Genomic DNA, 72,089 nt, shown 5'->3' with positions numbered 1-72,089 from the left:
ATGGTGCATGATCCTTTTGGGTTGCCTTCACCAAAGCAACTTGATAGGATGAATTATGGAGAGAAAGGATTAAATATGATTTATTAATATAATATGAGAATAATATATTAAAGGAGAAATCATATTGGTAAATTAATATTAGTCAAGAATTAATAAGAATTAAGTTTGTGGCTAAAATAGATTAATTAAACTAAGGGACTAGAACTGTCAATAGTATGATAGTTGAATATTGAGCTAATGGACTCCATATTAAAAGGGTGGAGGAAATCTAAGGGGAAACCCATTAGAAATCGTCCTAAGGCCTTTAAGGAAGGAGCCCATGGGTTGCTTAGGGCTTAAGCATCCAAATTAGGGTTTTCTAGTTTGATAACCCTAATAACCTCACTATTTAAAGAACCCTTATGCCCCAAAAACGTGGTGAACTTGTCTTCTAGGGTTTCCACACGTTTTGGGCAGCCTCCTTCTCTTCTCCTCTTCATCCTCTTGCTCTTGGTGTTTGTGAACCATTAGAGGAGTGGCATTTGTGACTCTAAGCTTTCTAAAGTCATTACAAGGAGGATTTGAGATTGTTATTGCTACATAACAATCAAGGTATGATCTAAACCCTAATTTGTATGTTATATTGATTATCATATGCTAGATCTAGGGTTTATAGTCTTGGATAACTTGCATGTACAATAGAGAAACCTAGATCTAAGCATTAGGGTTTGTATGAGCACATAGGATGTTCTTATGGCTAAAACCCATCAGTGGTATCAGAGCCTTGATTGGTTTCTATTGTATTGATTCCTTGTGTGTTTATTCAAGCTACAAAATCGTCTTTGGCCAACCTGCCTGATGAACTCGGCGAGTACCACAGTGTACTCAGCAAGTAGGCCTCAACTCGGCGAGTCCAGTGTGGTACTCGGCGAGTTCGAGCGTCGGAAAGAGGGGATTTCGGGATTTCTTGTTGTTTTTCTCATGGATACTTGTCTTATCTGTTTTAGATCATTAAAATCCGATTTTATACATATTTATGAGTATATCCATGATTAAACAAAAGATAATTACCAATTGATTAGATAATAACTTCCTTATATGATTAAAGTTGGATTATTTGTATTAATTGGATAACTTATTTTGCAAGAAATTGAAATTAGGTCAAATATAGATAATGATGAAATTAATTGTTTAATTTATATTATTTGTTATTTGATCCTTGTGTTATGAAAAGTTTCAATTTTCCCCTTTAAGTTATATAGTTTAAATTTGAACTCAAAAAGTTTTTGTTTTGAAATTTAAATAGTTGAAACCCTAATGTTTTGAAAAAGGTTTCAAAACTTGCCCTCAAGTTTTGGAATTTAAATTTTGATTAAAAGTTTAATTTTGATGTATATTTAAATTCTAAACCCTAATGTTTTTAAATGTTTCAAAACTTGCCCTCAAGTTTTGGAATTTAAAAGTTGATTAAAGGTTTAATTTAGGAATGTTTAATTCTAAAACCCTAGTGATGTTTTGAAAAGTTGATATCACACCCTTATGGTTTCATTAATTAATTAAGGTGTATAATTAAAAGAGGTTTAATAAATCCATAAAAGTTTTGGTTTACAAATTAATTGAATTAAAAGTATAATTGTTAAATTTGACCACCTAATATTTTAAAAGTGTAAAATACACTCTATACTATATATAATATTAAAAGTCTAACATTATATATATATATATATATATATATATATATATATATATATATATATGAGTAAAAGTCAGTCTTACCGTTAGTAGGCCTCATTCACGAAGCTGATTTAAAAGGGGTGTTTAAGGAAATTGCCTATAAAATGGCGATTGCATGGGTATCCACTCTTACCCACCGCACTCTTGACTAGTGGAGGGTCGTTAGCCGAACGGATAGGATAGGACAAAACCTTCCATTATAAGTATAATGAAGTACAAAAGTAGCTAAATGTTTTACAAATTCCCAATCTTAGTTACTTTAGGCAAAAGTGAATTGATGTAATTCCATGAAATTACACTTTGTGCCCTTGCGAAGACGTTAGTGGAACGTGTGTGGTTTACCGGCACACTAAATGGTTCTAAGCAAAGGTAGCAAAGGGTGACTCAATGTTTGTCATAGTTCGGCGGAGCGTGTGTGGTTAACTGGCACATCGAATAGGTGACTGTAACATGTGAGGGCACCATGTAAGTTTGCATGGTTATTCACACCCGCTTTGTGATCCTCGGTATCCCAGTCACAAACTAAAGGGGCATATCAAGATTTAAACATGCCATTGAAATGTTCAATGAATCTCAAAATATCTAGGAGTTTTCATAGATTTAAAACTTAAAATTTCTTTTTCGTTTTTCATGGTGGAAATTAGTGAATCGTCATTCACTTACCTTCAAATATTCTGCATCTAGATTACGGCATCCCTTTTCTAGATTGTAGCGTATTGTGTTGGGTCCTAGCCTTAATATCTCATTTGGGTGATTTATTAAGGACTCAATCTATCAACTAACTTGAAGTTTCTTTTCTCCCGTTTTGTAGATGTCAATGTACGACAACTATGGTCTTCCCAAATCCCGTGGAACAAGCATTCCACATGAAGATGATATTCCACGATTCGATCGAGGAACAAGAAATCATGCTTCACTTCCTCCTCCTCCTCCCGTTATTCTCCCTAACCCACAAGATCGAAGTATTGAAAGGTTCAATGTCACTAAAGCCCTATTGGAAATGAAACATGAAGATGGTAAACTCGTGTGTGCCCACGTTCTAGGAATAAAATCACACATCGATAGGTTGATAATGTTGGGTGCGTCATTCCCTGATAAGTTGGCTGTGAAATGGGTTCTGCAGTCACTTCCTGAATCGTATAATGAGTTCAAAAGAAAGTATTATATGATGGATCATGACGAAAACCTCATTGACCTAACTTACATGCTCATTGCTGCTAAATCAGAAATGATTTGGCAAAGCAATGGAGCATATTTGTTGGGAAAGTCAACCAACCATGCTTCCGAGGACGTTCTAGGAGAATCGACCTGCGTTTGCTGCCAAGAGAAAGGGCGTTGGATACAAGTCTGCCCTAAGAGCCTGAAGAGTCCAGAAGATGGGAGAGTCAAAGAGTATGGTTGTGCTTCAGGTAAAATCCACTATCTAACTCCGTTAAGTTCATATTCGTTGATTCTTAATACATAACGTGATAAGATTGCATTTGAATGTTTTGCAGGATCAGTGAAAAGAGAGGAAGCTTGATGGAAGAGCAAGATGAATCTAATCACAAAGAAATGGATCTCGATCGCATGGAATTGAAGATTAGATTTTGAGCTTAGAAAGTTATGATAGAATTGTTAGGAGTATTTGACTACATAGTTTTTCAGTTAATTTTGCATTGTAAGGACAAATGTTTTCCGCTGTTTTTATGAATAAAATAAATTTTTGATTTGACTTATTTATTTATTTATTTATTTCCTTACAATGAAATCGTTATGAAAAAAATTGATGTTTGCATATTTCTACAACGAATGGATAAGATTCTTAATTATGTTAATAGTGGAAATGTCAAGAATTTACCAAATAGGGAGAGTTTCTCATCTCCCAAGTTTCAATTGGACAGAAACTTGGAATCATGCAACTTGGTTACACGATGAATGAGAAATTTTATATTTGGAAATTAGACTAATTCGTTGACAAAGTGTCTGTGACATCCCCAAACTCTCGGCCAGAAAAGACCGATTTTCATTTATGCTTTTAAATATTTTCAGAGTAAATCCTTTTGATTTGAAAGAGTTGCGGAATTTGTTCCCAAAAACAAAACATGATAAAACATTGTTTACCGAAGCATTTCATAAAAGAAATGTATTTTCATTATAATCAAAACTCGGGGTGTCATGTTCCGATACAGACCAATAAGCATAAACGATAACATTACAAGTCATTCAACAAATATATACATATACAGACTTGTAAACAAAACAACTTGATGGTTCATCCATCTTATGCCCTTGCGCCACTTCCTGTAATACAAATAAAACTGAGTGGGTCAGGCTTGGGAGCCTGGTGAGCATATAGGGTTTTCAACCCACAATAAATAATTATATTTAATTTCCACCAACCAACAATAACCCAATTACCCATTCCCGTTATTCTCACTTTATGTCCCTAAGACAACTAACATAAGGGACCTAGTCTAAGAATATTTCATCGGGGCGACAACACATGCTTCGGGGGTACCTCAGCAATATAAGTCAAATAAGGCAACCATGAGGGGGATGGAGTACAGCGAATGAACACCCAAGTTCATTAACACCTACAGGTGGCGAACCTGCTAATGTTTCCACAAGACTGTCTAGAATAGCCAGTGGTCGTCATCTAAACTCCGCTAGATAACTCAATCAAACAACAACGAGGCCTCTCATCTGTTTATTACACACCAACTGTCTACCCATGTTCTACCCAACATATTAGTAGATAAAAATATACATTTGTATACATAGTTTAAAGAAAACCTATATAGCATGCTTTAATCAACACATATATCACATAACAGATGAGGCACACACACACATAACACATATCTCATAAAGAAATAAGCAGATCTATAAGATAGAAGAGAGTGAATACACATTCACACATAACACAACCAAATATATACAAATAGCACGTATTTTTATATAAAATACTTCGTATTATTGTATTAGAAAGAAAATAACTACACACTCACTTGATCAGAAGATGATCGGACAGCACTACGGCTTATAGAAGTAGTATTCCTCAGCAGATCTGGAAGATCTCCTCGAAAATCGAACTTCTCGCGGGCAGAGCTTCGACTCGGGAACCGCACTTCTCGGGATCTTTGGGATCTCGGGACTTGCCTCGGGCTAGAGTATGATACCGGGGCTTCGGGATAGCTTCAGGGGTTTTTGTGCAGAGCTTCGACACGAAAATGAGAGGGAATTGGCAAAAGAACCCGGAACCCTCGCATCCTATTTATAGGAGGCTGGAAGCCTCAATTACGCGGGGCATACAGCAGTACGCAGCGCGTACTGCTTCAAGTTCGTAAGCGCATGCGTCATCCGAAGCCACTTGCTGCAATGTTGACACCCTCGGAGTACGCGGGGCGTACTCGAGTACGCGGCGCGTACCTCGGATCAGATCAATGACTCGCTTCGGATAATGCTTCCGAATTTTGATTTAAATATAAATACAAAATGATTAATAAACTTCGGAAATTCATAACTTCTTCATACGAACTCCGTTTTCGACGTTCTTTATATCCACGGAAAGGTGAGACCACGCTCTACGACTTTCGTTTAGACTCCGTCGGCTAATTTTGACTTTATTTTTATTAATTATTTTTAATAGGCCGGGACAGAAACTTTCGTTATAAATTTATAACTTCTTCGTTTGACGTCCGTTCTAGCCTAACTTTTTATCGTTTCGATACCAACAATGAGATCTTCGATTCTCATTTAGATTGCTTCGGCTAACAACCGCTCGATCTCAAATCGAGTAAAACAGGCTGTATACCGCTAAGCTGGAACTTCGATAAATCATAACTTCCTCATACGAAGTCAGATTTGGGCGTTCTATATATATTCGGAAACCTCGTTTCAATTACTACAACATTAATCAAATATATTAAGTTTATTTTAAACTTAAATTTCGACGCTTATTTTTATTCTTAATTAATCAAACCACATAATTAAGCAATTAAGCACAAAACACATAATACTCAAATAATACATTATTATTATTTCAAAACGGGTTACAAAGGTTAACCTAGACTATTACATTGCTAAAAGTGGCAAGCCCGAAAACACAAGCGTTACAATTCTCCCCACCTTAGAATGATTCCGTCCCCGGAATCACACATCAACAAACAAATGCGGATAGCGACTCAACATGTCACTCTCCGTCTCCCAGGTGAGATTCGGCACATTCGTGTGTTTCCATCGGACAAGCACTAACCCAACCATTTTGCGTCGCAACTTCTTAGTCTGTCGGTCAACAATTGCCTCTGGTTCTTCAATCAACCTTTTTTTCTCATCAATTCTCAATTCAGAAATTGGAATTATATCGGGAACTTCTCCCGTGAACTTCCTCAAATAACACACATGAAAGGTGTTGTGAATTCCATTCAGTTCTTCGGGTAATTCGAGCTTGTAAGCTTGATTCCCAATCCTCTGAAGGACTTTAAACGGTCCAATAAACCTTGGACTCAACTTTCCCCTTTTACCAAATCTTATAAGTCCCTTCCACGGCGAGACTTTAAGCAAAACCGAATCTCCAACCTCAAAAGTCATCGGTCTTCGCTTCTTGTCAGCATAGCTCTTTTGACGATCTTGAGCTGCTAACATTCTTTCCCTAATTATTTTCAACTTTTCAGCAGTTTGATGAACCATCTCCGGTCCCATAAACTGCTTTTCCCCAGCCTCAAGCCAACAAGACGGCGTACGACACTTCTGTCCATACAAAGCTTGAAAAGGTGCCATCTTAATGCTCGAGTGAAAACTATTATTATTGGAAAATTCTACCAACGGTAAATGTTCATCCCAATTACCTAGGAATTCCAAGGTACATGCTCTCAGCATATCTTCAAGTGTTTGTATTGTTCTTTCACTCTGACCATCAGTCTGCGGATGGTAAGCTGTGCTTAAACATAACTTGGTACCCATTTCCTCTTGTAGACTTTTCCAAAACCTTGAGGTGAAACGGCTATCACGATCCGATACAATCGTTAACGGAACACCGTGAAGCCTCACAATTTCCTTCACGTAAGAATTCGTAAGCTTTTCCCTGGCCGCTATGAAATGCGCACTCTTAGTGAATCGATCAACGACCACCCAAATCATGTCGTGACCATTCTTTGTTCTGGGCAGTTTAGTGACAAAATCCATAGCAATGTCTTCCCACTTACCCATAGGCACAGGCAATGGTTCTAAACTCCCGTAAGGTTTCTGATGTTGTGTCTTGACTCTCGCACAAGTCACACACTCGGCCACATACTTTGCAACATCAAGCTTCATCGTCGGCCACCAGTAGTAGGGTTTCAGGTCCCTATACATTTTAGTGCTACCCGGATGAATCGAGTACATGGTCTTGTGAGCTTCTTCCATCAGAAGATCTCTGACTCCTCCTGTCTTAGGTATCCAAACCCGATCTTGGAACACCTTCAGTCCATGACTGTTTACACCGAACACCAACGTTTTGCCCAAACGTTCTTCCTTTCGGTCATTCTTCTCAGAAGCTTCGCTTTGTGCTTTCTTTATACTTTCCAAAATAGTCGAGACAACTTCAATTCTCAACGCTCTTGGCCTTTTCCTTTCAAGATTGACTTTCCGACTGAGAGCATCAGCAACAACATTAGCTTTACCGGGGTGGTAAAGTATCTCGCAGTCGTAGTCTTTAAGTAATTCTAGCCAGCGTCGTTGCCTCATATTCAATTCTTTCTAATTAAAGAGATATTGGAGACTCTTATGATCAGTGAAAAGTTTGCACTTCGTGCCATAGAGGTAATGCCTCCATATTTTCAGAGCGAAAACTACCGCTGCCAACTCCAAATCATGAGTCGGGTAATTCTTTTCATGCTCTTTCAGCTGTCGAGACGCATATGCTATCACCTTTTCTCTTTGGGTCAAAACACAACCCAATCCAACACCAGACGCATCGCTATAAACAGCGAAGTCTTCAACTCCATCGGGTAGAGAAAGTATCGGTGCCTCGCATAGCTTCTTCTTTAACTTCTCAAATGCTTCCTTATGCTTCTCACTCCAAGCATAAGTAGCTCCTTTGTGGGTCAAAGCTGTCAATGGAGTAGCAATCGAAGAAAAACCTTGGATAAACCTGCGGTAATATCCGGCTAATCCCAAAAAGCTTCGAATCTCCGTGGGACTTTTCGGTTGTTCCCACTTCGTCACAGCTTCGATCTTCGCTGGATCAACCATTATCCCTTCTTGGTTGACCACGTGACCCAAGAATTGGACTTCACGAATCCAAAAATCACATTTGGAGAACTTAGCATACAGCTTCTCCTTCTTCAAGACTTCTAACACTTCTCGCAAGTGTCTGCCATGCTCCTCTTGGCTTTTCGAGTAGATCAGAATGTCGTCTATGAACACTATCACGGATTTATCAAGGAAAGGATTACAAACCCTATTCATCAAATCCATGAACGCTGCTGGAGCATTGGTTAGTCCAAACGACATAACCAAGAACTCGTAGTGTCCATATCTAGTTCTGAATGCAGTCTTCTCGATATCTTGCTCTCTTACTTTCAGCTGATGATATCCTGACCTAAGATCGATCTTCGAGAAATAGCTCGAACCTTGCAATTGATCAAACAGGTCATCAATCCTCGGCAACGGATATCTATTCTTTATTGTTGCCCTGTTCAGCTCTCTGTAATCAATGCACATTCTCATGCTTCCATCTTTCTTCTTTACAAATAACACCGGAGCTCCCCAGGGTGATGAACTAGGTCTAATGAAACCTTTGTCCAACAACTCCTGAAGTTGCATCATTAGCTCCTTCATCTCCGTCGGTGCTAATCGATAAGGTGCTTTTGCTATTGGTGTGGTTCCTGGTAACAAGTCTATTCTGAACTCTACTTGTCTATCAGGTGGTAATCCAGGAAGATCTTCGGGAAATACTTCCGGATAATCACACACCACTGGAATACTCTGCATCACCTTCTTTTCCTTCTTAGCATCAATCACGAATGCTAAATATGATGTACACCCCTTGGTCAAACATTTTCTGGCTTTCATTAGAGAAATGATCCCAGAATTCACTCGCCGTTTGTCCCCATACACCATAAACGAATCTTTTCCAGGCAGGTTTACTTTAACTATCTTTTTCTTGCATAAAATTTCGGCATCATTGGCGCTAAGCCAATCCATTCCCAAGACGATGTCGAAACCATTAAGTTCGATAGGCAATAACGCCTCGTGAAACTTATTCCCATTAAGGTCGATTAAGATGTCTTTCATACGATGGCTAACAGGTACAAACTTGCCACTAGCTACTTCGACTAATAAAGCATTATTTAGTCTATCAACAGGCAAAGCTAGCTTTCTACCAAACTCATGCGAAATAAAGGAGTAGTTGGCTCCAGAATCAAACAATATATGAGCAGGTAATTCGTTTACGAGAAAGGTACCTGAAGCGACATCAGCTTCATCTTTCGCAGCCTCAAGTGTCATCTGGAATGCTCTCGCCTTTGGCTTTGGTGGAATGTTGGGCTTTGCTGCCTCCTTCTTCCTCGGACAGTCTTTCAAAATATGCCCCTCTTCATTGCAACCAAAACACATCCTTTTGTTGTTCGGACATTCATTGGCAAAATGTCCAACCTTTCCACACTTGTAGCAGGTCACATCCTCGCTACATTTCCCAAAGTGCTTTTTCTTACACTTATCACACCACTTTGCTTCGCCTCCTTTTCCTCCAAACTTTTTCGAATTAGATTTCGAAAATTTTCCTTTCTTACCGGAACCAGATGTTCCCTCAAACTTTCTTTTCTCACCAACATCAGCCTTGTCGGTGGTTCTCCCCTTGATCATGTTCTCCACAGACTTGGCAGCCCAGATAGTTGCCTCTAGAGTAAGTGCCTGACGTACTGGCACCTCGTACTCCCATGGAAGTCCCTTCGCATACCGATCCACCTTTGTCAGCTCGTCTGGAACGATACGCAAGGCAAACTCCATCTTATCGGTGAAGTTATTGGTGTACTCATCAACTGACATGCTACCTTTCGTCAATGTCAAAAACTTATTCTCCAACTCCAACAGATTTTGAGCCGAGCAGAACTTGCGCTTAAACTGCACCAAGAACTCTGCCCATGACAATTGCAGTGGCTCGTTAGGGCTCAAAGTCTTCCCTAGAGTGTTCCACCAACGAACAGCTCCACCTCGGAATTGACGCACGGCATAGATAGTCTGCAATTTACCTCTGCAGCCACAAGTCATGAAGGCTAGCTCCATTTCGGAGATTCAATCCATAACCCCAATCGGATCCTCCTTTCCATTGAAGGTCGATGGTTTGCAAGTCAAAAAGTCCTTGTACTTGCATCCCATTCCATCATTCCTTCCTTCATGGTTATCTTGCCTAACTATCGGTGGGTTGGCTGGACCAACAGACCCACTGAAGTTTCCACCTTCCGAGTGCCCTTCATTTAATTCAGGCTCTTCCACACGAATCGACAGTTCTTCACGATTTTGTTGAAGCAACCGTCTAGTTTCATCCATCTGACGATCCAACATCGTCTGAATCATCAATTGCACACCAGCCATGGTTATTGGCTCAGGTGCTGCTGCTACGACAGGTATTGGCTCAATCGCTGGTGGTTGATTCCTGTTTTCGTCAGCATTTCCAACTCCACTTCTTGTTCTCACCATTTTGATCTACACACCAAATAAGGTGAAATTAGATCCTCAATCATGATGGATATTCAAATCATCCTTATCACTCCGAAACGTTTACATGCTAGTTCTAATATCGTAGACGTACGCTTAGAATCCTACACACATAAGGTTTCTAGATCCGGTCGGCAACAGACCATAGATCCGAACAAATAATATCATATATGGCAACATATAACATTTAGCACATAAAGCATTTTAGGCAACTTTCCTAAAATAAACTAGTGCTCGTGTCTAAAACATAACAGACACGCATCTCAAAACTTCACTTAGCATTCTAAGTTTAAGTCTAGAAATCCAACAAATTCCTAGTTCGCTTAAACTAATGCTCTGATACCAACTGTGACATCCCCAAACTCTCGGCCAGAAAAGACCGATTTTCATTTATGCTTTTAAATATTTTCAGAGTAAATCCTTTTGATTTGAAAGAGTTGCGGAATTTGTTCCCAAAAACAAAACATGATAAAACATTGTTTACCGAAGCATTTCATAAAAGAAATGTATTTTCATTATAATCAAAACTCGGGGTGTCATGTTCCGATACAGACCAATAAGCATAAACGATAACATTACAAGTCATTCAACAAATATATACATATACAGACTTGTAAACAAAACAACTTGATGGTTCATCCATCTTATGCCCTTGCGCCACTTCCTGTAATACAAATAAAACTGAGTGGGTCAGGCTTGGGAGCCTGGTGAGCATATAGGGTTTTCAACCCACAATAAATAATTATATTTAATTTCCACCAACCAACAATAACCCAATTACCCATTCCCGTTATTCTCACTTTATGTCCCTAAGACAACTAACATAAGGGACCTAGTCTAAGAATATTTCATCGGGGCGACAACACATGCTTCGGGGGTACCTCAGCAATATAAGTCAAATAAGGCAACCATGAGGGGGATGGAGTACAGCGAATGAACACCCAAGTTCATTAACACCTACAGGTGGCGAACCTGCTAATGTTTCCACAAGACTGTCTAGAATAGCCAGTGGTCGTCATCTAAACTCCGCTAGATAACTCAATCAAACAACAACGAGGCCTCTCATCTGTTTATTACACACCAACTGTCTACCCATGTTCTACCCAACATATTAGTAGATAAAAATATACATTTGTATACATAGTTTAAAGAAAACCTATATAGCATGCTTTAATCAACACATATATCACATAACAGATGAGGCACACACACACATAACACATATCTCATAAAGAAATAAGCAGATCTATAAGATAGAAGAGAGTGAATACACATTCACACATAACACAACCAAATATATACAAATAGCACGTATTTTTATATAAAATACTTCGTATTATTGTATTAGAAAGAAAATAACTACACACTCACTTGATCAGAAGATGATCGGACAGCACTACGGCTTATAGAAGTAGTATTCCTCAGCAGATCTGGAAGATCTCCTCGAAAATCGAACTTCTCGCGGGCAGAGCTTCGACTCGGGAACCGCACTTCTCGGGATCTTTGGGATCTCGGGACTTGCCTCGGGCTAGAGTATGATACCGGGGCTTCGGGATAGCTTCAGGGGTTTTTGTGCAGAGCTTCGACACGAAAATGAGAGGGAATTGGCAAAAGAACCCGGAACCCTCGCATCCTATTTATAGGAGGCTGGAAGCCTCAATTACGCGGGGCATACAGCAGTACGCAGCGCGTACTGCTTCAAGTTCGTAAGCGCATGCGTCATCCGAAGCCACTTGCTGCAATGTTGACACCCTCGGAGTACGCGGGGCGTACTCGAGTACGCGGCGCGTACCTCGGATCAGATCAATGACTCGCTTCGGATAATGCTTCCGAATTTTGATTTAAATATAAATACAAAATGATTAATAAACTTCGGAAATTCATAACTTCTTCATACGAACTCCGTTTTCGACGTTCTTTATATCCACGGAAAGGTGAGACCACGCTCTACGACTTTCGTTTAGACTCCGTCGGCTAATTTTGACTTTATTTTTATTAATTATTTTTAATAGGCCGGGACAGAAACTTTCGTTATAAATTTATAACTTCTTCGTTTGACGTCCGTTCTAGCCTAACTTTTTATCGTTTCGATACCAACAATGAGATCTTCGATTCTCATTTAGATTGCTTCGGCTAACAACCGCTCGATCTCAAATCGAGTAAAACAGGCTGTATACCGCTAAGCTGGAACTTCGATAAATCATAACTTCCTCATACGAAGTCAGATTTGGGCGTTCTATATATATTCGGAAACCTCGTTTCAATTACTACAACATTAATCAAATATATTAAGTTTATTTTAAACTTAAATTTCGACGCTTATTTTTATTCTTAATTAATCAAACCACATAATTAAGCAATTAAGCACAAAACACATAATACTCAAATAATACATTATTATTATTTCAAAACGGGTTACAAAGGTTAACCTAGACTATTACATTGCTAAAAGTGGCAAGCCCGAAAACACAAGCGTTACAATTCTCCCCACCTTAGAATGATTCCGTCCCCGGAATCACACATCAACAAACAAATGCGGATAGCGACTCAACATGTCACTCTCCGTCTCCCAGGTGAGATTCGGCACATTCGTGTGTTTCCATCGGACAAGCACTAACCCAACCATTTTGCGTCGCAACTTCTTAGTCTGTCGGTCAACAATTGCCTCTGGTTCTTCAATCAACCTTTTTTTCTCATCAATTCTCAATTCAGAAATTGGAATTATATCGGGAACTTCTCCCGTGAACTTCCTCAAATAACACACATGAAAGGTGTTGTGAATTCCATTCAGTTCTTCGGGTAATTCGAGCTTGTAAGCTTGATTCCCAATCCTCTGAAGGACTTTAAACGGTCCAATAAACCTTGGACTCAACTTTCCCCTTTTACCAAATCTTATAAGTCCCTTCCACGGCGAGACTTTAAGCAAAACCGAATCTCCAACCTCAAAAGTCATCGGTCTTCGCTTCTTGTCAGCATAGCTCTTTTGACGATCTTGAGCTGCTAACATTCTTTCCCTAATTATTTTCAACTTTTCAGCAGTTTGATGAACCATCTCCGGTCCCATAAACTGCTTTTCCCCAGCCTCAAGCCAACAAGACGGCGTACGACACTTCTGTCCATACAAAGCTTGAAAAGGTGCCATCTTAATGCTCGAGTGAAAACTATTATTATTGGAAAATTCTACCAACGGTAAATGTTCATCCCAATTACCTAGGAATTCCAAGGTACATGCTCTCAGCATATCTTCAAGTGTTTGTATTGTTCTTTCACTCTGACCATCAGTCTGCGGATGGTAAGCTGTGCTTAAACATAACTTGGTACCCATTTCCTCTTGTAGACTTTTCCAAAACCTTGAGGTGAAACGGCTATCACGATCCGATACAATCGTTAACGGAACACCGTGAAGCCTCACAATTTCCTTCACGTAAGAATTCGTAAGCTTTTCCCTGGCCGCTATGAAATGCGCACTCTTAGTGAATCGATCAACGACCACCCAAATCATGTCGTGACCATTCTTTGTTCTGGGCAGTTTAGTGACAAAATCCATAGCAATGTCTTCCCACTTACCCATAGGCACAGGCAATGGTTCTAAACTCCCGTAAGGTTTCTGATGTTGTGTCTTGACTCTCGCACAAGTCACACACTCGGCCACATACTTTGCAACATCAAGCTTCATCGTCGGCCACCAGTAGTAGGGTTTCAGGTCCCTATACATTTTAGTGCTACCCGGATGAATCGAGTACATGGTCTTGTGAGCTTCTTCCATCAGAAGATCTCTGACTCCTCCTGTCTTAGGTATCCAAACCCGATCTTGGAACACCTTCAGTCCATGACTGTTTACACCGAACACCAACGTTTTGCCCAAACGTTCTTCCTTTCGGTCATTCTTCTCAGAAGCTTCGCTTTGTGCTTTCTTTATACTTTCCAAAATAGTCGAGACAACTTCAATTCTCAACGCTCTTGGCCTTTTCCTTTCAAGATTGACTTTCCGACTGAGAGCATCAGCAACAACATTAGCTTTACCGGGGTGGTAAAGTATCTCGCAGTCGTAGTCTTTAAGTAATTCTAGCCAGCGTCGTTGCCTCATATTCAATTCTTTCTAATTAAAGAGATATTGGAGACTCTTATGATCAGTGAAAAGTTTGCACTTCGTGCCATAGAGGTAATGCCTCCATATTTTCAGAGCGAAAACTACCGCTGCCAACTCCAAATCATGAGTCGGGTAATTCTTTTCATGCTCTTTCAGCTGTCGAGACGCATATGCTATCACCTTTTCTCTTTGGGTCAAAACACAACCCAATCCAACACCAGACGCATCGCTATAAACAGCGAAGTCTTCAACTCCATCGGGTAGAGAAAGTATCGGTGCCTCGCATAGCTTCTTCTTTAACTTCTCAAATGCTTCCTTATGCTTCTCACTCCAAGCATAAGTAGCTCCTTTGTGGGTCAAAGCTGTCAATGGAGTAGCAATCGAAGAAAAACCTTGGATAAACCTGCGGTAATATCCGGCTAATCCCAAAAAGCTTCGAATCTCCGTGGGACTTTTCGGTTGTTCCCACTTCGTCACAGCTTCGATCTTCGCTGGATCAACCATTATCCCTTCTTGGTTGACCACGTGACCCAAGAATTGGACTTCACGAATCCAAAAATCACATTTGGAGAACTTAGCATACAGCTTCTCCTTCTTCAAGACTTCTAACACTTCTCGCAAGTGTCTGCCATGCTCCTCTTGGCTTTTCGAGTAGATCAGAATGTCGTCTATGAACACTATCACGGATTTATCAAGGAAAGGATTACAAACCCTATTCATCAAATCCATGAACGCTGCTGGAGCATTGGTTAGTCCAAACGACATAACCAAGAACTCGTAGTGTCCATATCTAGTTCTGAATGCAGTCTTCTCGATATCTTGCTCTCTTACTTTCAGCTGATGATATCCTGACCTAAGATCGATCTTCGAGAAATAGCTCGAACCTTGCAATTGATCAAACAGGTCATCAATCCTCGGCAACGGATATCTATTCTTTATTGTTGCCCTGTTCAGCTCTCTGTAATCAATGCACATTCTCATGCTTCCATCTTTCTTCTTTACAAATAACACCGGAGCTCCCCAGGGTGATGAACTAGGTCTAATGAAACCTTTGTCCAACAACTCCTGAAGTTGCATCATTAGCTCCTTCATCTCCGTCGGTGCTAATCGATAAGGTGCTTTTGCTATTGGTGTGGTTCCTGGTAACAAGTCTATTCTGAACTCTACTTGTCTATCAGGTGGTAATCCAGGAAGATCTTCGGGAAATACTTCCGGATAATCACACACCACTGGAATACTCTGCATCACCTTCTTTTCCTTCTTAGCATCAATCACGAATGCTAAATATGATGTACACCCCTTGGTCAAACATTTTCTGGCTTTCATTAGAGAAATGATCCCAGAATTCACTCGCCGTTTGTCCCCATACACCATAAACGAATCTTTTCCAGGCAGGTTTACTTTAACTATCTTTTTCTTGCATAAAATTTCGGCATCATTGGCGCTAAGCCAATCCATTCCCAAGACGATGTCGAAACCATTAAGTTCGATAGGCAATAACGCCTCGTGAAACTTATTCCCATTAAGGTCGATTAAGATGTCTTTCATACGATGGCTAACAGGTACAAACTTGCCACTAGCTACTTCGACTAATAAAGCATTATTTAGTCTATCAACAGGCAAAGCTAGCTTTCTACCAAACTCATGCGAAATAAAGGAGTAGTTGGCTCCAGAATCAAACAATATATGAGCAGGTAATTCGTTTACGAGAAAGGTACCTGAAGCGACATCAGCTTCATCTTTCGCAGCCTCAAGTGTCATCTGGAATGCTCTCGCCTTTGGCTTTGGTGGAATGTTGGGCTTTGCTGCCTCCTTCTTCCTCGGACAGTCTTTCAAAATATGCCCCTCTTCATTGCAACCAAAACACATCCTTTTGTTGTTCGGACATTCATTGGCAAAATGTCCAACCTTTCCACACTTGTAGCAGGTCACATCCTCGCTACATTTCCCAAAGTGCTTTTTCTTACACTTATCACACCACTTTGCTTCGCCTCCTTTTCCTCCAAACTTTTTCGAATTAGATTTCGAAAATTTTCCTTTCTTACCGGAACCAGATGTTCCCTCAAACTTTCTTTTCTCACCAACATCAGCCTTGTCGGTGGTTCTCCCCTTGATCATGTTCTCCACAGACTTGGCAGCCCAGATAGTTGCCTCTAGAGTAAGTGCCTGACGTACTGGCACCTCGTACTCCCATGGAAGTCCCTTCGCATACCGATCCACCTTTGTCAGCTCGTCTGGAACGATACGCAAGGCAAACTCCATCTTATCGGTGAAGTTATTGGTGTACTCATCAACTGACATGCTACCTTTCGTCAATGTCAAAAACTTATTCTCCAACTCCAACAGATTTTGAGCCGAGCAGAACTTGCGCTTAAACTGCACCAAGAACTCTGCCCATGACAATTGCAGTGGCTCGTTAGGGCTCAAAGTCTTCCCTAGAGTGTTCCACCAACGAACAGCTCCACCTCGGAATTGACGCACGGCATAGATAGTCTGCAATTTACCTCTGCAGCCACAAGTCATGAAGGCTAGCTCCATTTCGGAGATTCAATCCATAACCCCAATCGGATCCTCCTTTCCATTGAAGGTCGATGGTTTGCAAGTCAAAAAGTCCTTGTACTTGCATCCCATTCCATCATTCCTTCCTTCATGGTTATCTTGCCTAACTATCGGTGGGTTGGCTGGACCAACAGACCCACTGAAGTTTCCACCTTCCGAGTGCCCTTCATTTAATTCAGGCTCTTCCACACGAATCGACAGTTCTTCACGATTTTGTTGAAGCAACCGTCTAGTTTCATCCATCTGACGATCCAACATCGTCTGAATCATCAATTGCACACCAGCCATGGTTATTGGCTCAGGTGCTGCTGCTACGACAGGTATTGGCTCAATCGCTGGTGGTTGATTCCTGTTTTCGTCAGCATTTCCAACTCCACTTCTTGTTCTCACCATTTTGATCTACACACCAAATAAGGTGAAATTAGATCCTCAATCATGATGGATATTCAAATCATCCTTATCACTCCGAAACGTTTACATGCTAGTTCTAATATCGTAGACGTACGCTTAGAATCCTACACACATAAGGTTTCTAGATCCGGTCGGCAACAGACCATAGATCCGAACAAATAATATCATATATGGCAACATATAACATTTAGCACATAAAGCATTTTAGGCAACTTTCCTAAAATAAACTAGTGCTCGTGTCTAAAACATAACAGACACGCATCTCAAAACTTCACTTAGCATTCTAAGTTTAAGTCTAGAAATCCAACAAATTCCTAGTTCGCTTAAACTAATGCTCTGATACCAACTGTGACATCCCCAAACTCTCGGCCAGAAAAGACCGATTTTCATTTATGCTTTTAAATATTTTCAGAGTAAATCCTTTTGATTTGAAAGAGTTGCGGAATTTGTTCCCAAAAACAAAACATGATAAAACATTGTTTACCGAAGCATTTCATAAAAGAAATGTATTTTCATTATAATCAAAACTCGGGGTGTCATGTTCCGATACAGACCAATAAGCATAAACGATAACATTACAAGTCATTCAACAAATATATACATATACAGACTTGTAAACAAAACAACTTGATGGTTCATCCATCTTATGCCCTTGCGCCACTTCCTGTAATACAAATAAAACTGAGTGGGTCAGGCTTGGGAGCCTGGTGAGCATATAGGGTTTTCAACCCACAATAAATAATTATATTTAATTTCCACCAACCAACAATAACCCAATTACCCATTCCCGTTATTCTCACTTTATGTCCCTAAGACAACTAACATAAGGGACCTAGTCTAAGAATATTTCATCGGGGCGACAACACATGCTTCGGGGGTACCTCAGCAATATAAGTCAAATAAGGCAACCATGAGGGGGATGGAGTACAGCGAATGAACACCCAAGTTCATTAACACCTACAGGTGGCGAACCTGCTAATGTTTCCACAAGACTGTCTAGAATAGCCAGTGGTCGTCATCTAAACTCCGCTAGATAACTCAATCAAACAACAACGAGGCCTCTCATCTGTTTATTACACACCAACTGTCTACCCATGTTCTACCCAACATATTAGTAGATAAAAATATACATTTGTATACATAGTTTAAAGAAAACCTATATAGCATGCTTTAATCAACACATATATCACATAACAGATGAGGCACACACACACATAACACATATCTCATAAAGAAATAAGCAGATCTATAAGATAGAAGAGAGTGAATACACATTCACACATAACACAACCAAATATATACAAATAGCACGTATTTTTATATAAAATACTTCGTATTATTGTATTAGAAAGAAAATAACTACACACTCACTTGATCAGAAGATGATCGGACAGCACTACGGCTTATAGAAGTAGTATTCCTCAGCAGATCTGGAAGATCTCCTCGAAAATCGAACTTCTCGCGGGCAGAGCTTCGACTCGGGAACCGCACTTCTCGGGATCTTTGGGATCTCGGGACTTGCCTCGGGCTAGAGTATGATACCGGGGCTTCGGGATAGCTTCAGGGGTTTTTGTGCAGAGCTTCGACACGAAAATGAGAGGGAATTGGCAAAAGAACCCGGAACCCTCGCATCCTATTTATAGGAGGCTGGAAGCCTCAATTACGCGGGGCATACAGCAGTACGCAGCGCGTACTGCTTCAAGTTCGTAAGCGCATGCGTCATCCGAAGCCACTTGCTGCAATGTTGACACCCTCGGAGTACGCGGGGCGTACTCGAGTACGCGGCGCGTACCTCGGATCAGATCAATGACTCGCTTCGGATAATGCTTCCGAATTTTGATTTAAATATAAATACAAAATGATTAATAAACTTCGGAAATTCATAACTTCTTCATACGAACTCCGTTTTCGACGTTCTTTATATCCACGGAAAGGTGAGACCACGCTCTACGACTTTCGTTTAGACTCCGTCGGCTAATTTTGACTTTATTTTTATTAATTATTTTTAATAGGCCGGGACAGAAACTTTCGTTATAAATTTATAACTTCTTCGTTTGACGTCCGTTCTAGCCTAACTTTTTATCGTTTCGATACCAACAATGAGATCTTCGATTCTCATTTAGATTGCTTCGGCTAACAACCGCTCGATCTCAAATCGAGTAAAACAGGCTGTATACCGCTAAGCTGGAACTTCGATAAATCATAACTTCCTCATACGAAGTCAGATTTGGGCGTTCTATATATATTCGGAAACCTCGTTTCAATTACTACAACATTAATCAAATATATTAAGTTTATTTTAAACTTAAATTTCGACGCTTATTTTTATTCTTAATTAATCAAACCACATAATTAAGCAATTAAGCACAAAACACATAATACTCAAATAATACATTATTATTATTTCAAAACGGGTTACAAAGGTTAACCTAGACTATTACATTGCTAAAAGTGGCAAGCCCGAAAACACAAGCGTTACAATTCTCCCCACCTTAGAATGATTCCGTCCCCGGAATCACACATCAACAAACAAATGCGGATAGCGACTCAACATGTCACTCTCCGTCTCCCAGGTGAGATTCGGCACATTCGTGTGTTTCCATCGGACAAGCACTAACCCAACCATTTTGCGTCGCAACTTCTTAGTCTGTCGGTCAACAATTGCCTCTGGTTCTTCAATCAACCTTTTTTTCTCATCAATTCTCAATTCAGAAATTGGAATTATATCGGGAACTTCTCCCGTGAACTTCCTCAAATAACACACATGAAAGGTGTTGTGAATTCCATTCAGTTCTTCGGGTAATTCGAGCTTGTAAGCTTGATTCCCAATCCTCTGAAGGACTTTAAACGGTCCAATAAACCTTGGACTCAACTTTCCCCTTTTACCAAATCTTATAAGTCCCTTCCACGGCGAGACTTTAAGCAAAACCGAATCTCCAACCTCAAAAGTCATCGGTCTTCGCTTCTTGTCAGCATAGCTCTTTTGATGATCTTGAGCTGCTAACATTCTTTCCCTAATTATTTTCAACTTTTCAGCAGTTTGATGAACCATCTCCGGTCCCATAAACTGCTTTTCCCCAGCCTCAAGCCAACAAGACGGCGTACGACACTTCTGTCCATACAAAGCTTGAAAAGGTGCCATCTTAATGCTCGAGTGAAAACTATTATTATTGGAAAATTCTACCAACGGTAAATGTTCATCCCAATTACCTAGGAATTCCAAGGTACATGCTCTCAGCATATCTTCAAGTGTTTGTATTGTTCTTTCACTCTGACCATCAGTCTGCGGATGGTAAGCTGTGCTTAAACATAACTTGGTACCCATTTCCTCTTGTAGACTTTTCCAAAACCTTGAGGTGAAACGGCTATCACGATCCGATACAATCGTTAACGGAACACCGTGAAGCCTCACAATTTCCTTCACGTAAGAATTCGTAAGCTTTTCCCTGGCCGCTATGAAATGCGCACTCTTAGTGAATCGATCAACGACCACCCAAATCATGTCGTGACCATTCTTTGTTCTGGGCAGTTTAGTGACAAAATCCATAGCAATGTCTTCCCACTTACCCATAGGCACAGGCAATGGTTCTAAACTCCCGTAAGGTTTCTGATGTTGTGTCTTGACTCTCGCACAAGTCACACACTCGGCCACATACTTTGCAACATCAAGCTTCATCGTCGGCCACCAGTAGTAGGGTTTCAGGTCCCTATACATTTTAGTGCTACCCGGATGAATCGAGTACATGGTCTTGTGAGCTTCTTCCATCAGAAGATCTCTGACTCCTCCTGTCTTAGGTATCCAAACCCGATCTTGGAACACCTTCAGTCCATGACTGTTTACACCGAACACCAACGTTTTGCCCAAACGTTCTTCCTTTCGGTCATTCTTCTCAGAAGCTTCGCTTTGTGCTTTCTTTATACTTTCCAAAATAGTCGAGACAACTTCAATTCTCAACGCTCTTGGCCTTTTCCTTTCAAGATTGACTTTCCGACTGAGAGCATCAGCAACAACATTAGCTTTACCGGGGTGGTAAAGTATCTCGCAGTCGTAGTCTTTAAGTAATTCTAGCCAGCGTCGTTGCCTCATATTCAATTCTTTCTAATTAAAGAGATATTGGAGACTCTTATGATCAGTGAAAAGTTTGCACTTCGTGCCATAGAGGTAATGCCTCCATATTTTCAGAGCGAAAACTACCGCTGCCAACTCCAAATCATGAGTCGGGTAATTCTTTTCATGCTCTTTCAGCTGTCGAGACGCATATGCTATCACCTTTTCTCTTTGGGTCAAAACACAACCCAATCCAACACCAGACGCATCGCTATAAACAGCGAAGTCTTCAACTCCATCGGGTAGAGAAAGTATCGGTGCCTCGCATAGCTTCTTCTTTAACTTCTCAAATGCTTCCTTATGCTTCTCACTCCAAGCATAAGTAGCTCCTTTGTGGGTCAAAGCTGTCAATGGAGTAGCAATCGAAGAAAAACCTTGGATAAACCTGCGGTAATATCCGGCTAATCCCAAAAAGCTTCGAATCTCCGTGGGACTTTTCGGTTGTTCCCACTTCGTCACAGCTTCGATCTTCGCTGGATCAACCATTATCCCTTCTTGGTTGACCACGTGACCCAAGAATTGGACTTCACGAATCCAAAAATCACATTTGGAGAACTTAGCATACAGCTTCTCCTTCTTCAAGACTTCTAACACTTCTCGCAAGTGTCTGCCATGCTCCTCTTGGCTTTTCGAGTAGATCAGAATGTCGTCTATGAACACTATCACGGATTTATCAAGGAAAGGATTACAAACCCTATTCATCAAATCCATGAACGCTGCTGGAGCATTGGTTAGTCCAAACGACATAACCAAGAACTCGTAGTGTCCATATCTAGTTCTGAATGCAGTCTTCTCGATATCTTGCTCTCTTACTTTCAGCTGATGATATCCTGACCTAAGATCGATCTTCGAGAAATAGCTCGAACCTTGCAATTGATCAAACAGGTCATCAATCCTCGGCAACGGATATCTATTCTTTATTGTTGCCCTGTTCAGCTCTCTGTAATCAATGCACATTCTCATGCTTCCATCTTTCTTCTTTACAAATAACACCGGAGCTCCCCAGGGTGATGAACTAGGTCTAATGAAACCTTTGTCCAACAACTCCTGAAGTTGCATCATTAGCTCCTTCATCTCCGTCGGTGCTAATCGATAAGGTGCTTTTGCTATTGGTGTGGTTCCTGGTAACAAGTCTATTCTGAACTCTACTTGTCTATCAGGTGGTAATCCAGGAAGATCTTCGGGAAATACTTCCGGATAATCACACACCACTGGAATACTCTGCATCACCTTCTTTTCCTTCTTAGCATCAATCACGAATGCTAAATATGATGTACACCCCTTGGTCAAACATTTTCTGGCTTTCATTAGAGAAATGATCCCAGAATTCACTCGCCGTTTGTCCCCATACACCATAAACGAATCTTTTCCAGGCAGGTTTACTTTAACTATCTTTTTCTTGCATAAAATTTCGGCATCATTGGCGCTAAGCCAATCCATTCCCAAGACGATGTCGAAACCATTAAGTTCGATAGGCAATAACGCCTCGTGAAACTTATTCCCATTAAGGTCGATTAAGATGTCTTTCATACGATGGCTAACAGGTACAAACTTGCCACTAGCTACTTCGACTAATAAAGCATTATTTAGTCTATCAACAGGCAAAGCTAGCTTTCTACCAAACTCATGCGAAATAAAGGAGTAGTTGGCTCCAGAATCAAACAATATATGAGCAGGTAATTCGTTTACGAGAAAGGTACCTGAAGCGACATCAGCTTCATCTTTCGCAGCCTCAAGTGTCATCTGGAATGCTCTCGCCTTTGGCTTTGGTGGAATGTTGGGCTTTGCTGCCTCCTTCTTCCTCGGACAGTCTTTCAAAATATGCCCCTCTTCATTGCAACCAAAACACATCCTTTTGTTGTTCGGACATTCATTGGCAAAATGTCCAACCTTTCCACACTTGTAGCAGGTCACATCCTCGCTACATTTCCCAAAGTGCTTTTTCTTACACTTATCACACCACTTTGCTTCGCCTCCTTTTCCTCCAAACTTTTTCGAATTAGATTTCGAAAATTTTCCTTTCTTACCGGAACCAGATGTTCCCTCAAACTTTCTTTTCTCACCAACATCAGCCTTGTCGGTGGTTCTCCCCTTGATCATGTTCTCCACAGACTTGGCAGCCCAGATAGTTGCCTCTAGAGTAAGTGCCTGACGTACTGGCACCTCGTACTCCCATGGAAGTCCCTTCGCATACCGATCCACCTTTGTCAGCTCGTCTGGAACGATACGCAAGGCAAACTCCATCTTATCGGTGAAGTTATTGGTGTACTCATCAACTGACATGCTACCTTTCGTCAATGTCAAAAACTTATTCTCCAACTCCAACAGATTTTGAGCCGAGCAGAACTTGCGCTTAAACTGCACCAAGAACTCTGCCCATGACAATTGCAGTGGCTCGTTAGGGCTCAAAGTCTTCCCTAGAGTGTTCCACCAACGAACAGCTCCACCTCGGAATTGACGCACGGCATAGATAGTCTGCAATTTACCTCTGCAGCCACAAGTCATGAAGGCTAGCTCCATTTCGGAGATTCAATCCATAACCCCAATCGGATCCTCCTTTCCATTGAAGGTCGATGGTTTGCAAGTCAAAAAGTCCTTGTACTTGCATCCCATTCCATCATTCCTTCCTTCATGGTTATCTTGCCTAACTATCGGTGGGTTGGCTGGACCAACAGACCCACTGAAGTTTCCACCTTCCGAGTGCCCTTCATTTAATTCAGGCTCTTCCACACGAATCGACAGTTCTTCACGATTTTGTTGAAGCAACCGTCTAGTTTCATCCATCTGACGATCCAACATCGTCTGAATCATCAATTGCACACCAGCCATGGTTATTGGCTCAGGTGCTGCTGCTACGACAGGTATTGGCTCAATCGCTGGTGGTTGATTCCTGTTTTCGTCAGCATTTCCAACTCCACTTCTTGTTCTCACCATTTTGATCTACACACCAAATAAGGTGAAATTAGATCCTCAATCATGATGGATATTCAAATCATCCTTATCACTCCGAAACGTTTACATGCTAGTTCTAATATCGTAGACGTACGCTTAGAATCCTACACACATAAGGTTTCTAGATCCGGTCGGCAACAGACCATAGATCCGAACAAATAATATCATATATGGCAACATATAACATTTAGCACATAAAGCATTTTAGGCAACTTTCCTAAAATAAACTAGTGCTCGTGTCTAAAACATAACAGACACGCATCTCAAAACTTCACTTAGCATTCTAAGTTTAAGTCTAGAAATCCAACAAATTCCTAGTTCGCTTAAACTAATGCTCTGATACCAACTGTGACATCCCCAAACTCTCGGCCAGAAAAGACCGATTTTCATTTATGCTTTTAAATATTTTCAGAGTAAATCCTTTTGATTTGAAAGAGTTGCGGAATTTGTTCCCAAAAACAAAACATGATAAAACATTGTTTACCGAAGCATTTCATAAAAGAAATGTATTTTCATTATAATCAAAACTCGGGGTGTCATGTTCCGATACAGACCAATAAGCATAAACGATAACATTACAAGTCATTCAACAAATATATACATATACAGACTTGTAAACAAAACAACTTGATGGTTCATCCATCTTATGCCCTTGCGCCACTTCCTGTAATACAAATAAAACTGAGTGGGTCAGGCTTGGGAGCCTGGTGAGCATATAGGGTTTTCAACCCACAATAAATAATTATATTTAATTTCCACCAACCAACAATAATCCAATTACCCATTCCCGTTATTCTCACTTTATGTCCCTAAGACAACTAACATAAGGGACCTAGTCTAAGAATATTTCATCGGGGTGACAACACATGCTTCGGGGGTACCTCAGCAATATAAGTCAAATAAGGCAACCATGAGGGGGATGGAGTACAGCGAATGAACACCCAAGTTCATTAACACCTACAGGTGGCGAACCTGCTAATGTTTCCACAAGACTGTCTAGAATAGCCAGTGGTCGTCATCTAAACTCCGCTAGATAACTCAATCAAACAACAACGAGGCCTCTCATCTGTTTATTACACACCAACTGTCTACCCATGTTCTACCCAACATATTAGTAGATAAAAATATACATTTGTATACATAGTTTAAAGAAAACCTATATAGCATGCTTTAATCAACACATATATCACATAACAGATGAGGCACACACACACATAACACATATCTCATAAAGAAATAAGCAGATCTATAAGATAGAAGAGAGTGAATACACATTCACACATAACACAACCAAATATATACAAATAGCACGTATTTTTATATAAAATACTTCGTATTATTGTATTAGAAAGAAAATAACTACACACTCACTTGATCAGAAGATGATCGGACAGCACTACGGCTTATAGAAGTAGTATTCCTCAGCAGATCTGGAAGATCTCCTCGAAAATCGAACTTCTCGCGGGCAGAGCTTCGACTCGGGAACCGCACTTCTCGGGATCTTTGGGATCTCGGGACTTGCCTCGGGCTAGAGTATGATACCGGGGCTTCGGGATAGCTTCAGGGGTTTTTGTGCAGAGCTTCGACACGAAAATGAGAGGGAATTGGCAAAAGAACCCGGAACCCTCGCATCCTATTTATAGGAGGCTGGAAGCCTCAATTACGCGGGGCATACAGCAGTACGCAGCGCGTACTGCTTCAAGTTCGTAAGCGCATGCGTCATCCGAAGCCACTTGCTGCAATGTTGACACCCTCGGAGTACGCGGGGCGTACTCGAGTACGCGGCGCGTACCTCGGATCAGATCAATGACTCGCTTCGGATAATGCTTCCGAATTTTGATTTAAATATAAATACAAAATGATTAATAAACTTCGGAAATTCATAACTTCTTCATACGAACTCCGTTTTCGACGTTCTTTATATCCACGGAAAGGTGAGACCACGCTCTACGACTTTCGTTTAGACTCCGTCGGCTAATTTTGACTTTATTTTTATTAATTATTTTTAATAGGCCGGGACAGAAACTTTCGTTATAAATTTATAACTTCTTCGTTTGACGTCCGTTCTAGCCTAACTTTTTATCGTTTCGATACCAACAATGAGATCTTCGATTCTCATTTAGATTGCTTCGGCTAACAACCGCTCGATCTCAAATCGAGTAAAACAGGCTGTATACCGCTAAGCTGGAACTTCGATAAATCATAACTTCCTCATACGAAGTCAGATTTGGGCGTTCTATATATATTCGGAAACCTCGTTTCAATTACTACAACATTAATCAAATATATTAAGTTTATTTTAAACTTAAATTTCGACGCTTATTTTTATTCTTAATTAATCAAACCACATAATTAAGCAATTAAGCACAAAACACATAATACTCAAATAATACATTATTATTATTTCAAAACGGGTTACAAAGGTTAACCTAGACTATTACATTGCTAAAAGTGGCAAGCCCGAAAACACAGGCGTTACATTGTCAACTGAAGGACTAGAAGATCAAGTACACAAAGTTGTGTGTTGATCAAGTCCACCACAAAGGGTAACAAAGATATTCGTCATGATTTACTAAAGGATTAGTAAATATGATTATACTTATAAGATTAAGTGTAATTATGAATTGATTGAAAAGGGTTTAAATCAATAGGAGAACGAATAAAAGAATCAAGTAGGCAGAAAGATAAAAGTTTCTCTATTCTAAGAAGAAGGGAGAGTACCTTTTATGCTTTATGATATATCTTAATGATTAAGAACCATATCTTAATTGATCCTCTAAAATAAGTCTTAGTACAAGTGTATGTATAAGAAGAGGAATCAAGAATTGAATAAATGGTTAAATCAAGAAGTCAATCATACTTCATTCCAAAACAAGTCTTAGAGTTAAGATTGTAATATTGAGTGACAAGTCTTAAAAGGTTTATAACATTCATCAAATGTAGAATTTGGAAAAAGGTTTTCCTATTCTCGCACATTTGAAATTGGAAAGTTGTGATGTCTTGGATAAGACAAAGACCAACTAGGACCAATTTTATGAAATTTTTTCTCTTGATAAAGGCTACACTAACTCTTGAATATTTGTTTGTCAAGAAATGTTTATTGACAAGAGAATCTTATATGTCAAGGAGTCAGTGGGAGTCTTAATGGTCTTGAAAGGTTTCAAGAACAAATCAAGAATAAACCTTATCGATCATCACTAGCGCACGAGTTGAGGTTTATAACCTATCGTGTTGACGTTATTTTGTTTCTGTGTCATTCCAATTGAGTTAATTATGCATGTGAGCCCTATGAGTTCTCATTTGAATGCATAAAAGGCAAGGACCTTGATCAATGAAAAGTACATTGATAGGAAAGGGTGAGGTGCTTAACTACTTGGAAGACATGGTGGGCAGCCGTGTTACCATAAGGCAAGAAATCAAGATTGAGAAGGTTCGGTCCATATGAGTTTGGATTTGTCGCAAACTTTGGTTTTTGACAAATTCACATGGATAGAAACAAATACACCATTAAAAATCTAAGTGTCATAAGATTCCCTCCTTCATGAAAATGACTGTGAGAAAATGCTTTCACTAAGGAAGATTTTAAGAAGATAGTGATTGTGAAAATTGTATTCTCGAATTCGATTATGGTTACGGTATCCCTTTCCATGATTCGAATTATGAGAGTTGGCAATTAGTCTAAATTGTTTAAGACACACATATAAACTATCTAAGGCAAAGGTGTATAAGTTTAAGAAGCCTTGATAAAAGATTATCAAAGCATTGGGTATTAGAAATATGAACTTAAAGAAATTCAATAGGCATTGTTTTTCTGAAAGTTAAGCTGTTTCTGAATACATGTCAAAGCTAGTGGGAGCATAAGTGTTATGTTTGTAATAATCATCGTGATAGTGGGAGCATAAATGTTATGATTGTATGATTATTAAGGAAAGTATTGCAAGTTAGCAATATTAATTATAGAAAACAAGAGTCATACTTTGCAAAGTTGTAAGGGTTGAATAGTTGTTTTGCTATAATTAAGGGAGAGAATATTATGCTTCATTTCAAATCTAAAGGCTTAGGTTGTGGAATGTTAATAAATTTAGTCAAGGATACATAGTGTGTTCTCAAATTTCGATTATGATTACGACATTCCTCTTCATAGTTCGAATTCTGAGAACGTAGCACATAAAATATTATGGCAGAAGATTGATAAAGTATCAAATCTTTATGTAAGACATTATGCATCGTGTCCCATACGCTTCGGGTTTAGGATCGATTGCAAATGCTATAATATTTGACCATTCTAAAATTTTCCAAATGTCTAGCGCATTTAGAGGGAAAAGGACAAGAATCGGTTTGACTAAGATAATTAAACAACTATCAAAGGACAATCCAAAGTTCGCCGAGGATTGGTCGTTTGTGAGTAGTTGGAAGTATAGTATTGGATGGACCATATCTACGTTATTATGAATAGAAAAGATTCTATTGAGAATGAGTTGTCATATGGTAAGTATGGAAAGGTTTCCATATTGGGAATTGGATATTGAGAATCTATGTCTAGATTAGAAACTTTTATGCAAAATGATGTTCAAAGGAATGTACTTTAAGTGAGAGACATCACATCTATGTAATTGTCTTGTAACAATCTCCGATAGAGGAATTTGTAACTTCATTGGCAATAGTCATTGTGACTTTAGTGCAGTGACATTACGAAAGGATCATTGCATAAAATGTTAAAATCTAACAGATTCTATAAGTGGCAAGAATTTGATATTCTTTCACTTATGAAAAAGGATTAGGAGTTGTGAAATGAGTATGATTGGAAATGTGTTCATTTGATCTATTTCACAAAGTAAGAACCATAGGTAGACATTGTGTGCATGCTAAGAGCATGGGACAAGTGTTGTAATAATTCAAAGTAAGAAGTTGATTACCCGAAATAACAAATAATGAGTAATCAATATGGTGATAAAATAAAAGGTGTTTTATTTATACTCAAAGGTTTGAGGTCATATGGGATTAGTATTATTCTTGTGTTTCACTTTGCATGTTTTGACTTCCTGAATAATTTAATTGGTTGAGAACAGTCAAATTATTCAAATAGGCCACAGTCGTTCATATGTTGGAAGTATATATGAATGAAGACTATCGTGAATTGGTGTGTGGATTGTCTAAACAGCATTACACATAAGCAAATGTTTGCTGCAACGTTCATGAGTGCTTAAGAATATGATTTGAGCATTGGATTAAACCCACGCTCACTTGGATCACTTCATGGATTTTATCACGAGTGATTGGTGAGACGATAATATCTTATATTCTTGAAACCGAGATGTGTGAGTTGTATCTTGCGAGTCGGTTGCACATTGATATATGTAAACACAGCAGTAACTTGGTGTTATAAAACATATTGTTGTGTGTGATTCGGTAAGTAAGTGCAAGCGAGCATTGAGTCAAAGTTTATCCGTTCCTTTTATTCAAAGTAGGATAAAAGCGATATTTGTGGGCCCCTTGATGATTTAGTGATGGCACCTAAGTGCTTGGCCAAGTCGGGACTAATTTGATGTGTTCAAACTGTAGTCTGTTGTCAGTCGTCATAAATCTGAATTCAAGAAACAGCACATAGACAGAGAGAATGATTTAGATCCATGTCTTAGTCTATACGATATCTAGAATGCAGGAATATATGATCCCTTATCTTAAGGACACGCGTATTTGATAAGATCAGAGTTGACAGCGGCTTTGGAAAGCTACGATTGCAGATCAGGATCTGAAGTCATACGTAGAATAGTTATTAGAGTTATCCAAGTGGGAGACTGTTGGATTAGTGTCTAAGTCCATAACTATTTTGGTATGTACTTGACCCGATGGTGCATGGTCCTTTTGGGTTGCCTTCACCGAAGCAACTTGATAGGATGAATTATGGAGAGAAAGGATTAAATATGATTTATTAATATATTATGAGAATAATATATTAAAGGAGAAATCATATTGGTTAATTAATATTAGTCAAGAATTAATAAGAATTAAGTTTGTGGCTAAAAGAGATTAATTAAACTAAGGGACTAGAACTGTCAATTGTATGATAGTTGAATATTGAGCTAATGGACTCCATATTAAAGTAGTGGACGAATTCTATGGGGAAACCCATTAGAAATCGGCCTAAGGTGTTTAAGGAAGGAGCCCATGGGTTGCTTAGGGCTTAAGCATCCAAATTAGGGTTTCCTAGTTTGATAACTCTAATAGCCTCACTATTTAAAGAACCCTTATGCCCCAAAAACGTGGTGAACTTGTCTTCTAGGGTTTCCACACTTTTTGGGCAGCCTCCTTCTCTTCTCCTCTTCATCCGCTTTCTCTTGGTGTTTGTGAACCATTAGAGGAGTGACATTTGTGACTCTAAGCTTTCTAAAGTCATTACAAGGAGGATTTGAGATTGTTATTGCTACATAACAATCAAGGTATGATCTAAACCCTAATTTATATGTTATATTGATTATCATATGCTAGATCTAGGGTTTATAGTCTTGGATAACTTGCATGTACAATAGAGAAACCTAGATCCAAGCATTTGGGTTTGTATGAGCACATAGGATGTTCTTATGGCTAAAACCCATCAATTAGAAGGCTGTTTGGAGTTTACGGCCAGAAGATCTTGATGTTCTTGGGTTTTCGGCCACCTTCAAGTGTGTGTTCTTGGTGTTCTTGGTGAAACTAAGGAGATTCAAGTGTTTTCGGCCCAAGGATATGAATATTGGAAGGTGTTTATGAATTGATTACAAGATCAAGGTATGATACTTGCGATATTCTAAGTTGAATTCAAGATAATTTTGCATGAAATTCAAGAAAAGAAGAAGTTTCGCATGTTCTTGAGGAGAGAGGAGGGAGTTTTCGGTTGGATTCTTGAGAGCAAAGTGTGTGTTTTCGGCTAGAAATGTAAGAATGAGGGAAAATTTTGGACTTCTTATATATATATATATATATATATATATACATAAGAGTTTTCGGCTGTAAACATTTCCCGAGGAGATAAGATCTAAGGGTTTGCAGTTGCGAAGGGTTTGCGACTTCGAATCGTTTGTGGCTGCAAACAGTTTACGGCCCTCTTTTGGTTTGCGGTCTGAAGAAAAGAAAGAAGAAGAAAAAGAAACGAGGGTTTTTGGCTCGGATGAAGGTCCTCGGTTTGGAAATGCTTTCACTTCTCAAACACACAACACCTTTCACACAAATCTTTACACTTAGGACTTATTAATCTAACCTTATTAAGATGATTAAATAAATAAGTTTGACCTTTAGTCGACATATTGACTTTTGTTGACTAAGGTTGACTTTTTACAAAGTAGAAAATAACGGGATGTTACAATATATCTTAGTTCTAAACGCATCATATCCTGACTCTTATAGTGTTCTATAGGCGATTTACAATAGAAGTCTACTAAAATAAGTAAACAATCGCAATTTCAATTTATGAAATTTATAGCAACACTTCTAATGAATTTGCATAGTGTGACTCATACTGGGTCCTCCTATAATCACATAGTGTATACAAGTTGTATATAATCAATATCGAATAGACTTTCGAATAAGTGATCCTACTCTAAGACCACAACCAAATAAGGAACAAGAAGTAAAGCGAAACTACAAATTCTAAGTCTATAAAATCTTAATTATATATATAACCCTAATGTATATACTTAGAAATTATAGATCTACCAGTAACGGTCCTTTTGTTTTCACATAATTGATTCTGGTCAGAGGGCCCATCTCGACTATTAGTTTATATAACTATCGAGGCCTAAATATTGTTGTTCTAGTGCTATACTGTCATAAAATACTCCTATAGTATTTTAACTTTATGTTTGCTTCTAAAGTTCCTTTGTATTTTGAGTTGGTGAGTTTTAGACTTGTTGCAACACCACGATCATTCCCAAACATATGTTGGTCGTATCTCAAATAAATATAGTTGATCAGGCTATATTTATTCTAGATATGATTACATAACTATCTAAGCTTAACCGTAGTGCCCAACTTATCTAAATACTTTTATGTGGTTCTGTAACACCCATAATCAGAAAGACCAAGAAAGGAAAGGAAAACCCTAAGTCAAAGGGTCAACTCGTCGAGTCCAGTGAGGAACTCGACGAGTCGGAGCGGGATCTGGGGGATCGATTAAGTAGCCGACTCGGTGAGTCGGCAAAGAGGACTCGGCGAGTCCGGTCTGAAGAGGGAAACCCTAAATCCAGGACTTTGGGCACTATTTAAGCGTCTTATTATCTCCATTAGGGTTCCTTGGAGCCTCTCTCATCCAGAAACTAAAACCCTCAGCCTCCATTGTTGCATATTCAAGTCTCTTGCCATCTTTGGGTGATTTGAAGGAAGAAGGAAGGAAGGAATCTTTGGGGCTTCAAGGATTGGATTTAGATCCAGAGTTTGAGTCACCTTTCAGAGTTATTGAAGGTATTAAGTCGTTATTTTCACCCTTCTTCATCTAGTTTTCCCTTTGGTTATGAGATTTGGGGCTTTTATGCCATGTCCTTGAACCATTTCGAGTTTAAGGCCAAATTTGAAGTTGCTACTTCAGATCTAAGTGTATTCTGGCCTAGAGAGTCATAAAGTATCAGTCTTGGGGGTGTAGGTGAAACATGGTTGTCTTAAACTCGAGTTTGGATTGTTTTGGGCGTAGATCTCCTTAACTATACGTAAAGGTTGCACCTTTACGTGAGGGATGGACTTTGGAAGTATGGATCTATGGTTTGGGGCCCCGCATGGCTCGAAAAGCTACTGGATGGATTAAGAACTGGAGCGACTCGGCGAGTCACATGGGTAGACTCGCGAGTTGGATGAAGTTGGGCAGGAACTCGGCGAGTTGGAAGAACAACTCGGCGAGTCTGTTGAAGATTGCCTGGGACTCGGCGATTCTGTTCTTGGACTCGGCGAGTCAAGTCGCGAAACCCCAAACCCTTCAAGTTAGGACCCCGATCAGTGAGTTGAGTGGGGACTCAGTGAGTTGGACAGGTCAGGACTCGAAAATCGGTAGACTCGGCGAGTCAGGGGCTGACTCGGCGAGTCGAGTCGCGAATGCAATGATTCTGAGAAATTGAACTCGGCGAGTCAGTAGGCAGACCCGGCGAGTAGGGTTGACCTGGAAGGTTGACTTTGACCAGAGTTGACTTAGTTGACTTTTGGAGAACAGTTAAGCTAAGTGATATATGTTTTGATATTGGTAGCTCGGGGAGCTAGTGGAGCAGCGGTTCAGGGATTTGTCGGTCAGCATCAAGAGGGGTTACCAGCAAGTTCAGCAGTACCAGGTGAGTTTCTTTTTGTGTGAATGGGTCTATGGTCACAATGTCGGCCCATGAAGTTACGAGTAGGAAGACCCGGGGGTTAGCCCTAGGCACTATATGCTAGTACGATATTTGGGACCAAGGTCCATTGATAGCGGGTGAGTGCCCATGAATGGTTTGCATGATAGAGAATACTTGTTGTCTATGTGATACTTGTATGAGCCTAGTAGGGAGGTGAGTACGGGCGAGGTCCCGTATCTCACCAACAGCAGAGTGTGGACAGGATTCCATATCTCATTAGTAGCAGAGCAGGGGCGAGGCCCAAGTTAGGGAAATAGTGAGTGTGGGTTGGGCCCGTATCTCACTATCAGTAGGAGCGTGGATAGGGTTCCATGACTCAACAGTAGCAGGACAAGGGCGAGGCCCAAGATAGGCGAGGCCTTAGAACAGGATTCAGTAGTAGTGTTTAGCTTATGTGTTGTGATATGGTTATGTGTTAGTATACGTTAGTGGGCGAGGCCCAGTGACAGGCGAGGCCTAAGTGAAACAGATATGTATCCGAGCGGGGCTCGAAGCCAGGCGGTGCCTGGAGCGGCAGGGCCGTTGTATCGGGCGTGGCCCAATATATGTTGTATGTGTTTGTGCTGGGTATGTGGTAGGTTGGGGAACTCATTAAGCTCCGTGCTTACGGTTTTTAGTTTTGGTTTCAGGTACTTCCGGTAGCGGAGGGAAGAGCTTGGGGTGATCGCATGGCACACACAATTGATTAGTCTGCCTGGGATGTTTTACTCTGATAATGAAAATATGTTTTGGAAATGATACTCTGAATTCAAGTTATGACTTATGATATGTTTTTATAAATATGGTTTTGGTAATGATTTAAAGAAAATTTTGGTACGAATTTTGGGATGTTACAGGTTCTTACCATGATATTGTTTCTGGTATATATGTATGTATATATACTTTTATAAAAATATTATCATATTTTAAAAGTATACTTCTTGGTCAGAGTGTTTTAGCCCCGTTGTGTTTATAGTTGTATATCTTATGTGGTTTGATATACTTAGTTCACTATAAACAATACTCTGATACCAATCTGCCACACCCCCAAATCAGAACGGCGGAAACATTTGGGGGTGGATGACGTCATGTACAGTATCACAACAATTAAATAATATTAATCAAAGTAAAACAACCATCATATTGATAAAGTATAGTTTTTACATCTGTATTCAAATCATTGTATACTTGACACCAAAAGTATATAGCAAAATAAAAGACGTGACTCTATGATGCTCCGTCTTCTCAAAACCTGTGTGGATACCTATCTACTTATTCCCTGAGAATAAAATTGGTTTTGAAAAGAGTGTCAATAATTACGTTGGTGAGTTCATAAGCATTTTTGTATTAGAAAATTATCATTTGTTCCTTGAAAATGTAAGTATGTTCTTCCAGAAAATCCAATATTTTTTGTTGTAAATGAATTATAGTCTTAATACCTTAAGACCAAAATGTGTAAATGTTATTGTACTCTGAAATAGTATAATATAGTTTTAATTCACATAAAACCATAAAATGAATGTTTCCAGAAATGTAAGTTTCTGTATTAGAAAAATAGTATACTGTAACTATACTTGTATGAAACTCTGTGAATGTATGCGCCAGGAATCCACTAGTTGTACTGTAAAATATTGTATTGTAATTTTATTATTAAATAAAATTACTTGAATTTATTTATGTATTAGTACACTAATCGTATTGTTAATACCAAATTTTGAGTTATTATAACCATGCTTGATGACCTAAGATGACCTGATTCGACGTTCTTCAGGCGTCGGAAAGGGTACGACATTTGTCACCCTAGACCTGTCGGTCTAACTGTAGCTAACAATTTAGGCACGAGATTGTCAGTCCCGTATAGATCTATACACAAGTGTCATGCTCTCCCTCCAGGAGACTCTGATTATAATTCAGGACTTTTGTTGGTACTTAAATAAGTACTTGAAATGTGTCTAACAAAACTATATTGACGGTTACGTGTAGAATAATGAAAATCCATTTTGTAATGAATAAACTGTATGTATGTCTCATTTCTTAGTGTAATCGTAGTGTAAATAATTATATTTTTATATAATTATTTTTGTATTGCATTCCTGACTAGTAAAATGATATGTATGTTCCATAAACTATACGCATTATAGTTTAAAGTGTATTTTCTACTAAAATGAAAACCTTTGTATTTTTAACCACTATGTATATTTATAATTGTAAATCTGAGATAAAGATATTCCGTGAAATCTATCGTTTTTGTAAAAACGATAATAAAATAGGTTGCGAAAATATTCTTTTTGTTTAACCGTGTTGAAGTAACTTTTATACTTATATATATATATATATATATATATATATATATATATATATATATAAGATTGAAAAGACAGACGAATAAATGATTCTACCCTAAGCCCACAACCAAACAAAGAACAAGAGTTAAGGTGAAATCATCAATTCTAACCTTGTAGAAATCATCAATTCTAAGCTTGTAGAATATATATATATATATATATATATATATATATATATATATATAGGTAAAAATGACAGTTGAAATAATTTGCAATAATTAGATATTAACACAAGATTTCTTGTGTTTTACTTGTATTCTCCCCTAAAACAATGAAAAATCGTGAAAATGTAGGGGTATGAACTCACCTAGAGTACATATTCGCGGTTTGATAACGAAGAGGGTGGCGATGTTCTTCGTGTTTGAACGTGTATATAATCGTCTCCTAATTTTTTGTTTAAAATATGTAATACATGTGTAAATTTGGTAACTAATTATTTAAAGTGTTAAATAACACTAGTTTATGTATAAAATGTGTTAAATAACACTAGTTTATGTATAAAATACTTACAAGGTGTAAAGGAGTTCCTAGGAAATGGTTTGAATGTTTGAGGATGTTCTGGGCAAACTTTGAAAATATGAAGGTTGTTCTTGAGAATTATGAAGATGTGAAGATGTGTTTATGAGTTTTGAGAGAAAAAGTAACGAATCTGTGAAGTGAAAATGGGATTGTGAGAAGGTGATTTCGGTTGATATATATATATATATATATATATATATATATATATATATATATATATGGGATAAAATGATTTGACATGTGCATAGGGAAGTGTATTTTATCTAATTGAAATGTGTGTTGCCGATTAAAAGTGAGATTTCGGCCTATACATTCAACCGAGAACCTTGGCTTCGGCCTCATGATTCAACCAAGAACTTTCGGTGTAAGTGAGTTCTCGGTCCAAGTGGTTTGTGGTCCGAAGGTTTTCGGTGGAGCTGATTTCGATCGGAAGGTGGGTCCTCGCAGGATGATTTCGGCGTTGCCCTTGATTTCGGTTCCAATTGTTTCTCAATTGGTGTTTTCGATTTTTGGTTTGGAATTTGATTCCAAATACCGAAAACCCTTTAAGTGGGGTATAAATCACTAATTCTTGAAATTAAATCTTTAGCTATTTAATTATTTGATTTATAATTTGACGTGTTTGACTTTTATTAACTGCTTTGACTTTTATTGACTTGAAATAACCGGTTGTTACACCATAAGGGTAGCCTATAGCACTTGGATGTAAGACCATGGGGGTAGCCCATGGCATTTCAGGGAAAAGACCATCGGGGTAGCCCATGGCAAATATATGTATGGTATGTGGTATTTTGGAAAACTCATTAAGCTTCGTGCTTACCGGTTTAAGTTAAAATGTTTCAGGTACTTCGAGTAGCAAAGGGAATAGCCTGACTTAATTTCATCACATTCTCTAGACATTTCTGCATTATCTATTTTGATGTTTTGTTTACTTTGATGTTTTGATACTATAAATTACTCTAATTATCTTAGTTTGAAGAGATGATATTCGATTGGTTGGCATGTTTCAAAAATGAAAATTTATTGTGAATATTGGGACGTTACAATCAACCCTGAGTATCTTGGTTCTCACTGCATGTTGATCTGCCTCAAACCCTACTAAGTATCTAGGCTCTCAGCTAATAATTGGTCTGACTTCAACCCTCAAACATAATATGTCAACATATGATACATACAATCAATCAACCCAACAATCAAATGCAAAAGACTATACTATCCTACTTACCTAATCAATATACTATAATACCACTACATCCTATCATACAAGAGGATATATATTGTAACACATATTATATTGAGAAAACTCACTAGACGTAAGCATATAATCCTTAAAATCGGTAGCTCCAAATATCATATCTGAAACTCCCAAACAACTAAATGGATAAAGTTTCCAACTTTATTTGTTCCAATGACTAATCAAGTGAGATCTCAAACTCTAGATCATAAAATGTCCAATATACACTTTTCTTCTTGCATGGAGCAAAGAGAGCTCTTGTATGCACTCTTTACTCCATCAAAAGCTCAGATCTGATCTCAAACACTCTTCATGAGCTTTTGAGTTCTTCAAACTCCAAGAGAAAACCTCAAAGGGACCAAAACTCACTAAAAAGATAAAAAGAAAACTATATCAATTTCTAGATCTATGAAGGAAACATAATAAAGCTTAGATCTTTATGCCTAGAACTTGAGTTTTAGCAAAGAAAAGAAAAGAAGTGAAAAGAAAGTAAGGAGAGAAAAAAAAGAGAAATGAAAGGAAAAAAAATTGTTTTTTGTGTTCCCGGGTTGGAAAGAAGTGAAAGGAAAATTAAACATTTTGTTCTTTCTCTCTATATCCTTCCAAATCGCAAGGAAAGTGATCCTTCCATTTCCTTCCACTTCTCCCATTTAATGAAACTTTGGAACACCAATTTCTTTTACTTTCTTCTCACTTCCACCCATTACCTTTCTTTTCTCTCATTATGTTGAACTCAAGAAGAGTGTGTTAGAGTTTACCAATGTCCAAAGGTATAGAGAGGGATGATTTTTTTCAAGAATAAAGCTTCCTTTCCCAAGCTTGTATGCTCCCAACACTCAAGATCACCAAAACAACACAAAATGAGCACCAAAATCAGTTTAAGAGAAATGATAAGCTTCAACTACATCAAGAGAGGCTATGGTTTTCATTAGAGGCGTTATAAGAAACATGGAGGCTAAAAATGATGAAACTTTATGGTTAATGCTCTTAAATATAAACAAATTCCGAGGCCTAAGGATTATGCGCATACAACGAAGTCGCTTCACGACCCTTACTAGTCGTGTTGTGCCCTAAGAAAAACTTAGATTTCCTTGCAAATAATTCCACCGTGCTTCATTAAATGCTTCAACCATTCCCTGTACCTAACAACTAATAATCAAAGAATGAATATCACAATCGAAACTCGGTTGTTACTCAGCTTTAGAGGAGAGCTTTTCAACTTCATTATGATGTTAGTAAAAATCAAAATAAATAGGCAAAAATGAAGAACAAATTACATACCTAAAGAGGCACCATAGTTATATTAGGTAATGTTAACGTTAGAGGGTGGCAACTACTAGAGCTGTAAAACTAGAGAGGAATGATGTGGAGGAGTGACGAGCATCGTCTGCTAGGCAAGAGAGAAAAGGGGAATGTTTAGGTTGGGGCAAGCGTGACTTTTTTTATTTATTCAGATTTACAATGAGATTTGATTCAGTATGATGCCTTTTTCCTAATAAAAGTATATATTAAGCGACTATTAAACACTACCTTTTATTAAGAGACATTAATATGCTACCAAACTACGCTTCATAACTTTTAACATCCAGTAAGAATGTAACATGGTAGTTTTGAAGAAGAACTACGACTTCGTTCAAATCATAAGATAATGCAAATAACATGGGTCATATATGGCTTACATGGAAATCGAAAATGCATGAAATAACTATTCACTAATCGGAAGCTACCCAATACTTGCAACAGCTAACATGACTAAGTCAATAACTTTAAAAGTTGGGATGAGCATATAGTACTAAATCTCAATCTCGTACTGGTACCGAATTTAAACACATAAGACGGTATATAGTACTCTAAAATCATGAAATTTGGGATTCGGTACCATCTGTACCAATGTTAGTACCGAAAATTGATATCATTCCCGGTATCAGTAATGTTAGTTAGTATAGTACTCAACATCGTTTTTCATCTATTTCGATATTCGGGATTTTTGAGTCGGCACTGATTCGATACTGTTATATCCCATACTCATTCGTATTTAAAAGTAAATAAAAACACCAAAAATACCTTCCATGCTACTGAAACCATATTTGAATAGCGTTACCACATCAATCATGTAGAGGATATAACTTACCCTTTGTAATTATGTATTGAGATAATCTATAAAAAACGCTAAACCAATTCCTGTTGTAATAAAAGAATAAGTTTATTCTCATTTTGTCATATGTCACCATATTAGGTCTCTTAATTAATGACATACCACTTGTCAACCTATTGATTCTCTATTTCAAAATTCAAATTTTAAATTTCTCACTTTAATTATACTAAATTAATAACTTTAGAATAAAACTTAAAATAAAATTAATACATGTTATAAAGACACATATTTATTTAAATCAAAGATTATAATTTTATATAATGAAAAAATCTCTTAATTAATAATTTATTTAAAATAATTGATTAATACTTTTGAGTTTTTACTATGAAAATTTAATTAATTTTGTAACTATGGTTCTCACGGGTTATAAACTAGTATATAATAAAAACCCTAAATTTACATAAATTATAAAGCGACATAAAATCGTATCAATATTTTGTTCTTATTAACCCAAAATCCAAAAGAAAAATACAATAATAAATAAGTAAATATGCCATATTTATACAAAACACAATTGCACATGGGCTCTATACTAGTAATTAGGGATGAGATTTAAAATCGGAAAACCGAAATCGGTTGAACCGGAATATACTAAATCTGTTTGGGTTTTAATAATAATTTTATTTGGGTTTCGAGTATTTCGGGTATGGTTCTATCGAGTCTGGGTAAACCGAGCAAAGGAACCGGAAATGGGTAAAAGAAGTGGAACCGGATAATTGGGCCGGAACTGGGTTTATGCTAATAAAGATTCCGAATGTAGAGAGTTTTTTTTATTACATATCAATTTTTATTCCTTACATCAATCTCCTAAGTCACCTTCCTTCACAAGCAAAATATAAAGTATATTGCAATGTCTCCGTCTCTTGCAAAACAATTGTATAATTGATGACAAATAACAATAATGTTTTAAGGAAAACATTATATTTCAGTCCCAAACAATTGCTAAATGAAAAAAAATTACTCATGAATTGAGAGTGTGCAACGAAAAAAAACATTTTCTATTGTTATATTACGAGAGCTTTTAGCCATTTTTTTTCTCTTTTTGCCTTCACAAATCGAGGAAAACCGCCGTCAAAAAAAAAAAAACTTGCCATTTTTTTTATTTTGTTTCAACCGAGCATGAAGCAACAATATTTTCTTATAAAAATTAATTACTGATTGCCGTCAAGAAAAATATAATATAAATTGCATTCATTTTGTTGTCGATACAGATTGCAGCTCCAAAAAATGTTGTGAATCTGTAGCTTGTTGCCAAAAAAATCTATTTTTTTCCTTTTCATTACATGTTATGCTTATGTATTTATTATTTCACACTTTGTAGGAGAAGCTAACATGTATTTATTTTTCTATTTTTTATGAGAAGCTAATATGTAATTTGTTGCATTTATATTTCCGGGTCCATCCGGGTCTAATACACAAAACCGGTCCAATTTGTAATTTTCGGTTTCAACCAGTTTCATAACCACTTTATCCAACCTGATACCCGAAACCAATTCTTTTATATCGGTTCGGTTCTCGGATCTTATAATCCGTCAATTCCAGTTTTCTGGATTTCCAGGTCCGAGTCCAATCGGACCAGATTTAGACCCACTTTCATCTCTATCGGTGATACATATCATTAGAGGGGTGGGTATGGGCAAAGGACATTATTAGGTGTTATAACACGCAAACACCGTCCGTCATTTCTGTTATTAGACGTTATTAGCATGCATGTTGTTTTCCGTTACCACCATCACTTCTTATAACGCCGTTTTTTTATCCTTTTCTCAATAATGCCGGTGTGGGCGGGCTTTGCCCGCACCTACCAGTCTTATCAATCAGCAAATTTCATCGGATTCCAACTTTTAAAAATTTCAAACCAAACCATAACCACAGTCGGTGATCTATTTCAATTGTTCACGCAAAATGATAATCTGATTCCAATTATTTTTGAAGTACTTCAATTCCACTCGTAATTCGCAAACGGAAATCCCAAGAATCTAAGGTGGTCGCCGCCTCGCCGGAGACGCAGCTTGCCCTGGCTACCGGCCCTGTATATGGAATAAAATTATAGATTTTTTATTTTTTATTTTTTATTTTTTCATTTTTTTGAAGATGCTATGAATACGAGATAGCAACGGTTTGGTTGGTTGGATGCCAGAGAAGAAATTACCTAATAAATTTCTTGATTTACACCCTTTCTAGCAATGATGTTGCGTAACAACTCAACCGGATCTCACACTATTAACCACCTTTCACCTCCCTCCTCCTCCTTCGCCGGCCACCCACCACCACTGTGACACTACTACTCACTAATCAGTCTCAGCAGCTTACACTCGTTACAGCAATAATGGATAGAGAATCTTCCGACGACGAAGAAGATCGCCGTCATTTAATTCATCAAAATGACACAATTCCTAAATCTCCACGCCCTTCCACCTTCCAGATCGACGAAGACGATCACCACCAGTTCAAGAGCCCCCGTCACTCCTCTCAATCTAACAATGTTCGCAATTTAATCTTCAATAAAAGGTACATCTTCGCTATTACTCTCCCTCTCCTCATCATCTTCATTTATTTCACCGCCGATTTCAAATCCCTATTCCGCACAAATCCCTCTTCCGATTCTTTCCAAACCGGTGCGGTTGCTTCTAATTTGATGCGTGAGTCCGAATTACGAGCTTTATACTTGTTAAAACAGCAGCAATCAGGCCTAATTGATTTATGGAACCGTACTTCAATGCCCAATTTGAACTCCACTTCCGTTTCCACTTCCTCGAACTCAATCCAAGATCTTAGATCTGCTCTTATTGATCAGATTTCATTGAATAAGAAAATTCAGCAAGCGTTATTGTCGTCTCATCAGTTTGGGAATTGGTTAGATTCCAATGACCATAATGTTACAGACCCTACTCTTTCCGGTTTAACTACTTGCCGGAAAGTCGATCAGAGATTATCAGAAAGAAGAACAATCGAGTGGAAGCCCAAACAAGATAAGTATCTGTTCGCCATTTGCACATCAGGCCAAATGTCCAACCACTTGATTTGCTTAGAGAAACACATGTTCTTCGCTGCTGTACTCAACCGTATCTTAATCATCCCCAGTTCCAAAGTCGATTACGAGTTTAACAGAGTGCTAGACATCGATCACATCAACAAATGCTTAGGAAAAGAAGTTGTAATCACATTCGAAGAGTTTTCCGATCGCAAGAAAAACCATATGCACATAGACAAAGTCCTCTGTTACTTCTCATCACCCCAACCTTGTTACGTTGACGATGAGCATGTAAAGAAGCTAAAAGCCATAGGCGTCTCCATGAGCGAGCTTAAAACAATATGGACTGAGGATGTAAAGAAGCCAACAGACAGAACCAAACAAGAAGTAATCGAAAAGTTCTCCACCAACGATGATGTTCTTGCCATTGGAGACGTGTTCTTTGCTGATGTGGAGAAAGAATGGGTGATGCAACCAGGTGGCCCTATTGCTCACATCTGTCAGACATTAATCGAACCCAGCCGAGTTATCTTGTTAACTGCTCAACGCTTCATCCAAACATTTTTAGGAGATAAATTCATTGCACTTCACTTCAGGCGACATGGGTTCTTGAAATTTTGGTATGTAGTATATCAAAACTCAAAATATATTCATATTGATTATTGGTTTGCATAAATGTTGTATAACAATAACAGTATAACTGTCTTTTCAGCAATGCGAAGAATCCAAGCTGTTTTTTCCCAATTCCTCAAGCTGCTGAATGTATTACACGGCTTGTTGAAAGAGCCAATATACCAGTAATATATTTATCTACAGATGCTGCAGAGAGTGAAACTGGTTTATTGCAATCACTTGTTACATTAAATGGGAAAACTGTGCCGCTTATTACACGTCCACCTCGTAATTCAGCTGAAAAATGGGATGCTTTATTGTATAGAAAAAAACTTGATGGAGATCCTCAGGTTAGTATATGTTTATCAACTGTTTTCTCTTTATATGAAGGTTGATTACATATTACAGATGGGGTGAAATATTTGATGGTTTTCAGGTGGAGGCGATGCTTGATAAGACTATTTCTGCATTGTCTGGTGTGTTCATTGGAGCACCAGGGTCGACATTTACAGAGGATATTATTCGGTTAAGAAGAGGGTGGGGGACAGCCTCTGTATGTGATGAGTATTTGTGTGAGGGTGAATTGCCAAATTTTATTGCAGGAGATGAATGAAGGGTATTTTAGTAAAAGTTACTTATATTGTAAGATATGATGAGGATAGTGTTAGATTTAGAGAACTTGTTATTTGGTGTACACTTGTTCATTTTTTGATTCAATTTGGAGTGGAGCTTGGTTGAGTGTTTTTGTGGTGCAACCTTGTTTGGGTTTAAATCAAGTTCAAGAGCTTCTTTTTAAATTTGGGCTAAATAAAAGAAATAGCAATGTACTTTCTTTTTCTTTTTTCTTATTATAGTGTTGTACTTTCATTTTTCCTTTTTATAGCATTTTCATTTTCAACTTCTATATCATGGAATTAGTACTTTCATTTTGCTGAAAAAAGCTGTAGGGACGTATGTCTTAAGGTGGATAAAAGGTGGTGTTTGTTACTCTTCAATAACATTATTTACATTTTTCTCCAATATTAAACAAATCTTTATGAATCTAAGGATTTAATTGGAAATTCATCACTTTTTTTCCGTTCTTATTGACTCAAGAAGAAAGGAAAAAAATTAAGACATAGTACAATTTTATTGTCATTTCTTTCCACTCAAGAACATGCAAGTGAAAATTGCTTATTTTTTTCTCCTAAAGTCCAAACTCAAAACTGCATATTCAATGTATTTTTCGGAATAACATACAACATTTTAGGGGGTGTTTGAGATTTAGTTTATGCGGTATTAAAATGAAATTCAGAAAAAAAAATGTATAAATTAGTTTACGCGGTAACAAAACACAATAAGCTGATAAGTAAAATTGACCAATAAAGAAAAAATGATAAATTTGTATGTTTGTTGCTTGGTAATGAAAAAGAAAAACAATGCTACAACTCATATGACTTTTTGGGGTTAAAACAATGGTAAAATATAATGTAGTTTCCACCTATAATACTATAGGCATTTTCAAATAAGTGAACTAACCTATTAAAAAATATTTATTTCAGTCAATACATTAATACCATTAAAAAAACTTATTAGCGGTATCAATTCATAATTCATAACAAGCTAATAAACATTTCTTACAAATGATTTTGATTTATTAGCAGTACAACTTCAAGCTAATAAACATTTCTTACAAATGATTTTGATTTATTAGCAGTACAACTTCAAATGCAATGTCAAAGACATTAGAAATCTAAACTCAAATGAATCTTTTCCAAAAGCATTAAACTCACCATTTTAATTTATTAAAAAAAAAAAACAAGAGTTCTTGAATTTATATGAAATAATAGCTACATTTGTTTTAGGATGGATATGGAGTACTTAATCCATATTAGAAACAGGAGTTAATGACTTGAGGGATCAGAATGAGAAATAACAAAATCCAAGGGGGTATTCATGTAACGTTTCTAATTATAAATAAGAATACACAATGCTCAAACTTCAAATCAAGCCCCTCTCTGTCTCTGAGTTTATTTGTTTCTCAAGACAAGTATTTGTTCCACCTGAGATTGGAAAAAAAGACACTCTTTCCGGCGAGAAGCGAGAAGAAAAGAAGGGATGCCGACTGACATAGAAGATGAGATCAAGGACGAGAAGAACCCTCGACCTCTTGATGAAGACGACATCGCTCTGCTCAAAACTTATGTGAGTAAAATCTCATTTCTGTCAAATTTGACCTAGTTGCTCTTCGATGCTATTTATGCAGTTCCTCAATAGTTTTATTACTTATCTAGCAATACTATTTCACGAAATTCTGCTGTTATAGATTCAGGGACTTAGAACTTCTTTACCCAAATGCTCAAAGTAGATAATCTTTAATTTTCACTGTATCCAAATCATTGTTGATGGGACGAAGAGTTAGTTCTTTGAGGGATTGCTTATCTGACATTAGTGTTAGCCATTAGATGAACATAAGTTCTAGTTAAGGCTGCCTTTGTTTTTAACCCGTTTCATGTGGATAGAAGCACGGCTTTTGTAATATTTTTGCTGTAAATTGTTACATAAGTTATAGATTTTGTTTTAATTCTGTAAGAATTAAGTTAATGGGTAAACAGAATGAACATTTTGTTTGTGTTGAGTCCCCTTGTGGTTTGATTTTGGCTTCGGTTGTTGGGATTTGGGATTCATGTACCATTGTCCAAAGTTTATTCAAATTAGTTTGACATTGATTTTCTGACTAGAATTTAAGGGCACTGATCTAATAGTTATTGGTGCATTGTGGTCTCCCTATTGTGGTAAATACTGTGTTTGAAGTATTTAAACATAAAAACAAGTCTTTGCAATGACTTTTATACAAGATGGCTCCTTTATAAAGCCTTGTCCATTGACAGGAGCAAGTTTTTCACTAGAGCTCAATAGCATGCAATGCATGCACTTTTCCCCATGGATTTCATTTATTTATTGATTAAAAATTAAAAATATCCAAGGATACTTAACTGACTTCAATGAGGAATGTAAATACAGGGACTCGGGCCTTATTCCAATAGCATCAAGAAAGCAGAGAAGGATGTGAAAGAAATGTCCAAAAGGATCAATGATCTATGTGGTATGTTTATTATAACTCATTTCTGATACAACTGAGCTTTATATCAAGATTTATCCTGAATTTGTTTCTCCTTTAACTTTGGTAGGTATTAAGGAGTCTGACACTGGTTTAGCTGCACCTAGCCAATGGGATCTTGTTTCTGATAAACAAATGATGCAAGAGGAACAACCTCTTCAGGTTCACCTACTATAAAAATCATTACAAAAAACTTTACATTTTCTTATCCTCTCTTTTCACTTAATAACAATAACCCTTATTATCTTGTTGCAACCAGGTAGCAAGATGCACAAAGATTATCAACCCCAACACTGAAGATGCCAAATACGTTATAAATGTCAAACAAATCGCAAAGGTGTGTACTTTATACAACTTCTTAAACAAATATTACAAACAGAAATTACAAACATTATGTTTCTATAAATCTGCAGTTTGTTGTTGGATTGGGAGACAAAGTTTCACCCACTGATATTGAAGAAGGCATGCGTGTTGGGTAAATATTCATCCAATTTCTTTTCTTCACCACAATATCTTATTTATTATTATTATTTTTTTTCATATTTTGATTTTGATCTCTATTTTCTCTTGCAGTGTTGACAGAAACAAATACCAGATTCAGATTCCTTTACCTCCCAAGATTGACCCCAGTGTAACAATGATGACAGTGGAAGAAAAGCCAGATGTCACATACAATGATGTTGGTGGATGTAAAGAACAAATTGAGAAAATGAGAGAGGTATGTTATGTTTATAACTGTTTATAGTATACATTCCCATTATAAATATTAATTTTTTATGATTTATAGGTTGTTGAGTTACCCATGCTCCACCCCGAGAAATTTGTAAAACTTGGAATTGACCCTCCAAAAGGTGTCCTCTGCTATGGCCCACCTGGAACTGGAAAAACACTTTTAGCAAGAGCAGTTGCTAATAGAACTGATGCGTGTTTTATTCGTGTAATTGGAAGTGAACTTGTTCAAAAGTATGTTGGTGAAGGTGCTCGCATGGTTCGCGAATTATTTCAGGTTTACATTTACGGTCCCTATACTTTTCAAATTTTTACCAAACACACCCTTTTTTAATTAACTAACTCTTGTGATTTGACAGATGGCAAGATCCAAAAAGGCTTGCATTGTTTTCTTTGATGAAGTGGATGCAATTGGTGGTGCTAGATTTGATGATGGGGCAGGTGGGGACAATGAGGTTCAAAGAACCATGCTTGAAATTGTGAATCAGCTCGATGGATTTGATGCTCGTGGTAACATCAAAGTTCTCATGGCTACAAATAGGTATGTAGTTGATATTTACAGTTTACACCCTGTGAATTTGTTGTTGCTCATATTTGGTTGAATACTTTCAGACCTGACACATTGGACCCTGCACTTTTGCGACCTGGGAGACTGGATAGGAAAGTGGAGTTTGGGCTTCCGGATATGGAAAGTAGGACACAGATTTTCAAGATTCATACACGGACTATGAACTGTGAAAGGGATGTTCGGTTTGAGCTTTTGGCTCGTCTTTGCCCGAATTCTACGGGTATGTTTTTTCATTTTTTTCTTTTGGGAGGTGATTTGAGTTAATTAGTTAAAGTTGAGGGATTGGTTTTGTGATTTAGGTGCTGATATAAGGAGTGTGTGTACTGAGGCTGGAATGTATGCAATTAGAGCAAGAAGGAAGACAGTGACTGAGAAGGATTTTCTTGATGCGGTTAATAAAGTGATTAAGGGGTATCAGAAGTTTAGTGCCACACCCAAGTACATGGTGTACAACTAACTTACTGATTTGGCTGCAGGAAACCAAAGACATGGACATGAACTTGTTATATGTTTTTTAAGGTTGTTGAGATGTTGGATTGTGTCTTGTGTTTTTCATATTGCCTATGTTGTGGTTAGTTGAACATTTTTTAAGGCGAGATGGGAACGAACAAACTACAAACTGTTGATTAATGTTATATTTGTGTTTGCTTAGTGAATTTTGTCTTGATAGATATTCATATACCCCTTTGATTGCTTGAAATCTAAATGGCTATTTTTTTTTTCTTGATTAAAGATAAATAAAGCTTAATAATGTCCAAGGCTTGACGAAAGTGTCCTCAAAAATCACGATCTTTACTCCATCTCTTAAACAATATCCAAAATCAAATTGTAAATTGGTAAGCTATCAAGACATTACCACAACACAGTTTATTTAAGGTTTCGAGTTCTTATTTAGATCATTGTTGGATCATATCAGGAAGATTTTAGTGAATCAACACAAAATCAAATGCCCACAACACTTCCGGCGATAAAAGCTTACTATCGAGTGGTAAAGAAGATGCGGAGGAGACGACGAAGTGAGATGACAAAGAAGGGGTCTGCTTAATTTTGACCAAGGACATTGGTGTATTCATAATTTTTTTTAGCATAAAAAAAAATATTTCATTAATAATTATTATATACTAAAAATCTTGTAAATATTTGCAACATTATAGGACAATGACAATCTAGTGATTTTATCATTTTGATAAGTTTTGTTCTAGTTTTGCCTATTGTTGTAATTTTTGACACATAACCAGTTTGAAGATCATGGAAAAAATTCTTGACAACATCAAATCGCAATTTGCTGGCCACTTGAAGTGGCCATGATTTGGGTTTTGTGAAACAAACAAGAATTGCCACTTGGTCGAAGTGACAGATTTTTTACCAAATAACCAACTGAAATAACAAGAGGCCATTTTCTCTAGATGTTTTTTTTTTCTTTAAAAGGCAGATTTTAATCATTTTAGGTCGGTTCTTCTTTCTCTCTCCTACACAATTTTTGATGATTTTTCTTGCTTTTGATCATCGATTGTACACTTAGTAAGTGTAGTAATCCCAATATGATTGTATAACATACATGATATCATCTTACATTGTAGATGTACACAACTTCTTCGCTTGTAGAACCATGTTAAATCTCTTATTTCGTTGTTATTGTTTGTTTCCATATTGTTTGTTTGTGTTTGTTGGACATTGTTATCTTAGTATTTATGCATTATATTTGTTTTGTTTGGTTATGGGGTAAAACCTTAAAAAACCGTTACCTTACCTTGCTTACCCTTCTTCCTTATCTGCGTACTATTTATTATTTTTTTTTATTATTATTATCGATCTTCTATTGTCAAAAGGTTTTTGTCCGTTGGTTTAAAGTGAAACGTGTATGATGTCAAGGAGAGGCACATGTGTGATAGGTTACCTCTTGGTAACCCGGTTTCCACCATCAATTAACAATGAATAGGTAAAGTTAGGTTCATTTTGGAAAAAAAAAATACAAAATGTAGAATCTTTTATGAAATTAACCCTTTGTGATTTGTTTTTTTTTTTTTTTTTAATATCAAGAAGTTTATGTTGACCACTCCTGAAGAAGAGAAGATGAACAAGAAATAGCCGGTAAAATAATATAATTCAAAGAAAAACGTTGAACGAGAACATAGATGGTTGAAGCCTATATGGGACACTTGGATTAAGAATAACATCCAAAAAGATTTCTATATTGCACGTTATTGATGTGAATATTCATCCAACATAACCACAGGGTTTAGAAACAAAACAAACAAACAACTCAAATTTACGGATGAAGTTAACTTGGTGGTATATAAACAATTCGTTTCACTATTTTACAAAGAATCCCATGAAATCCAACAACACAATATAATTAAAAGAAACCGACACAGTAGACACAAGAGATACAACAACAAAGACAAATGAGCAAACTCCATTTCCCCAAGAATTGTCCTCTCCATAATTAAATCTCAATCTCATTTGCACATCTTCAATTAACCCTCAAACTCCTGAGCATCCTGGCTATTATCAGATCGATCATTACCAACAGTCCTCTTGCTCATGTTTGCCCTCTGAACAAGTCGAACCAACGCCTGAACCACTTCAGACATTGGTGGCCTAAACTCCGGCTCAGGCTGTCACATCAATCCACAATCAAACACCATCAGTCTAAATCTATATAATGCATCATCTCTTAAACTTGACATAAAAGTTACAAATATTTATCAAAAAATAAATAAATTACCTGTACACATAAAGCAATCACATCTGCAAACCTAGAGAGGGATTTAACCGGATACAATCCTTTGAGTGCAGGATCAACCATCTTTGCAAGAGCATCAATGTCATGTAGCTGAGGTGTTGCCCATCGCACCAAAGACTGTTCAGATCTTGTCCTTGAACTGTGCAAATCAAATACCAATTATACACAAAAAAAAAAAAAAAAAAGAATAAGTCTATCATCATCATTATTATTATTATTGATAAGTTTACCTATCAAATGGTTTTCTTCCAGTGAGCAGTTCCAACATGGTGACACCAAAACCATAGACATCACTTTTGATGGTGTACTGACCAGACATGGAAACCTCTGGTGCACTGTATCCAGAACCACCATTGTTGTCCAATTCCTGGTCTGCATTTGGAACAAGGCTTGCTAAACCACAGTCTGAGAGGTGAGGATTGAGCTCTGAGTCCAATAAAATGTTGCCTGATTTTATATTTTTATGAACAACGGATGGCGAGCATACTTCATGTAGATATCTGTGGAGAAAATCATGTCAGTGTTGAGTTTTGTTTAAATAATATCAAACTAGGAATTCATCCCACACTGGTAGATTGTAAAAAAGGAGTCCAATGTGATTGTAACAATTTGTTATATAGTGAATATGTCTATCTGGATGCCCGTGGTTTTTCTTCGGTTTTGGAGTTTTCCACGTATATTCTTTAAGACTATTTTCCCAACAGTAAGAAAGGCATTAGTAAAATTTTTGTACATAAAAACTTACTCCAATGCTCGTGCTGCCCCTAAAGCAATCTTGACACGGCTATTCCATGTTAATGGTTTGCTGTATTCATCTGAGAGGTGCAGAAAATCATACAAAGAACCATTTTTAAGAAACTCGTATACTAGAAGATGCTGTCCATGTTCAGTGCAATACCCAACAAGCTCTGTCACATTTGGATGGCGTAACCTTGATACATCTGAAACTACATCAATAAAATCTTCCGATAAACGACCAGGTAAAGCAGATGAATTTATCTTCTTCACAGCAACAACTTTTCCATCTTCAAACTGAGCACGAAAAACACGTCCAGTAGACCCCTCTCCCACAAGGTTATCAGCACTAAAGCTATCTGTAGCTATTTGAAGATCTGCTATTGAATAGGATGTTGCATTCGTTGGAGCTATGCTTACTTTTTTAGGAACCACAGGTTTTGCAGTTGCAGTGTAATCATCATCATCAAATGATTTGTGGCGTTCCATTGGTGGTGGTTTTAGGTTTATGGTTGATGGGATTTCAAATGCTTTTGTGTTGGCTGTTGAGGAAGCTTGAACAGACTTCAGTTCTATAATGGGATAAAAAAAGTATCAGAAGATGATAGAGTGTAGAAAGTGTTAGTTAAAACTTTGGAGAGTGTCGTCTGTGGTGTACCTTGAACTCCTTGTGGCTGTACAAGAGGAGCAAAAGGTTGGTTTTCGGTTTTTTCAATGTCAGTACGTGACTTTCGGGATCTTTTCTTTACCAAAAAGAAAGCAATAACAGCACCAACGACCAGAATGGAAATCACGATTCCGGCTATGGCGCCACCACTGACACCGGATTTCTTTCCGCCATTACCGGAGTTGCTTGTAGACGGGTTTCCGTTTCCACTCGGTTGGCGATTCCGATTCCCACTTCCAGATGCAGGTGAACCAGGTGGAGGTGGGGGTGCATTCCCTGAGTTCCATGAGTTTCCGTCTTTTCTGTTATACAAATTTATAAATTAAACATTCGAATTCGATTTTATTACAGATATGCCATTCATGATCAGATGCTTACTGTAGATTTATGTTTTTCAAACGACTAGGAACCCAACCGGAGAATTTGTTATTCGCAACATTCCTGATATTTAAAAAAAAAAGTCAAATCAATGTTCTACAAAAACCAGATTATGATATTAATAGAGGATAATATTCATTACTCACAAGTTCTTAAGAGGAAGATCAGCAAGAACATCAATAGTTCCTGTAAACTGGTTGTTTTGCAAATACCTGAATCAAAATAAGAAGATGAGGATATAATAAATTTCATAACAAAATCCAACATGAAAAACTGTTTAATCTTACATATCGTTTGCACTAGATAAAGAGCTGAAGCTCTGAGGAAGATTACCCGTAAGAGTATTGAAAGATAAATCCCTGAAGCATAACAAATTGTTAAAATCTTTAGATATATAATAGTCATCAAAATATAAAATAAAAAAAAGGATAGAACTTGGGATCTTGAAGCTTTACAGTGTAGATAAAGATGGAAGATTTCCGAACATGTCAGTCAATTCACCATTAAGTTGATTGTGAGCAGCATTTCTGGTTAAAAATAAGAATGAAAATATTATTAATATATCCACAACTATATAAGAGGGAAAAAGATTATAGATTTTTCCCACTAACAAGTATTTTAGAGGCTTCATTAGTGATATAGAATATGGAAGGCTGCCACTAAAACCACATCCAGCAATATTTCTGCATTACAAGAAGGGAACCATGAGGATTGAAACAAAAGTTAAAGATGAAAATTTGAAAGGGTAAAAATGTAAATAAGAGCATACAATCTCTGCAAATTTGGAGGAAGGTTATAAGGTATCTGGTTGCCAAGATTATTGTTGCTTATATCACTGCAATCCCACATAAAAACACAATATATCAGATTTTTCTAAAAAAAATCATTAACATTTATTTTTTTTAAATGAAATGGCACTTACAAGCTGTTTAATGATGTTAAACTTGTAAGCTGGTATCCAATTCCACCAGATAACCCGAGACCTGATAAGTCTCTGAAAAAGAAAACCTCAAAAAAAGTTAAAAGATTTGCAAAACAAAAAATATATAAAAAAAATATTCAGATTTGGGGATTGAAATTTAGCATTTACATTTCTGTGACTCTTGAACCTGAACAGGTAACACCTTTCCAATGATCTCCACAAGGATCGCCGCCATTTGCGGTCCATTTGGTCAACTGTCCTGGAGAATTTAAGCTCTGATACATAACTCTCAGAGCAGAAGCTGCAATTAATAAAGTCAAGATAAAATTAGAAGATGAACATGAAATAAACCAAACTCGTATTTCAAAAAATTTCAAATTCTAAACAACATAGTGAACAATGATATCATACATCCATATAGCTAAGTGGCAATAAAGCATCATAAATGATAAAGCTTTAAAAAATATTCTCTTTTTAGCAATCACACATCTGCGAAAACTGCGATGGTGATCTAGAAATCTTGAACTACTTAATCAAATACCTTATATATAAAGAAATACCATTTGATTAAAATGTCTGATGTTACAATAAATCAAACACTTTGGTACAATGTCTTGAAAACAATCAAAACCGATATGAACCCAGAGTCGAAATATACAAAATAGTAAAGTTTAACTGGAGTTGGGTAGGAAAAATACAAACCGTCATTTGGATCTGTGTCGCCATTAATGGAGCTCGAACCCAAAACAAGAAAGATGAACAACAATGGTGTCGACACCCTCATCTCATCTGTGTTTTTGTCTCCCTTCAGAAAAAACCAAACTTTTCGCAGCTTCAAGAAGGCTTGATTTTATCCTTTTTCCCCTTTCTTTTTTCTGGTATTCTTGTGAGTGATTTAAAAAAAGGAAGTAATGAAGAAAAAAGATGGGATACTAATTTTCTAGTAAAAGATTATGGTACCCATTCTTCATTCTTGGGAAAAGCTGGCAGGCACGATCTTTTCTACGCCTTCAAGAATCCAAAGCCATTGAAATATACTCTACTTTTTATTGATCTAGATACGGTATATAATATATATATTATACATAATTACATACTTTCATTCTATCTATAATCTATTATTACTGTCACCCACCAGAAGCAGTATTAATATATAAATAAATAAACTCCAAATTACTGACACAATGAAAATAGGAATGGAATCTTGAGAATTGAATGAATATGAAATTATTTGGGTTCCCAATATCTTGAACGTAAATAAAGATTTTGAAGGTGAATTTGATTTTAAGAGTAAGAAATTTTGGGTGAGTTTGATTGGTTGGTGAAGGGGTTTATTTATAATTTATTTATGTAGTCGGAAAATTTACAAGTTACAACCGAGGTTGAGTTTGGTCACGGGAATCCTGTAAAGAAAATGGTGTTTTGTTTGACTGTGACAGGTGGGAAAGGACGAATCTGCCCTTGCCCTTTTCTTCTTTTCCTATTGAAAGTTTGACAATCCCTAGCCCTACACCGACAGTTGCTGCACTTTTTTTTGTTAGACACCAAACAAATTAACAAATCGCATTCCATTGCTTTCTTTAGAGTTCAAAAAATTACTTTACAGTTGATAAGGAAATGTCATACGTGAAGATGAAATAATATGACGTTTTGTTTTACTTTATAACTTTTTATTAGTATTATTCAAGTTGTATTTTTATTATGTTGTAACTATTATATGAAATTGGTTGTATTGGTTTTAGTAAATATATAATTTTACATTTAAGTTAATTTTTTACGTTTAATCAAGCATTGTATTGAATTATGTATCATATCATAAGTTATAACTTTTACAGAGAAATTGTTATATTTGATACCATTTTTTAATTAATTTGAAAGTACTTCGTCAACCCAAAAAAGTCCAATGTCTTTAAATAAAATTGTTAATGAGATGATGGAATACCAAAGAGTTTGGTAATGAATGATTCTCTTAAATGAGAAGTTATGTGTACAAACATCTTAGGAGACATGGGTGTTAAAAAAAATGATTTTTTTTTTCACGATTTGCTATTAAAATGGCATGTTAGGTTCATTAGTTTGACAGGATAATACATGTTATCGTTTATTTAGCATCTATGTGGTTGTGAGTAACTTGGTATGTAATTGGTAACTTATATATTGTGCTTCCTCTTCCAACGTGTATATTTTTTGGCATTGATATCGATTTAACAAGGAAAATTAAGGCGATGTCTTCATTCTATAACTCAAATACAAAGGCGCAATATGAATATCCTTGTGATTGTTTGTACATTGTCGAGTGATGACACCTTGGACACATATCATAGGAAGAAGGTTTAGAGCATACACTAGTTGAATATGCTTTGATGCCCTAATTTTCATTGGAATATATTTTATGTTTAAGCAACTTTTCCAAAAGTTTTATATTAGCAGGTGTTGCATCTGCTTTTAGGTTTCCTATTTATACAATGTTTTTTCAGTTACGTTTGCATGGTAGTTTTGGACTTTCTCTAGGGATGACAATGTTACAGGCTTGGGACGGGTATTTTTGATCTCAATCTCATACCTGATTATAAAACCATATCCTAAACTCAATCTCGTCCCATTGGATTTGCAAGTATACAAACAGATATAAAGACAAATGTAGTTTAATGTGGCACTACCAATTAGCCTATATGAGTAAAATTGGAATAACATAGTTGAACAAATATGGTGTAAATGATGACAAAGAAAATAAAAAATAAAATTTTGTGAATATTGCATCTTCGCCAAGCATAAAAATGTAAAGTTCAACGTTGGAAAACACACTACCAATGATATTCTTGATTATATACATTTGGATTTGTAGGGGCTCCCCCAAAATAAATCATTTGATGTTTTTTTTAAACGGTAAATTAAATTACTTTTAAATACCATTTATATCTTAATGATAATTGAACTCATAACCTCTTATTTGAAAGAGTCACTCATTACCGCTAGACTAATAACATTTAATAAATATGTGGTGTGGTGTTAGTTACATGTTGAAAATTATTGATAATTTCTCGCAAAAAGTTTGATGTCATTTCCTAGAACACAAATCTCCTGTATTTTCGGTAAAGACTATAAGACAACGATAGAAAATTATAATAATGAAAGAAAGTTAAGAAGTTAAGATTGATAATGGCATGGAAATTTACTCCAAAGAGTTTAAAGTTTATTGAAAATTTAATGGTATTCGACTCTATATTTTTCTTCGTACAAAAAAAAAAAAGAAAAAGACTTTGGTTGATGTTTGGTCTAGTTCACTCCACAGGCTACTTGATTTCTCCCTAATGATCAAATTTAGGTGGAGCATATATTGATCCGGAAAATACAAAAAATCAAGACAATTCTCACATCTTGGAAAACCCTATTATGTCATTTCCCATTTTCGTTCTATTGGAACTTATATGCATGGGAGGGCTATTAGAACTCCTAGAACATTTAAAATAATGGATTATTTGTAGTTTTAAATTGGAAAAATATATATTAACATATCATATAAATAATTACCGGCGAAATATTATCATTGACAGAATGCCAGGTTATAAATTGTATTAGAACTTGCAATTATCACACTTAGTCATCAATTATTATAAATTACCACAAAAGGACAAGCAAAAAAAACAAGACCCTAAAATTAGTCTTTATATTGTTTTGTATCACACTCACACCATAAAAAATAGATTCGGCTAATCACCCACGAGTATCATTGAAAATCAGCAAATATATAAATGTCTTATCCCCAACTAAATAGGTCATGGTGCACTTGACATATGTTGTTTATTGCCTAACACCCAATCCCTGTTGACACATAGAACATGCAAGTTTCTTAAAATATAAATTTGCACCTAACCACTAACCCTTGCCCTTAATTTTAATCGAAGATGAAGGATTTTAATCATATATTAATGGGTGCGATGATATTGTTTTATTTTACAGGTATACCAAACAATTGGAAAATAGTCTAGAAAAATGTTTGGAAGGTTGATGGTCAAAATACAATGATGCCACATTGGCGACATCTATCCTGGAACTAGTCTTATTCTTTGGACAGCTATTAAATCGCTCTTAAAATAATATATATGCACATAACACATATACGTAATAGATAAACATATTCGGATTAATAACTTTAAATTTTTTCCACCGTCAAATAGATCCAAATTTATATAAAATGGGTTGAATATTTGCATGTTACATGTTTCGGTTAGGCTAATTTGTCAATGTACTTCGGATAAAAAGCCAAAAGAAATTATATTGATCTCTACCTCAACTTTACGATGCTTGATTCATGAATAGACGTAAGTATATGTCCATACCTATTGATAAGAGGTATGACTTTATATCACCTTTGCAAGAGTTTTTTGCTTTTAAAATTTCCATTTAGCTTGCTTAAAATGGGAATTTAGTCTACTTTTGATCCGACTTAAATGCTTAGTATTGGTGATTTTATTGTTAGAGGTCATTTTAGTATAATGAAATTTAAGTATTACCAATGAAGTTGGTCATTTTAGTATAATGAAATTTAACTATTACCAAGTTTAAATCTTATTTTTTTTACAAGCTAGGATTTGTTGTAAGGTTGTATAAAGCGAGTTTGATCTTGGTTCGACCAAATGATAGGGGTCAAGGGGGTTGTGTCCTCCTGTTAAGGAAATTATTATGGGAAATATTGTTTTCAGAATATATTCTCTATAATTATCTTTGAAACCACAATCTATTATTTATGGATAAAATCAACATTTAATGTTGATCTTTGGTAATCAGAAAAATTTGAATTCTATAAATCCATAGTTTGTGGTCTTTTGTCAATCCCTTGATTTAAGATTGTTCCTTGAAAGATTATCATCATAATCTGGATTTCATGTAACCCAAACATATGGTCGAAATATCATATTCGGAAAGTGTTCTCACGATCCTTCAAGCTGATCCAAGTTAATCATTAATTTCAGAAGTCGTCTTCCCCTCCCAAACCCTTAAAATCGAATATGATATTTGTTTCGGTTTTTTGAAATCATAAGTGAATCGGTGAAAGAGATGACTTCCAAGTTCGACAAGTTGGAGAAATTATAGGGAAACGACTGCTGGAAAAAGAAGATGCACTTTCCGCTGGCTACTCTGAAGGTGGTTCATGTTCTGATTACCTGCATCAGAAGCACAAGAAGATGAAATTGTGGAGCAGAATAAACACCGTTGCAAGTGGAAGAATGAAGACTATATCTATATAGTCCACATTCTTAATGGTATGTCTGACCCTCTATTTGAAGAAATTATAAAATGCCCTTGAGTTTAATTATATCGTTGAGGATGCTTCTAGAAAGAAGTTTCTAATAACTGACTTTAGTGTTATACCCATCTGGTTGCCGAGTTGACCGATGTAAAAAACCTACTTTAATGTATTGATTTAACTTTCTTTTACAAAATCCTACTTTCATTTGCTCTCATTATAGCATTGTACTATGACAACATTACCCCATTATAGTTATATCATTCATATAAATTTTATTTTTTTTGTATACAATCCATTAGGAGCAATAGAGGAATGTTCTTCTATTTATTCGTCTAACATAAAATCATACTTTTATTTCTTATATATAATTTGTATAAAATATTATGATATGTTTTTTCTTATTCAAGCATGGTAATTCAAAGTACAATGCTTAAATAAGAAAACAACAAATTGAATTAAACTAAACTAAATAAACAGTGCCTCAAGAGCAGAATTTAGAGTAAAAATGAAAGTTAGATGCATTACACAAACTAATGAAAGTACATTGTTATTCCTTACATCTAGCGCAATCAGGGCCTAAATGCGAGATATAGCAACAAACTTCAATTTATTTGTCTGACATACAATCATAATTTTATATCATATATATAATTTGTTTAAAGTGTTATGTTAATGTTGTTTTCTTATTCACGCATTGTACTTTCAAAGTACCAAGCTAAAATAAGAAAACAAAAAATTAAATAAAATTAAATTAAACAATTGTAACGCCCCAACTCCCAGGTATAAGTTTTAAAGCTTTATATACATGTTCATGGACCTACTCGACGAGTTGATTGCCCAACTCGTCGTGTAGAGACGGGTTAGCCCGCGTGGATTATTGGACCTACTCGACGAGTCGGAGGACCCTGACTCGACGAGTAGGAGCTGGAAAATAAAACCCTAATTTACAAGGTTTTGCACCCTATTTAAAGGGTCATTAGCCTCCAGCAGCCTCCCTTACCGTCCCCATTGAGCTCAAAAAACCCTAATCGCAATTTTACTCCATTTTTGTGTGTTAAAAAGCTTGGAAAATGGTGTTTGTGAAGAAGGCTTGAAGTCTAAGGAGCTTGGAGCAAAGAAGAGCTTGTGGATCTGACTCTACTTCATCTTGGCATCATTTTGAAGGTAACAAGTCGTTACCTTGACTTTTCTCTAAGCTAGATCTCTTCATGCTAGGTTTAGGGCTATTTCTAGGTTATTATGGAGTTATTTCGGGTATTGGCCATGATCTGAAGTTGTAACTTCAGATCTAGACTCCTCTATGTCCCAAATTCATAAAGCTATCAACTTTACCTTGTATTGACCTCTCATCATGCCTTAAATCTCATTATAGACTTGGTTTTGGTGTTCTAAGCCTTTAAGACCTTGCATGCATGTAAAGTTTGCAATTTTACGTGGAATTTGTGCCTTAGGAAGCTAGATCTACAATTTGGAGCTCTGGGGTAGCTTAAAAACGTTGGAATGAGAAATGGACTGAGGGGACTCGACGAGTTGCATGGTTAACTCGACGAGTCCGATGAAGATTGGTCGTTGTTGGTTTCTACATGAACTCAGTGAGTCAGCAAGATGACTCGACGAGTCAGTTAGGGTTTTCCCGACTTTTAGACGCACATGGACTCGACGAGTTGTGTTGGAAACTCGGCGATTCAACTAGGGTTTTCACGGTTTCTCGAGTTCCGGAAAGACTCGACGAGTCGGGTCAACATGGACTGTTGACCTTGACCGTTGACTTTGACTTTGGCCATTTTGACTTCTAGGGGTATTTTAGTAAATAGGGAATTTATGGAACTGGTCCTATGGTGAATATAGGTGGTGGAGTTCGTGGCTATGATTCGAGAGTTTGACCTTATCACTACAGTTCGGCATTTGTGAGGTGAATTTTCCTCACTATACTCAAGGGTCTAAGGCACCAAGGTCGGCCCTTTTGGATTGTTATCCTAATATGTTATGCTAGTATGATCTGTTAGATCAGTATCCTGGTAGATAGGATGGTGTTATATTGTTACGATCTTTTAGATAAGTATCCTGGTAGACAGGATGATGTTATGCTAGTATGATCTGTTAGATCGGTATCCTGGTAGATAGGATGTTATTATGCTGTTATGATCGGCTAGATCGGTTTGTCTGTCTATAGACTCATATGTTATTATCTGATATATGTGCACATGTTTGATTGGTGGTTGAGGCTTATCTGCTTTGTGCGAAAGCCAATAGACCTTGGCATTCCAACTCGATGGTTGTGGGCCGTGAGTATTCCATCTCGAGGATGGTTGGACTCATAGTATGTTGGCATTCCAACCTGATGGTTGAGGGCCTAGGGTATTCCATCCCGAGGATGACTGGACCCATAGTATGTTGGCATTCTAACTTGATGGTTGAGGGCCTGGGGTATTCCAACCCGATGGTTGACTGGACCCATAGTATGTTGTTTGTGATTATATGTATATTGTTGTGTGTATGGGTATTTTGGGGAAACTCACTAATCTTCGGGCTTACAGTTTCAGTTTTGGTTTCAGGTACTTTGGATGATCGTGGGAAGGCGAAGGCGTGATCGTACAACTCCTCACACTTTATGATTTTGATTTTTGGGTTACTCTAACATGAAACTATTTTATTGGTCTTATCCTAAGCCCATATTCTCCTCCAATACACTTTAGGTTACTCCAACACCCATTGAGACAAACTTAGTTAAATGCATCGGTCAAATGTCAAAGTCAATGCCAAAGTTAACGGTCCAGGTGCCCAACTCGCCGAGTTGTTCCTTCAACTCGTCGAGTCCACTCCCAAGTCAAAATCACGATATTGCGATCCAACTCGTCGAGTTTTCCTACAACTCGTCGATTTCCTTTGCCTTTTAACAAACTTGGGGCAACCCCAACCCAACTCACTGAGTCCACCCATGAACTCGTCGAGTTCTTCGATCTGTCAACCCACTTAATGCATTAAGCCCTTTTTCTTGAATCCAAAGGCTCCAAACCTCAGATCCCTATCCATAGAGATGTCTAGGAGGATAAAGTTTCCAACTTTACTCCCAAGGATCATCCATAAGGCTACAAACTCAAACCCTAAGTCCTTTAAGAAAGGTCTTGACCCATTAAGCCCTTAAACTCTCACCTCGACGTCCCAAAACACAGATCTGGTGTCTAAGGGTGGACAAACCACGTAAAGTTTCTAAATTTACGACCATACATGCTTGAAATGCTCTCTAAGGTCCATTTTAGGCTTCATAATGAACATATGGAAAGCATGGGTCATAGGGACCAATAAAGCTTGCAACTTTAAGCTTCAAAGAGGTCATTTCGGAGTCATATCTGCCCTAACAACCCCTGGAATCCTCTTTTTCTTGGATAACTCGGCCAAAGACCCAAAACCAAGCCAAAACTACAAGAGATGAGATCTATTAAGCTACATGTCAAGGTTATGACTTTATACCTCCGAGATGTAGCCTTTGATGTAGGGTTTCTGGATCCAAGATTACTCCTCCAAGCTTGATGTTTCTCTCTTCAATGCTTCCTTCAAAGATCTCATAACAATCACTCTAAAACTCACAAAACTCAAGGAACAAGTGGAAAAACGATCTAGGGTTTCTTCTGGACAAGGGAGGCTGGTAAGGAGGTCAGTCTTAGAAGTTAAGTCCTTTAAATAGGGTGTTATAACCGAAATATTAGGGTTTTCTCTTCCAGGGCCAACTCGTCTAGTTGGGCCTCCCCAACTCGTCGAGCTGATCTTCCAAAACGTGTGTGCCACATATTTCCAACATGTCAAGTTTAAGCCTTAAACTCGACGAGTTGACCTTTAGAAATAAGGTTTTATTTCCATAACTAACCTTCTAAATTACGGGTGTTACGGAGAGAGAGAGAGAGAGAGAGAGAGAGAGAGAGAGAGAGAATGTGCAACCAATAAGAGAGAGAGAGAGAGAGAGAGAGAAGAAAAAAAAGAATAATCTTGTTTCAATATGTTATAACGTATGTTATAACGCCAAACACCCCTTACCATAACATGAGGGTGAGGCGGTGTTCATGATGTTATAACGTCGGTATGACATGCCACAAAAGATCTCAACACCCATTGACGGACCCATACCCAATAACATTAGAATCAAGTAGATTTGATGTTTTTTCACAACTGCAAGTTGTATTATGTAGTTGGTAGTTAGATTTACCTATTTTTATTCGTACCGAGAATTGTTGGAAAATTTAGTAGGTTTAATATGGATATGTTCCAATTATGAGGAGGTCATTTCGAAATTTAGTTAGAGTTTGTATTTTTTTTTTGGTCCACTTCTATAGAAATGAGTATGTTACATATCTGATATTTTTAAAGACGGTATATACAGAAATGTTAGAAAACGACATTTTCGTAGGTATTTAAGTTAAAAGGCAGAAAAACTTATTGTAACATGCAGATTGTATCCGTCTTCCATTTTATTTTTTGTTTATCGGTATATGCAAAATTAGAGTGTTAAAAAAAATAAATAAAAAATAAATAAAAATAATAAATAAAAAAAACACTTAGATGGGGGACCACCGGAGACACATTTCTTTCCTCATTTCGTAGATGGGTTGGCGCATGTAAAAAAAATTAAACCCACAAGCTATCATAACTAAACCTACGCCGCTACTCTCATACTATTTGTCATTTGCCAAAAAATATGTAAGTTTTTTAAATTATTTCTTAGAAAATGTTTTAATATGCTTAGTCATATTTGTGTTTTTTACTCTTTAAGTATATTAAACTCGTTGTTTCTTTAGGATCTCATTAACAAATAAAAAGTTCATCAATAAAAAGATAAGTAATTATTCTTAAAGTCTTATGTTTACTATTTACCAAAACACGTTTATCCTCCTAATACATGCTTATGCAATCATAAACATCATTCACGATTTGAAATACTTGCAGTTTGATTATAATCAACTTCATTTCTATCTACTAGTTATTATAGCTTGTGGATTTAATTCTTTTTTTCTTAAACTATTTTAGTATTTTGATAATTAACAAATAGTATGAGAGTAGCCGCGTAGGTTTAGTTATAGAAGACGTGTTGAAAAGAGGACATGTCATGCACCCCACACAAACCTCATCCTGCATTTGCAAGCTAAGTGCCATCTCATGACGGGGTGTGCGTGCCACGGCTTCACCCAAGCTACCTCCACTTACATAATCATTTAAATAACATTTTTTCAAAATTAGTAACCATTAATACATTATTTAAATACTTGGTCTAGAAAACGACTTATTGTGTATAACATTATATTGAATTAAGATTTATATGTTAAAGTCGTTATAATAAAATTACAAAAAAGGTAGCATAAACTATATGCAATAGATTTAAGAGAAAATTGTAAATTTAGCAAAATACACTAATTACTTTGTGAAAAATAATTAAAAAGTTCAAAATTACAAATTTAGCTACTAAAATCGCAGATGGAAAAGTCCATTTATAATTTTGCCCTTCCCATCTACGAACGTACAAGTGCCTAAAGCATAACCGTGCTTTAGGCACTAATACGTTCACAGGTGGAAAAGTCTATCTGCGATTTTGTGATGCCCATCTGCGATTTCATGTTAGTCACTATAAAAATGTTTTTTTCTTCATTTTTCACTCTCTTTCTTGGAGAAACTCTCTCTCTCTCTCTCTCTCTCTCTCTCTCTCTCTCTCTCTCTCTCTCTCTCTTAGCGATTTCCTTAGAGTTATCATGGACGATTTCTTCAACAATCTCGAAAATATGGTAAGATCTTAACTCATTTTGTGTTTTAATCAACATTTATTAAGGGTGAGTTTTGTTTATTTAGGATTTATTCAATTAGTTTTTGAAAAAAAATCAAACTATATTGTGTGTTATTGGGTAATTGTGTTGTATTTGATAGACAGAGTAGTATTTATTAGTAACGTTGAAGTTTTGATGCTATTTGGGAAACCAAGCTTAGTGGAGGTGTTGAAAAGACTACATGCACTCAAGCAACAGGTGTCTATGAACCGAGAACCTATTAAGGTGTTTGTAGAAGAAGTTAACGACATAAGATTGCATATGTTCCCTCTAAAATGTGCCCTAGACCAAGTTTAAGGATTTATAACTTTTAATATTCTCATACCGGTTCTTTTGTCTTTTTCATTAGGTCCATGACAGCATCAAAACCATAAATTGTATACGCTCTACAGGCCTCCCAAAAAATTCTTTTAACTGTCTTACTCTTCCCGTATCTAACTACTATGTTGAAATACAATGGACACCACATATTCCGTGATGGGCGTGAGGAAAAATGTTGGCAATAGATGTCGCTATAGATGGAGACCTATTAGATATAATTGTAAGCTCCTCCATATTGTCTATGCAGTCACGTAGTTTTTGAAAAAACCATGTCCAAGAATGTGTACACTCATTTTTGCATATACCATATGCAACCAGTAATATTTGGTTTTGTCCGTCCTTAGTAACTGCAAGTAACATGGTACCTTTGAACTCGCCCTTTAGGTGGGCTTCATTTACTACAAGGGTCGGCTTACAAAAATTAACAAAAGCGGGTACCTACAATACATTATATATCTATTCAAATACACCAAAACAATAATAAAATATAATAATACTAATCGAGAAACCAAGTGCGACGTACAAGAACTCAAAACGATCATCACCATCTGTTTGAATATGTGTCACGGTACCTGGATTATGTTTGACCAAATTGTGGAAATAAGCCGGAAGTTTGGTAAAAGAATCCTCTTTCGTACCCCTTAACAACAATAGTGCATATTGATTTGCACGTCAAGCCTGATGGTATGAGATATTGATATTCAATTGAGAATTCATATCATTAATAATATTTTGTCCCCGATATACTCTACTATAATTTTCAGCCAAAACATCAGCAAGATATTCACCCAAAACATATTTATTTGTTTATCGATGATTAGGTTGCAAAATTGTTGAAGAACATATGTGTATGTCAACAAATTTTTTCACTTGGAAAAGTCCGCCATAATTTTTTATTCCATTTTCTCTTAGTAACCAAGAACAATTTCTCCCAACACACACAACCTCATACCTTGATTTGGTCGATCTACTTGTCCTCATCTGAAAACCTTCTCGAATACATTTTTTCTCAATCGCCCATTTTAGAAGCTCTTTGTTCTTAAATACAGTGAGACATTCAATCTTTTGAACATTGATATCTACCATCTGTGTTCGGATATCTTCATTGACATCAACTGGACATGTTGGTACAGGGGGCATACTGTAAAATTTTTTATTGGGAAACTTAACTTTAACTTTATCACCCAACTCATCTCCATCATAATTGCTTTTTAAGTCGGTTATATCTAAAGCTACATCAGCAACATCAACATAATCCAGGTAACCATGTACATTTTGATCTTTCTGAATCATAAGTTTTTTCTTTTTACTTTTATCTACTACACGCTTATTCATAACTTTAACTTCTTGTTCGGGAACATCGACACAACGACCACCCACGTCATTAAGATATGTACCAACATTATCATCACCAACATACTTGTAATTCTCAGGATCCACATAGTGAATATGTGAATACCTCACATTAACATTTTCAGCAACACTATGAAATTGAGGTACACTAGGAGTCATGAAAGTACCTATTGGATTGTTGTTTCCTTTATCGCTGCCAAGGTTGTAAAAATCGCTCGACGGTAGTTCGGCGTTCGACTGGGGTCAAGCCGATTAATCGGAGGATTAATCGGGGACCATAAATTACTAATAAAACTATTTTAAAACTTCATATATCCTAAGAAAATATAGTATTTGAAAAATTAAAATTTTTAAATTTTGAAACATTTGGTATAATATTTGAAATTTTGAATATTTAAAAATTTAAAGTTTTGAAGTTTTGAAAATTATGGTGTAATATTTGAAATTTTGAATTTTTTAAAATCTTCCCACCAAGGACCGTCGAGGTGTAACATCCGTTTCGGATTATCCATGATTAAGGTTCATGGACCGCGAGTCGGGGGCTAGGAGGTCTCGAGTTGAGGCAAGTTGCTAGAAGCGTAGGGCATCTCATTACCTTTCCGTAGGTATGGGGACTTTTGGAATTCGAGTCATTTCGAAGATGCTATGGAAGTTTGGGAGAGTTGGCAAGATAAGTCCCTAAGTGAGGATTTTGGCAGCGAAGTACGCTGGGCGTACATATGCGTACGCTTAGCGTACAGATACACTTATTTCTTAAGCAAGAGCCACCTAGTACGTTGGGCGTACAAGGGGGGTACGCTGGGCGTACTAGGCACAGAAGGAAACCCTAATTAAGTGAAGTGCCCCTATATAAATAAAGAGATGGTCTAATTTCTGGCCACCTTCCTCAGTTATTAAACCCTCTCAAACCCTAATATCCGTTCTTGAGCTTGTAAATGGCCATGATGAGCTTGTTTGTGTTCTTGTGGGATTTTGGGAGTTAAGAAGGAGCATGGAAGGGAGTGAAGCTGAAGATCAGGCTATGGATCTGAGCTTTCTTGGGGCTAGGGCACCATTTGAAGGTATAAAGCTCCAAGCTTTCCCTCTCTTTTTGTTTTGTGCATTTTAGGGTCCATTTTAGGGTTTTTGGTCCCAAGCTTGAGGCTTTATGAGTTGATGCACTCCAGAGCTTAATAACATGTCCTTTTAAGTGTTTCTAGTGGTGGAGAACCATAAAAATAAGGCCTTGATCGTGTGAATCTACCCATGCATATGAGCATTTTCGGTTAAGAAAGTAAGAGTTTTTATGTGTTGTGACCTTATCAGCCATGCAAAAGCTTAAAGTTGTTAACTTTATTGATTAAGAGATGTTAAGAAGTCCAGATCCAAGAGTTGAGCTAAGGTCTTAACGGGTTAAGACCTAGAAAATGGATTAAGCAAGTCTGAAGGTATGTTCCGCGTAATTCCAGTACGTCCCGCGTACTGGGTTGAGGTCCCCGATCAATTTCTTGAGTGTTTGGGTACGCTGAGCGTACCAGGGGGGTACGCCCCGCATAACTCCTTCTGGAGGTTTTGGGGCTAAGCATCATGTTGGGCCTTGAGTGTTGGGCCAGGAGTTTGGACCTTAGGTAATAGAGTCTTGGACTAGAGAAGTGTATGTATGTGCTTTGGGCCTTTGGTTTGGACTTGCCTTTTTGGTTGGGAAGTGGGCCATGTGAGGGCCCATTTATTATTGGGCTTTAGTGGGCCCAATGGGCTTAGGGCATTAATGGGCTGTTAGGTGGTCTGTCTATAGACCCAATAAGTGAGAGGTTGGACTTAGCTCCTAATTGAGATTATTGTGGGTTTGGCACAGAGTTAGAGTCCGGTGCGTAGCAGCAGTGATTATAGGAGTTGTTCTTCATCCGAGGTGAGTCTTCTCACTATACTTTACCTAGAGTGGTAATTAGAGTTATGTGACAGAGTATTTATATGCTATTTATATGATGTGATACACTGCATTATTTCTATGTGATTTATGCTATGTATGTTTCAAAGTTTACAGAGTTAGGACTAGAGGGTCCACAGAGTTATGGAACTGGAGGGTCCCACTGAGATACATTGACTAGAGGGTCAAACAGAGTTATAGCCTCGAGTGGCTAATATGTGTTGTATGTGGTATTTTGGGGAATTCACTAAGCTTCGTGCTTACCGTGTTATGTGTTATGTGTTTCAGGTTTTCTTATCTGGATCGCGGGACGGCACCGGTTCGATTGTACACACCAGAGAAAGAGTTAAGAGGATCCTGGATTAATAATGGAGTTGTGCTTTGTGTAACATACACGTTCTGAAATTGTGTATTGTTATTATTAAAAGTGAATAAAATTGAGTGTTGAGTTCTAACAGATAGTTTTTACTAGAAATGAAGTAAAACTATGTTTAGAATCACTCATAAAATATTGGAAGTCTTATGAGATTCCAATTAATAGCCAAATAATGAAAATTTAGCGAAAATATAAAATTTGAAATAAGTAAAATTTTATTATTTGATGTTGTAGAGAATCTCGTTAGAAGTGTTTATGTAACACCGTAAAAATTAAAACAATTTTTCGCATTTTCAAACACATTTTCCAAACACATTTATTAATAAAATGTCATTGTATCATATCTTTGTTTCACAAAACATCCCCCAAGATCGAAATACATAAAATCCCTTGTGTGTGTACGAATCATGCTGGCGCCTTCCCGCGGTCATCACTGGTACTTGAAACACATAACACGTAACGCTGTAAGCATAAAGCTTAGTGAGTTCCTCAAAATACCACTCTAACACATTTCAGCCACTCGAGGCTATAACTCTGTTTGACCCTCTGGTCAATGCATCTCAGTGGGACCCTCTAGTCCCAACTCTCTGTGGGCCCTCTGGCCCTAACTCTGTGGACCAAAAGGTCCTAACTCTATGGACCCACTGGTCCTAGCTCTGTAAACTCTAAATCATGCATATCACATATCACAACAATTATCATACATAAATAGCATGCAGATACACTAGCACATAGCTCTAAAATATACTGACATATAACCCTGTTACCACTCTAGGTAAAGTATAGTGAGAAGACTCACCTCTGGTATCTCGGTAAATCTCTGACTCGGTAAACGCTGGCCTAGCCTCCGCCTAATCATATGAAATAAATACCCTATTTAATATAACTCTCAAAGGCTAGACTATGTCCTCTTATGACACTCTCAGAAGGGTAAAAGACCATTTTACCCCTCTCATAACTTAAAAGGCCCCACAAGAGACCATACCCTAAAAGTCAACCAAAAGTCAACTTTCCGGGTTACGCTGCACGTACCAGATGTGTACGTTGAGCGTACCCGGCTGCCTCTCAGAATCGGGGAACGCCACCCAGTACGCGGCGCGTACTGGGATTATGCCCGGCGTACTCCCCAGCTTCAGCCCCTTAGCTCTTGAGGTCTTAAACAGTTAAGACCAACGTCCAATTTCTAGATCTGACCACATCTAAGCCTCTTAATCCATAAAGTTGATGACTTTAAGCCTTTGCATGGCTGAACAAGCCACCAACTCCCATAATATTCCATCATCTAACTCTAGAAGGCTTATTACTCAAGCATGACCTCAAACTATCAACCAAGATGGAAACTTTATGGTTCTAAATCACTAATACCACTGAAAAGGGATAGATCTCGGACCATGGAGCACCTTACATTCATAAAGTCTCCACTTTTGGGATTTTTAACCCTAGAAATGGCACATGCAACAACAACCAAAAGAAGAGGAAAGTTTTGAACTTTATTCCTCTAAGTGTAGCTCCTTTCTCTGCAGATCTCAGATCCAAATTGGCACTTCAAGCTTTAGCTTCCAAGAGCTCCTTTCCTTCTTCTTCACTAACTCACCAAAGCACAATTAGCTCCAACAACACTCACACACACTAAGGACGATGGGAGGCTCTCTCTTAGGGTTTCACTCACTGATATATGGAGGCTGAGAAATGAGCCTTATCACCCTTTAAATAGTGCACAAGATGGATTAGGGTTTTTGCACCTGAGCCGGGTACGCCCGGCGTAACTCTGGGTACGCCCAGCGTACCTTGGCGACTCCGCGTCCAAACTAAGCACATGAGTACGCGCAGCGTACCCCTCTGGTACGCCCAGCGTACTCACTTGCTAGGTTCCCTCCATTCAAGGACTAAACATGACCAATTGATAAAGAATAAGGGTGAAAGAAATGCACCTGAAATCTCGGGGTGTTACAGTTTAGGCGAAAACCTCGTCGAAATCCGAGTTACAACGAAGAAGTTATGACCAATTGAAGATCCACGACAACACCGACACGGCATCGAATGACGTAAAAAGTGAGTTTTTGATAAACTACTTTTTAGCCTTAGTAATCTAAATGAAAGTCATAGTATTCATTAAACTGAGAAGTTCGATAAAAAGAACGCCAAAATCATACTTCGTATGAGGAAGTTATGATTTTTCGAAGTTTCAGCTTAGCAGTAGACAACTAAAAACTCGAATTTTAGATCGAGTGATTTTTAGCCGACACAACCTAAACGAGAATTGAATATCTCGTCAATAGTAGTACAATGGTAAAAAGTCTGACAAAAACGGATGTCGGATGAAGAAATTATGAATTTTTAACAGATTTTCCTGTCCCGGTCTGTTAAAAATAATAATATTAAAATTACAGTCAAAATTAGCCGACAAAGTCTAAACGAAAGTTGTATAGCATAATTTTAGTTACACGTGCATATAAAGAACGTCAAAAACAGAGCTCGTATGCGAAAGTTATGGATTTTAGAAGATTTGGGCTCATTTTCCGAGGAATCTCGCAAGGATAAGGCTAATTTCGGTGAGTCAGCAGCCATGTGTCGCGTTCTTCCCGGGTCCGATCTCAGTCTAGTAGGCGTCCGACGTGTGTCGCGGTGACTCCTTGCTTCCGAAGCCGTGGCGCGTCCGAGGAGTGACACGTGTGCAACCTCGTCCGAACCTCGTGCCAGCTGTTCCGACCCTCGCATCCGAGCCTCGCCTTTGCATTGCATGGTCTTTGTTGCTGCTGCCACCTACCTCTCCGGTCCGAACCTCGGCCCTATAAAAGGGAGAGTTGCGAGATCTTCCGAGAAAATTTAGAAAATTGGCACTTTTCACCCATTTTCCATATTTTGACTATTTTGACATCCCCCGAAGCCCCGGTGTCAATTTTAACACCCGAAACACGCCCCGAAGTGCCGTGAAGCCCGAAAAATTTATCTTTTTGGTTTTGAAGCTCTACCTTTTTAGAGTCCGGTTTTTAGCTAATTCTCCCGGTTTTCAACAAATAAAGCCATATTTGGAGCCGATATGCTGCTCAAATTACTATTTTAACCCCCGATTATTTTAAGGTGAGTTCAATATATAGGAACAATTGTATGTTATGTGTTATATTTGCTATGTGCTTTTTAGTGTTACTATTCTGAGTTATTTTCCCGTGTTATTTTTATTCGCTATTTTTAATAGCAAAGTTATACCTTTGACCATGTGATTAGTGAAAGGACTTAGATTCACGGTGGTACTGGTATGTAGCCTCTGGCCATGTAGAACATGTCTCGTAAGAGAATGACTTCTATTCTATGGTATTAGCAGAAGGTTATATAGGAATGTTATGTAGCCTCTGACCATGTAGAGCATGACTCTGTAAGAGAATGACCTCTATGGTATTGGCAAATGGTTAGACAGGGTATAAGCCTGAAATCTACCAAAATGTTAATCAGAAATTATATGTCTTCTATGCCATTTGGGACAAAGCTTTATTGATGCATATCAAGTATTGAAATCGTTATGTCTCATTGATCGTAAATCTTTGAATCAAATCTTGAG

At 37.3% G+C, this 72,089-nt stretch overlaps 3 protein-coding genes and 1 long non-coding RNA gene across 4 annotated transcripts; 3 read left to right on the top strand and 1 right to left on the bottom strand.

The window, feature by feature from the left end:
- The first annotated feature begins 41,976 nt into the window (after window positions 1–41,976).
- LOC145102810 (O-fucosyltransferase 36-like) lies at window positions 41,977–44,517 on the top strand. Its single transcript, XM_079040283.1, has 3 exons — window positions 41,977–43,682; window positions 43,775–44,024; window positions 44,111–44,517. The coding sequence occupies exons 1-3, from the start codon at window positions 42,418–42,420 to the stop codon at window positions 44,285–44,287; spliced, it is 1,692 nt and encodes a 563-aa protein (XP_078896409.1). The 5' UTR covers window positions 41,977–42,417; the 3' UTR covers window positions 44,288–44,517.
- Window positions 44,518–45,663: 1,146 nt separating this feature from the next.
- On the top strand, window positions 45,664–48,722 carry LOC145102809 (26S proteasome regulatory subunit 7 homolog A-like). The gene is made up of 10 exons (XM_079040282.1): window positions 45,664–45,858; window positions 46,678–46,759; window positions 46,845–46,936; window positions 47,034–47,111; window positions 47,188–47,249; window positions 47,348–47,492; window positions 47,562–47,780; window positions 47,863–48,044; window positions 48,116–48,291; window positions 48,371–48,722. The coding sequence occupies exons 1-10, from the start codon at window positions 45,772–45,774 to the stop codon at window positions 48,526–48,528; spliced, it is 1,281 nt and encodes a 426-aa protein (XP_078896408.1). The 5' UTR covers window positions 45,664–45,771; the 3' UTR covers window positions 48,529–48,722.
- Window positions 48,723–50,339: 1,617 nt separating this feature from the next.
- Window positions 50,340–54,492, bottom strand: SRF7 (STRUBBELIG-receptor family 7). The gene is made up of 14 exons (XM_079040281.1): window positions 54,222–54,492; window positions 53,688–53,820; window positions 53,520–53,591; window positions 53,367–53,432; window positions 53,209–53,280; window positions 53,053–53,124; window positions 52,885–52,956; window positions 52,744–52,809; window positions 52,598–52,660; window positions 52,211–52,521; window positions 51,563–52,124; window positions 51,048–51,317; window positions 50,800–50,956; window positions 50,340–50,689 (listed from the first exon to the last, which is right to left on the bottom strand). Exons 1-14 carry the CDS (start codon window positions 54,301–54,303, stop codon window positions 50,549–50,551), a joined length of 2,139 nt encoding a protein of 712 aa, XP_078896407.1. The 5' UTR covers window positions 54,304–54,492; the 3' UTR covers window positions 50,340–50,548.
- A 9,981-nt stretch (window positions 54,493–64,473) lies between these two features.
- LOC145100564 (uncharacterized) lies at window positions 64,474–68,612 on the top strand. Its single transcript, XR_013705128.1, has 2 exons — window positions 64,474–64,538; window positions 68,446–68,612. It is a non-coding gene; the product is annotated as an uncharacterized LOC145100564 (long non-coding RNA).
- Window positions 68,613–72,089: the final 3,477 nt, after the last annotated feature.

Source organism: Lactuca serriola, chromosome 4 (genome assembly GCF_051521515.1).
Source record: "Lactuca serriola cultivar US96UC23 chromosome 4, Lser_US96UC23_V15, whole genome shotgun sequence".
Lineage (NCBI taxonomy): Eukaryota > Viridiplantae > Streptophyta > Magnoliopsida > Asterales > Asteraceae > Lactuca > Lactuca serriola.
The sequence above is the reverse complement of the archived record's forward strand: the minus strand, read 5'-3'. Positions and strand labels throughout refer to the sequence as shown.

Excerpts from the sequence above, each read along its gene's own strand:
- SRF7 (XM_079040281.1), bottom strand. The coding sequence starts at position 54,303 with ATGAGGGTGTCGACACCATTGTTGTTCATCTTTCTTGTTTTGGGTTCG. Across the intron at positions 53,433-53,519 it reads TTAACATCATTAAACAGCTT|TGATATAAGCAACAATAATC; the intron begins GTAAGTGCCATT and ends GTGGGATTGCAG. Across the intron at positions 50,957-51,047 it reads GGAAGAAAACCATTTGATAG|TTCAAGGACAAGATCTGAAC; the intron begins GTAAACTTATCA and ends TGATTTGCACAG.
- LOC145102809 (XM_079040282.1), top strand. The coding sequence starts at position 45,772 with ATGCCGACTGACATAGAAGATGAGATCAAGGACGAGAAGAACCCTCGA. Across the intron at positions 45,859-46,677 it reads TCGCTCTGCTCAAAACTTAT|GGACTCGGGCCTTATTCCAA; the intron begins GTGAGTAAAATC and ends ATGTAAATACAG. Across the intron at positions 48,292-48,370 it reads TCTTTGCCCGAATTCTACGG|GTGCTGATATAAGGAGTGTG; the intron begins GTATGTTTTTTC and ends TTTGTGATTTAG.
- LOC145102810 (XM_079040283.1), top strand. The coding sequence starts at position 42,418 with ATGGATAGAGAATCTTCCGACGACGAAGAAGATCGCCGTCATTTAATT. Across the intron at positions 43,683-43,774 it reads CATGGGTTCTTGAAATTTTG|CAATGCGAAGAATCCAAGCT; the intron begins GTATGTAGTATA and ends CTGTCTTTTCAG. Across the intron at positions 44,025-44,110 it reads AACTTGATGGAGATCCTCAG|GTGGAGGCGATGCTTGATAA; the intron begins GTTAGTATATGT and ends GATGGTTTTCAG.